This window comes from Mytilus edulis, chromosome 2 (assembly GCF_963676685.1).
Source record: "Mytilus edulis chromosome 2, xbMytEdul2.2, whole genome shotgun sequence".
Lineage (NCBI taxonomy): Eukaryota > Metazoa > Mollusca > Bivalvia > Mytilida > Mytilidae > Mytilus > Mytilus edulis.
The window spans coordinates 37,582,796-37,654,884 of NC_092345.1; the positions used below are offsets into that span (position 1 = coordinate 37,582,796).

Here is a 72,089-nt window from a genome sequence, read left to right on the forward strand (position 1 = left end):
TGGTCGTCAAAACTAAAAATGATGCAGTTTTTCAGAAATCGAGATCAAAGGTCAACCACCATGTTCCATACATAATTGCAATGAGTATTAGATAACAACTAAAATACCTTATCGCATATATTTTGTTAGAAAAACAGCATGGGTTCTGTTTTTTCATTCCATTTTTCACCCAAAAATCAAAAATCATCCTAAAATAAACTGTTTCGATAAAGTAACACACTTTTAAAAAAAAGGGGTGATTTTTTACTTAAAAAGAAGTTTTTTTTCGAAACAATCATTATTACAAGCATCAAAACTATAATTAATGAACATAAAATACGAAAAAACATGCCTGCTTTAAGATTAATATCTTTTATTACCCAATATAGGTTAAACAATTAAGTTTTGTACACTTAGGATACGGTTGGTACACGCTAAATTTACAACAAACTCTATAAACACAGACTGATATGTGGCTTAAAAAAACTTTTTATATGTTATACCATGCATTACAAGGGACACAAGTCAGCGCAGAACATATACACAATTGTAAAAAGTATTTTGGATTACTAGAACTACATTTAACTATGTGAAAACTTTAGATTTTTAATAAATGATACAATATCAGAAATGCACATTCAATTTGCAAATCGCACCAAAAGCCTTTTATATACTGGCAAATAAAATTTAGTTCTCGAACTTCTTCTGTTAGGGCATGTGTATAAACGTTCTTGCATGATTCTGATCCTTGGCAGGAACAAAAGTCAGTACATGCAAGGTTTTGGGCGACACAAACACACGACTTTTTACATTGTGATTTTCCCTTACACGAACACACGAGGTCATGAAGAAAATCTGCTGACATGTTTCCTTCAAAGTAGACAGGGTGCAAGGAAGCTTTGAATGATTTCCATCTGTATTCCAATGGTCAAGGCATGGGTGGTTTTGCAAGACAAGAAGCATGCCAAATTTTGGTCTGAAATGAGGCACGAAGGATATGCTGTCGAAGCGCCGCTTCAGAGGGTGGCAATCTGACCAGACTTGAATCTTTGCTTGTAGCAAGCTTAAATCGAAGTTTGTTAATGTCCGGATGGCAGGATGCATATTTCTGCTTTTGGTCGTAAAGTCTTGCCACAAACCGTCTAGAGCATGATATGGCAGTCTCTGTGTCGGAATCTCCTATTTTTAAAATTGTACAGATCACTGAAATCAAATACTGCATCTTTCAATACTGTATACACTGACTTTTTACCAATTCCAAATAAAGAAGATGTAGTGTCACACCCAGAGAGAGCATGTACGGCAGGAAGAACTTTACAAATGATTTCAGGGAGTAAATAAGACAGTTGGTGAGTTGGCAAAAACCTTCTATTTTCTTTTAAAGTACCAATATTTCCCATTTGGATCCAACATTCACTCGTATTGGTCATTTGCTTGACAAAATGAATACAGAGAACAATGACATCTATATCAGATGTTTTGATAACAATCCTGCCTTTCTTTTCCATCTCTTTCAATCTTTTGTCTGCATGTAAAGCCTGAATGATCATGCGGGTGTCTGCCTCTTCCTGAGTACTGAACAATTCAGGACATTGAACGACTTCCTGATCAGAAATAACTTTAGCAATTTCAGGATCTTCAAAGGAACCTGCCATATAATAAGTTTGCCCAGGGAGCACTAATAGAGGATTGCTTTTAATGAACTTGACCAAGAAGTCACAAAAAAATTTAATGAGAGCCTGCTTGTTTTCTTTAACAGAAAGAAATTTCTTCCAGTCGGGGACATTTCTTCCTTGAATAACCTGAAACACCTTTGCATGAGCAGTGACTTTGGTACGACGCTCTCTTTCAGCTGACTTAATGGATTGTTTTACATCATACCGATCAAAAACACCGGCCACTGTGTGTGCTTTTGTAAAACAACTTGCTAAATAATTGCAATAGGCAAGAGCAAGATCTCCAAAGGTTTTATGTTTCTTTGCATCCATGCACTAAACTATAGCCATACCGTCTCTTATATAAGTTGTCAACGAAGGATCAAAATCTGGCAACGAAAGAACCGGCGAGACTTCATTTTCAAACTGTTTTACTAGATCGAATTTACACGATTTTCTCATTGTTCCATCTTCATGGAACAAAGAAACCGGGATAGGCCCAAGTGGAAGTGAGGGAATACTTTCAATAGTTACATCATCTCTCCTGTTAGCCAAAACCAGAGCACGTCTAAAAACAATTTACAAAATTTCGCCAGATTTACACTTAAGGGTTGTCTTAGCGTTCATATGTTCAAATGTTTTCAATTTGGACATGGTAATAGGACTATAGAAGCTAATATAACCGGATTGGTCTAAAGAAAGCGCACTATTAACAAATTTTCTGCACATATTTTCTCTTCATCTACTGCAGAAAGCAAAGAATCCTGAACTTTTCTAGTAGCTTGAATGCCTGTAGAGATATTAATGAGACAAGGAGGGTGGGCATCTACATCAAAGGGATCAGTCATGGTTTGGTTCAAATGAGTTACTATTGCTTGTACTTGTTCTTCGTCTCGCTTCAAAGCTGTTTGTTTGGTTTCCTCATGCAAATTGTCACTTTTGCATGTAATACCTGCTCTTTCATTCATTTCATTATTAAAGGACGCTAATAAATGACGAGTCAGAGTCCACCTTATAAGAGCAGATTTCTGATTTGTAATTCCAACGATACCACCTGAACCCTTTGAATCTTTTATGATGTGTTTTTCAATGCCCATATCACTCAAAATACCATTTAATGTGCCTTGCTTTTGTCTGATAGAAAACTCCCCTAGTTTAAAAGCTGATTCGATCTCTGCTGGTAGTTGGAGCATATCAAGAATAATACAGGCATCTATCAAGAGTAATTTGCACGGTTGGTAATGTAAAAATAGGGCAGCATTTTGGATGAAGACATTTAATGTGCCGACCAATTATCTTCTCGTTCTGCTCGTACATTTGACAACATAATTTGAACGGCAACGAGGAACATGTCTCAATATTTGAAAGTAGGTGATGAATCGTGACCCCATTCTTTGAACAGACCAATAAGAGGCTGTTCATTGTCTTCAAACATCTTTTCAAGTCTAGTTTTAATGTCTGAGGCTTGGTCCGTTTGATCACATATATTTGTATGGAACTCTAACACCACATTCCAGAACGCAGATGGTATCTGATCGAAGTAATCAAAGGTCCTATACCAGTGTATAAATGCTGATATAAAAAGAACCTGAAGGGCTTCAAACACATGCGTGAACCCTCTGACAGCCCTGTTAAACTCTTTACCATTCAACATAAGTTCGGGTGTATTTCAAGCGTACACATCAGAATCTTCAAACAAAACGCGAAGACCGCCATCGGCCCAAAGTTTCCCGATAGAGGCTAAGAAACACGACAAACTGTGGAAACCACCAAGCCTGAGAATATGGCAATTACAAATGGCAGGCTTCGACCATTTGACTTGTTGTGCAATTGCATACAGTTGCTGGTCAAATGTTTGAATAGCGTAATCCTGTCCAGCATCATTAGACATGTCAAGACATTTCTTCATGGCAGTATACACTTTGGCCATATCATTCGGTCCAACCCTGTCCACAAAAGAATATTTTGTTCATTCACTTTTATTTCCATTGGGAACTCTATAACATCCCTTGACAAAACTCTGGAGAAAACCCATATCTGATCGACAGCATTACTCTTATTATAATCACATAATTGAAGTTTATCGAAAGCATCCGATCGTCGTGGAGGTTCTGATCTACAGTTTAGTTTAAGGTAAGGAATGGCATCGGTCAATGATGCTGTTGTATCATCTATAGCAAAAGATCTCGCTATTCCTCGCTTTATTCGTTCTGAACCATAGCTATGAACGCCAGTTGATTTAATTTGAAATACAGCCCTAGCTAGAGAATGGAAGGTGTTTTTTTCCATCTATTGTCTCAGCGTTTATGTCAATATTATCAGAACCCTCTTGAATCAATCGACCTCCTTCTGAAATGGGACGAATACCTCCTGGGATGTATTGATCGCCACTTATACGACTTATCTCATGGTTTGCAACGCTGGTAAGATATCTCCGCAATTCGGTATAGGTAACGCAAAACCCATGCGCGTTCAGAATTTCAATAAGGCGCTTCGACCAAAACTCGCTGTAAACTTGAATTGCAAGACCAAGATGAAAAGGTGTAAGGATATTGCGGCTAGTTGCAACAATACATTCCGCTAAAGCCAAACATTTCCTCACACTTTCTGTTTTGATATTAGAAGGAACAGTGCAAGTGCTAAAGGCCTTTTCGTCTGTAATCCAACTTAGTAGTTTGACCAAAGAAACGGGCATTGACTGTAAAGAACTTTCGAATGACACCTCTGTTGAAGTTGGGTAGTTTTCTTTAAAAATTCTTACTTTTTCAATGTTTCTCCGAATTAAACTTGCTACTGAATAAAGGAGTTGGTCATCCGTTTGTTCGCTATACATACGTCTCGTTTGTTTTTCATTTGACAATTTTAACTCAGTTTTCAAATAACTGGCTGCCTTGATCGCATCCCCTAGTGTTATATTGCTACTCATTATCATGTTGGACTTACCCTGACCTTGTTGTGATTGAATGACAACAGAATCACCGTAATGGTTTTCCAAATATCGCTGCAGTTTCCTTGTTGTAAAGCTTGTAGGCATATTTTCTGGTAGGCATGAAACAAACTTCTCAATTAAAGAGGATAGTAGAAATGCCTTTTTATTCCTTAATAAATCATCATTTATGCAAGAGATTAATTTGGAAAAGACAGCTGCATTTATGGATTCACATTCTGAAGTTGAGTTACCAACGACCTCAATATCTTTTTTTTAAATACGTTAGATATTTTGTTATGCACTGGTTATGGTAAAAAGCTTGCCCTTTAAAATTGGTTTGACTTAATGTAGCAAGTTTAAATCACCTTTATGGTTTGCAGCGGTTGTTATAGGACTAACCCTTTCATCCGATTCAATTTCTAAAAGTTGTTTGTCTTGCTTGTAGCTTTTCTTATTACAAAATATACAAGCACTCCAATTGGTAGGAGTAGACAAAGATCGAGTTAAGATACTCGTGACTGGACTGGACTGGACTGAAATTCCCCGACTTCATCGTTTTGTCTCTTATTAAACAAACACCGCAATGTTGTGTTCACTTGTATAAGACTTGTAGCAACTTTTATGATAAACCATTTCCAAACTGTCATTCGGTATATCATCGAATGAATCATATTCACTAATCAATTTCAAGTAGATATCATCTTTACGCTTACCAGCTGCAGCAAAAAACCGCGATTTACTGTTATGTGTAAATAAAACTACTGTTTCATTACTGATTTTCTGGCAAATTACACATTTTTCTAATATTAAACTTGGTTTGAGTCGCTTTGCAGTACTTGGGCCAAGTTTCAACGGACCTCCCTGTTGTGCCATCTTTTGGGGTTAGGCCAGACCTCAATTTCTAAAAATAACTTCCAATTAAATAATTTGTATTCCTCTTCAAAGAATTAAACATAATCAACACAACCTCAAAATTGAACAAACAACAAACAAAATATCTAAGAAACCAAAAACTTTGACCAAATACAAGTAATATCAAGTGATAATTGCTATATACATGATATAGTAATCGAGCATATGATGCGCTCGAAGTTCAAAATCAAAAAAGTTTATAATATCAGATCACCCGTACCTGACACGACTTTCCGGAAAATTAAGTAAGATTGTATTTTGATAGTGAATATTTTGAATGCTATTTTACATCTTTTTGTGAAATTTGTTATGATCAAAAATTATGTCACTGAAAAGAGTATTTGCTGAATTTTCACGTTGTATAAACAAGTTCATAATTTAACGATACGTGCGTTCTTGCAAAGTATTGAAATACGGTGAAGCGACAAAATTTCCAAAGTTTTAGAACTTTGTATCTTCATATTTATTTAACAAAAGACTTATAATGTTACTTTTATTGCTTAATAAATAAAATATTATATGTGCTATTCAAATCCTATACGGAATACATATTTTTGGCAACGATTTTAAAAAGAAATTGCCGAAATTACATGCCTCGTAGAGTCCACATTTTATGTCATTTTTGCTAACAAAACGGCAAATAAAAAAAACTGCACCGTACGACTTTTTGACGACCAGTCTTAAATTAAAGTAACATCATTTCTCTAGATGTATATCAATTTTTAGCCGTATACCCTAAATACCCTAAAGTGTAATTAAACTCTGTTAATAATCGCCTTTCTACTATTCCGTCACCGTACTATATATTGTATGTTTAAAATTTGCATTCCCATGCGTACTGATATATATGAAATTTTGCATGTTACAAAAACCATACATAAACTGCATATAAATGTGTATAATTATATTTTGGTAAATTTTATTCTTGTGGAATAGATAAATAAACTAAATAACCGTAAAACAGTGTTTTAAATGTATAAAGAAAATATTTGTTTTTGTGTTGTACCCAACACCACATTGTATTGTTCAGGTATTTCACCACGGTCGTATTTGTTTATAATCACGAACGACTCCAATCAATGTGTCAGGTTTACGAGGGAAACAAATTTGAAAATTCGTATATTTATAGTTCAGAACAACTTTCTATTCTTAATTGAACTTCTTTTCAGATTTACTCTTGGTACACTATAGTGTCTTTCTTCATTGTTTCAATTTAAAATATACTTTAATGTCCATTTTATGATTTTGAATGATTTGTCATGTAAATATTTTGCGCTTACTTTTATTAATTAAGAGCAGTATTTACTATATTATATTATTGTGCTTTTGTTATCTTATATGCTTGTTTATACATCTAGGTGCATTTCTGTACTAATTTTCTATTTCAGGTTCTCCTATGCGTCTGATTACATTCTAATGAGCCAACTAACGACGAAAAGACGCGAGCTAAATCAATAACAAAAATAAAATGCAATGTTGCTTGTCCTTGCACTGCCTGTTAAAAATATTTCTGCAGAGGTAGTTCAATGAATGTCTTTTGTAATACTAAAAAGTTATACGAGCTCCCAAAAATTAACAAAATGCGTTATTGGATTTTTTAAACATATTTCACACAAAATCCCAGTAACAATGTTTATTCGCAAAAGATTGCTGTATAGCTACTTACTTGCGAAACATAGAATCATGAATCAGTTAACTGTTGATTCCGTTAATGCGTCACAATATCTGATTTTTTGTCATTTCATTTTACATCTATAGGATATATAGTACTCCCTCTGTTGGTGTTTACCTTGAATGTTTTTGGCTTTAATAATTTTTTGCGTTCTTTTATTCATGCTTACCCTTCCGGAGCACCTGATTTTACTCCCGGTTTTTAGTGGAGTTCGTGTTGTTTCTATTTATTATTTATAACTGTTGATGTAAATGTCTTTTGGATTTGTGAGTCTTTGTTTACTCCTTGGTTTTGATTGTTATTGTCTTATGTATTTCTCTGTTCTGGATGTTCCTGTGTTTATTTGAATGTAATGTATTGTGCTCATTTTAGTGGCATTTTAAACATTTAAATAAAGGCGGGAGGCTTGGCTAGCCCTAAAACCAGGCTCAACCCACTATTCAAGAAATAATTGATGCATGCTATACTTTATTGTAGTTTTAACATGGGTAGGCATTCTATTCGGATTATTTTTGCCAGAGTGATAGTGAGGGTTACAATATCACGAATTTAATGCCTATCCATGTTAAAACTACAATAAAGTATAGCTTACATCAATTATTTCGATTCTGATTAGGACAATTAAGGTACTTTTAAATCGATTTATGACTATTGCACAGAGGTATACTACTATTGTCGTCATTTTATTAAGACACACGGCTTAATGTAACGTTAAGGTAAAATTCTATTGGCAGTACAATGTATTTATAGATAATACAATCCGGATGGTCTAATCATTAATATTTCAACCATTATACTTCCACTTTGTCAATTTAGATAAACAGATTGAGCCCAATTATTTCCTGTGTAAAAATGGATGATTTTGCCATTATTTACTGTCTAACAAAATGTCATTACGTGCAATATTTTTTTCTAAGAAGAGTTGCAGCGGTCATAATGCAAGAATGTAATATGAATGGAAACAAAAACTTTCAAGTGAATGTTAACTTACGAAACATTTTCGTGGCCAGAAAAAAATAACAACATTTGTTTTTGAATTAACATGTTGATGTTTAAAATATGATAGTCTTAACATGTTGACACAACACATTTTATTATAGAATCAGTGGGACTTATGACTCTCATGATTTTTAAATTTTCAAAAGTCAAGTATTGCTAAAGCATGCCTTGATTAATGATTGTTCACAGCAAAAACTATAGATAATTGTAAAAAAAAAATGATTATCGAGGTTTCTTTTAACGAATGCTATAGCAATAAATTAATGAAGGCTTAAAGCAAAAAATATCACAAATATTTGTGAAAATGCAGTAATTGAAGTTTCTTTTAACCGTGTTTGAATAAGTTTTGAAATAAATTTCCAACACATACTTGAATCTCACTAGATATTGGATTGCCGGGAAATATACTGTGTAATATATGATATATTAAAAAAAGATGCAGAAAGCAGCAGGAAACTATGAGGACAGGCGAATGTAAGCAATATCAATGTCATTAGACGGATAAAGATTTAAGACAAACAACAGCCTGCAAACTTTAGATTCATGAACACCTCCCTTCAGAAACTGCGTGCACTCATGAAGAATAATGAGTTTCTGCTACACTAGCAGCACCCATCGTGTTGCTCATTTCATGTAAGTATTCGTAGATCAGCAAATGATTTTTACTGTAGAAGATATGGTATGAAGAAACTAATTATGAGGGAGAGAGAAATGTCAAAAATACGACATCATTATCAGTATATTGAAGAAGCAGTATTTATATTCCAGTTCCACATATAGATGTTGCTGGAAGGTCTTAAGAGATGAACCTAAATCATTACTACTCACAGCGGAATGAATGGGCCTTAAAATGGACTAATGGAGATACACATTTCATATTTATCAAATTCGATTATACCATTGTTGTTTTCCTACTTCGACTGTCATACATTGAATGAACATCTACTGCATTAGTGATATTCATATGTGTATGTGACAAAGTATTTGATTTTACCATAACAAATCTCTGTATTGCCATAATAAAACTGAAAAATTATTACACCAGGGTTTTTGATATCACAAACGAATCAAAAATATTACTACATTTTATCATCAGTACAGGGACATCATTCGCAAATATATATCGATATGAAAATATCTTACACGTTTCGTTATTTCACATCTATTTTTTAGGGTACTATCTTATTCAAAAAGCAAAAATGTCGGTATTCCACTCAAAAGCCAACTAAACCTTTAAATAGTCTTATTCAGAAAATAAGTTATGTTCTTCTCATATATTCATAGTAATAGTATATTAAACCCCTTACAAGAGTATAGGTTGATGTTTGAGATCTAATAGATCATTTTTAACCCCGCCTCATTCTAGCGCCTCGACTAAGTCTTATATGTTTGTATTTTTGTTTTAATTTACGTTCATTCATTTGTTTATATATTTCGAAGTTAAGTGTTACTTCCAATATTACTGAACTAGGGCAATTTTTTTAGAGCGCCATCTGAAGACCGCCCCCGGTTGCGGTATTTTCTCGTTGTGTTGGAGACCCATTGTAGGCCTTGGGTTGTTGTCTGCTCTTAGGTGGGGTTATTTTTCTCTTTGCTACATTCCTCATTTTCATTCTCAATTATATTCAAAATTAAAAATAAATATCTGTAACTGTTCGAGCGCTAAAATACAATGGTCAATGGTCATTAAAACTTTAAACAAAAAGACAGTCGCAAAGAGACACTGAGATAAAATGGAACTACGGTATTGTTCTTTATTATTGTCGTAAGTTTGCTGTTCAATTGGTGCTTACCATATTTATTGTGTTAACAAGTTCCAGAACAAAAACTCGGATAGAAAGATTGAAACGTTTTTTAACTCATCACTGACGAGACATGTATTGTCGAAATGCGCATCTGGTGCAAGAAAATTGGTACCGTTAATTTTATTAACTCATCAGGTCTGAAAGTTTTCATTACATTCACAATAAGTTAAAGCTTTCAAACTACGGCAAAAACTTATATCACACTCAAAACTGAAAGGGGAAGCATAAAATTTTACAACATTCTGATATGAATGCAATTGTGTGGATTACATATCAATGAATTACAGACTAAAGCGGACATAAAAATAGGCATCTTTTTTGTCAAATATTATTTGCGACACATTTCTTCTTTCGAGGAATAGATTTCTCAAAAATAAATTAAATGACCTTTATCTTTTGAACTAAGATTTCAGTTTTTATTTTAAATTCATTGCACTTTATGTTTAGGCTAACAGTAGAATTTTCAATGGTTATTTTAATTTTATGACAAGCACAATTAAACATTAAATATTGAAACCTTTATATAGCCAATATAGATATGATGCAGGATAACAAAATGAAATAGTATCTCATTGATTAAAGTCATATTTTCAATTATGACAATACTTTTTCTACATGTTTTATTGTTCGATAAATAACAAGCACTTTGATTTTTCTGATTGTCATTGGTATGATGCTACATAAATTATTTAAGTGTTTTCTTTGTCTCTTCATTATTTGCAAACATGAAAAAACACTACATGATCGAATCATCAATACATAAATTGGTTTTATTGACTAACGCTTGCATCAATGTGCATCTAAGCAACTCCAGGTATAATGTTCCCGAACCATTAACATTTATTCATAAAGGAATAGTCATCATACATTTTGATGTATTATCATGTACACTGATGACATTTTATGAAAATAATCAAAATTATTGTAAGCCTATTTAAGCTTCAAAAATCAAGAAACTACTGTCTGCGTATTATCATTTTCTTGATATAACACGAATGCAAACTAAAATCTATGACAAATGCGATAATAACAGCTTTCCAATCATTCACTTTTCATTTCTCAAAGGTAACAAACCCTGTGAACAACCATATGAAGTTTAGATATCACACCTTATTCGTTTCACGATTGCATGTTCATACTGTGCGGACTTCATGACCAGGGTTGTGATTCTGGGGCACAAGCGTCCATAAAAAAGTTATGATTGCAAAAGATACTGAAATCGATGCTTTTATAAAGTACCCATTATAAACTAGTTCACCAAAACGATCGCGTTGTATCTTTGTTCCAATTCACAGGAGGCCTGTTTCGCGATCTTAGATTAATACCAGATTAGGCTTGTAATCGGTTCATTGCCTGATTTTTTTCTATTCCTTTATGTGAAATTTGACAAGATATTTCGATGCATGGACTATAAACCATGAACAGCGAGTAACGCCTACCTTTTGAAGATTCCGCATCCGTTGAAGCTCTATAAAGCGTTTTTGCGACTACTTTATGCTGTGTTTTTATCCGGATTTGTGAATTAGTTTGAGTTTAAAAACTTGGATAGATTATATGTATTGACTAAATGAGAATGCATATATTCTACTGTTTAGCTCTGTTATGCGACTTTGCTCGAAGATCTTAATTTGCCTTAATAGTTCTACGCGATATTAACCGAACGATAACGATAATATATCTTTTTATCACGGCTATATTATAAAAAATAGTTAAGAACATAACTGATATGGTAGAACATTTTTCATTTGCGTCACTTATTCATTTGCGTCAACAATGATAAAAAAAAAGACTGTATCGTATATGTATATAAAATTAAGAATGGAAATTGGAAATGTGTCAAAGAGACAACAGTCCGACCAAAGAGCAAATAACAACCGAAGATCACCAATGGGTCTTCAACACAGCTGGGAAATCCTGCACCCGAAGGCGTGCTTAAACTGAGCTGTGTACTAGTTCGGTGGTAGTGGAAGCCATACTAAACCCTAATATATATATATGAACTATTCTTTAAAAATTAAACAAGACTAACAAAAGCCAGAGGCTCCTTACTTGGGCCAGTAACACAAATGCGTATATATATATACTTAGCTTTAATATGACTTGGAAATCAAACATTTTTTTTCTCATTCAAACAATTTAAAAAAACGAAATTCATTTTTTTATTACAACAATGTATGAAAAATAAATATGACAGACGCAACCAACGAAAATCATTTGATACCAGCCACCTGAACATGTTGATGAACAAAAATGTTTTTACTTGTTACTTCCATAAGACATATACAGATCTACATATCGTTTTTTCAATAAAACAGACTTCTCTCTATAGAATATCTCAAACTCAGGTCTTTGAACTTCCAACTTTAGAGTGAAAACATACAAAATATAAAACTTAAATATGGTAAGGATGTTCTATCCTAGGAATAGATAACCTTTGATTATTTGAGAAAACCCTTCGAAATTTTGAGTCCTCAATGGTCGAAGTACTTTACTTGGTCTATTTATTATTTTTTCGAACCGAGCGTCACTGATACGTCTCTTGTTACGAAACGCACATCTGGTTTGCAAAATTTTAATCCTCGCATTTATGATGAGTAATGAGTATATATGAGACAGACTTTTGGGAAATTTCTGACTTAAACATGTGGCCAGTTTGAAATAGTGTTAAGATTTCTTCTCTCGTAAATAATCTCTACCAACGAATACAAAAGTATACAAATATTATAAACAAAATTCAGCACAGAAAACGCATTTACCATATAATAACGGTATAGCCGAAAACAAACCTACAAATACAAGCATACTAATATCAAATAAAATCGTATAACAGAAGGCCTTGCAGGCACTGAAAGCTAGCACAATTAAATACCAGCCCTATTAATCGTTATGTATAACTGTTTCTTACAATCTTTTTTATAGTTAGTAAGATAAATATCATTACATCAATTGACATTGTATTTCACTTCAAACCATTACGTCAGAGTTTGAACGAGTTCTATTAACGAAAAGAAAGGTATCTTTTGTAAGTATGCAAAAATATTGATTATTGAATGTGTGTGCATATTACATGGATTATAAATTGCCTTAGTTAGTAAAGGTAGACATAGCCTTTCCGATGTAAGTAAACAAAAATAATGTCAAAATCTCTACATTTTAGAGTTAATCGACATGTCTATTTGAGTGCATGTGTAAAAAAGACATCTTTGACAGATATAACTCAGACCACTGTATCTCATTGAACTCTTAAATTACAAATCATGCTTTTTACGACGGTTCTATTCAACGGTCATTTACATGTTTATTTTGGAATATGGCCATTTTTATGAACCGTAAAAAATATAAATATTATCAATACAATAACGTTTTATAAATTCGCAATAATACAAATGATTGACTTAATTCAAATTCATAATTATTTCCACTATGTTCGAAGGATTTTAGTTGTTCACTGCAGTATAGATTGTGGTGCACATGTCGACCAACGACCGATTTATATAACAACACTAAATACCCAAATGCGATTAATGTGACAAATTTAGCATCGAATAAAATTTTACCATAAAATCTTCACGTGATTAGACTCGTCAATGGAATAAGAAGATCAAACTAAGATAATGATACAGACACAATTAGACAATCATGGAAATAAATACTGATGACAATAGTTCAAGTTCTGAATATATGCTTTTATATGTAGAAGATTTAAACATAAGTATTGCAGAAGAATTGGTTGAAATTCCAGAATGGGAATACAGATTTGCAGTTCCAGCCATTTTCCTGATTTTTATGATTACAGGAATGTTAGGCAACGGACTTGTGGTTTTAGTTTTTATAAAAAATAAAACTTTTCGAACTATAACCAACATGTTCCTGCTAAATTTAGCGGTGACTGATCTAATGTACTTATCGTTCTGTGTTCCATTTGGTGCAACGCGCTATTATAAAGGATACTGGATATTCGGGAACGCATTATGTGAGTATAGTTTAATAACTACTTTCTTTTTCGATATAAAATATACTAACATCCATCTAATTATTTTTTATTTCACATTTCAAAATCGCCCAGCAGCAAACATATTTCATGCATAAAAAATTAGCTAAAAGTTTTATGTGTCGTTTGGTTTTCTTGTGAGTATGTGTCTCATAGGCAATCAGACTACATATTCATTTTTTTCATATATTCTTGACAAAAATAAAATTAACGTGAATTCAATAGGTAATATCTGAAGTATGCATCGTCAGGGATGAAAGACGGGAATGTCGACTGTTACTGGAAAATAATGGTATATATCAACATGCTTTCAATTGACCCATTATTCCAAATAGAAATCACTTAATATCCGTAGTATGTGTATTGCATTGCTATAATCTTAAAATATATGTGCTTGTATTTCGTTTCCTTGCTTCAGTCTACCTGGCAAACATTTAAAAGCAACATTTCCAATAATCAATGTATTGCCTATACAAAAGTTTCTTTAAAACTGATCATTTTTCTATATTATTAAAAGAAACACAGCTGTGTTACGACTAATTGTGAAGTATTTACTCCATACGAAAAGGATAAAATATATTTTTTATAAATCTTGGGATTATTACAAGTTAACATCAAGGTATATTTGCAATTTTTATTCGATAAACAGGGTTTCCTCTATCTTTTGTCTGAACGTTAGCTACGGAAAATTGAAATAAAAAACTAAAATCGTTGAGCCCCATGACTGCACTTTCATCCACTTTTTTTATATAATTCTTGAATGAGTAAATATTTGAGAAAGGGTAAAATTAGAATAAAATTTGTTAACATTCTTACAATGTGAATAAATGGGACAGTAGTTTTTCAATGTTCAAATCTTGTGGGTTTTTTTAGAAGCCAAATTTAGATAAAAATAAAAAAACAACACAAAAGAACTGAGGGAATATAATATACAAAATGAACTAGATTGGATTCGTCGACAGTGCATCTAAACTAAGAAAAGAGGATGAATTTTAAAACGTGATCTCCACCATTTTACGAATTCAATACAATTTATTAATATAAATTGAATTGAAATATTTTAATATGACCATATTTTGGCTTTCAACGGTACAAATAGTTTATGATATTGATTTTTTATTGACAAAATATCTTTGTTTGTCCGACTGCTTGCAGTCAGTTCTATTTGATTAACTCATAGGCTAACATCTCTACTTTATTCAAACTATTTCATAAAGTAAAATATTCAAATTGTTGACATATTTAATTGTAGAACAGGGTGTTATTCAATATGTGCATACGCACGAGGTTGACAATACATTGTAAACAAATGGTCGGTCGAAATTGTGTATACAAAAGCATTTACAAATATTGCATTTTACCCAAATAAGTCACGATACTGTTAAATAATTGATTTGTAGACTTTATCAAACAATTTTGAAATGACTTTGGTCTCAATGTTAAATAAAATATGCTATCGAAAAAATATCAAGGGGAACCATAGTGAACCTAAATAGTTATTTGTATTACAGTATGCCATACATCTCACCTGATGTGGCAACGCAAAAAGAAACTCTCTATTTAAGAATAGTAAGCACAAGTGTTAATCATATAAGTGCTTTCGTGTTTACGGTGATTAAAATACTATTGCAAAAGGTTTCACTATATACCTTTTCCTGAAAAGAAATGTCCCTTTGTTGAGTAGTAAACTATGACTAATCTAAATAATTTAAATTGATGTATATAGATATAGAAATCCCTAACATCACTAAAGAGACATTATTTGTTAAAATCCGGATATGGTGTAAATAATTTAGCACCTCATGTTGTCGTTTACTATCATTGCCGCAAGTTTAATGTTTCCTACTTGGTATTACATTAATATAGATATCCATTTTGTTACACCATATGATTAATTATTTGGCAATCGTCAATGGCAGTCAGCAGGATTTAAGAACATCAGATGTTCGACCTGTTAGTCAAATGAGTTTTGTTAAAAATATTTTTTTTCACTCTTTTGGTCTTTGAAAAATGTTGTTTGTGCTGTTTTTAGACCCCTCTATACAACGAAATTTGTCATATGCACAGGTATAAAAATTGCGGCTTTTATCTAACGCAATCATAGGTTTCAACGTTGTTTTCAATTTAGATTTGTTGATATCGAAATGATGATATACTGGAAAAACTAGTCTTTGAGAAGTGCCAATTCTACCTGGTGCATAAGAATACTAATTCGAGTTCAAAAATATATGTGTGAAATAATTTAAGATATAAAAATCATAATTGTATACGCAATTGACCGAACACAAGGACAGGAGAAACGCATTTATTTATATTCATCATGTCAAAGTCACATTAAAGTATGAAAAGCAGAACTGTTTGATAAACCATTACTTCAATGTTATATAATATACATATATTGTTTTTCTTGTTCTTTTGAAAAATGTTGCTTGTGCTGATTCTAAAACCCTCTACCAAGAAATTTGTTTGGCATGCACACGTTTAAGTCTAGGTAAGACCTTAAGAATGATATCCAACGCAATCATAAATTTGAACGTTGTTTATATATTTATATACACACAAAACTACATTAAAACAACAATATTTATCATAGATATCCTATATAGGGTCGTAATTGTAATGTGTCGCTAAATAATTCCTGTATAGGAATATGGGGCCTGTTTATCGAAACTGTCCTAAGATCGGTCCTAAGAATTTCTTAGAACAGAAGTTAGGATAAAGTTAGGACCGACTTACGACACGTCTCAGCATGCACATCGAAGCTATCTTAGGAATATCTTAGCTAGGACGTCCAAACCGATGTCCTTAGTATTGGGGGAATAGAAAATACAAATTAAATATGAAAAAAATAAAATATCTTATCAGATTGTATCAATTATAATTTTATTTTTAAATATGGTTAATTAGAAACTAATTAATAATTTTTAATTAAAATTCAAAGTAATAAATAATTTTTGTATAATAATTGTACATTTAATCTGTATGAAACAAAACATATGGTAAAAAAAATAACTACATATTATGTTAAAAAATTAACAATCTAATTTTAAACTAGATATATAATCCGTAAAAATCATAACATGTATTTGAGTGAGTTGAATTCGAAGTGTCATGGTTTCATTCTTTGACAGTTTAAAGGCAAATCTTGTGCATTTTTCATATAAATACGGAGAATTTCAACTATTTTTACTACTGCTATAACAAAAACAACGCGTAAAAAAGAACAAAAGACGAAATTCGAATATATTCTAAAGTTATTACCGTCCTAAAACCAACTTAACCACCTACATTGGTATCCTAAAGTTATGACAATTCCTAGGATGTTCCTAAGTTGCGACATGTTTGATAAACCCAAATAGGACTAAGATGTGTCCTAAGTTGGTCTTAGGACAGTCACGTCCTAATCCTAAGAGAGCTTCGATAAACAGGCCCCATGGTTCATTAGTATTCCGATAAGGACTTACAATATTCACACCCACTGAAAAAAATAGTGAACGTGCTTTTGCTGCCGTTCGTCATCTGAATTTTCACTTTTTATCTTTTTCGGCAATTCTATATTACGCCATGCATGTTGCTGTCTGATTTTATTTTAATTTTGGTTTTCAATTTCCACTTTGTATCTTTGTCCTCATTTTGATGTTACGGAGAAACCCCACAAAAACGATATAACGGAGTGATTATTAGTAAAAATGTCCTCATTACAAATCAGTTATACATGTTAAACCAAGTTGAATAATTTATTGACAATTCATTTTTGCATTGGTTAATATTGTCCAATGCATTTTGCATAGTACGTTAAATTTGTCTGAAACGTAATATAAAGGTCTGGAAAGTGTTTTTTGCAATGTTGGTTGAATAACTTAATTCAAAGTTTGATACATGTTCTCATAAATTATCTAATAATTTCATAATAATATATTTTTGTGTGAGAAATTGTCCTTGTCAAGACCTTAAATAAATTACACTAATGTAACGAGATTTTGAGGATCCATATTATGATAAATGTTGAAAAAGTAAGTATTAAAGGTTGACTGTTTTGTTGTTGCTTTTATTAAAAACATTCGAGTCATAGAATTTCGAAATATCGAAATCATAAAAAAAACTTGTCCTGAAATTATTTTTTTTAGAAATAGACATGAAACCTTTACAGAATTCTCATGGGAAACTACTTCTAATATTATTCTAAATCTTTCTAAATCCAACATTTTCATCATCTAGATTAGATAACGCAGACAGATGAAAAGTCACGTCCAGATCATGACAACAATTAAACGAAACGGTCATGTCAAGATGATCACACCCATTGAAAGAAAATAAATCTTCATTTGTATAATCTTAAATTTATTGAAAGTGTCACGTGCAAAGTAACGTTTACAAATATAGTATAAGTATAAACATCCATCATTTAAAACTGTTAGTCCACAAAATAACTGAACAAACAACGGTATATTGCTGGGTCTTCCAAGTGCTCCACAAAACCTCTTTCTAAATTATTAACATCTATTTTATCAGCAATCAAAGACGGGCTTCAAAGTTATTGTGAAACTGCCTATTCTAGAGGTGGCGTGAATCAGATGTGAATACTTAAAAATTCCAAAGATCTTTTTGAGTACATACAATCTAACTCTCTTTCATCTTGTAACAGTATTAAAACATTTGACTTTTCTACTCTTTACACAAGTATTCCACATTCCAAACTAAAAGACAAATTAAAAGAGTTGGTATTACTTTGCTTCATAAAAAAGAATGGCCAACGTAGATACAAGTATCTTGTCTTAGGCAGGGATAAATCATACTTTGTAAAGAATCACTCTGATTCAAACAAAAACTTCTCTGAAACCGATATTATCAAGATGCTTGATTTCTTGATTGACAACATATTTGTAACGTTCGGAAGACGTATTTTTTAACAGACTGTCGGCATCCCAATGGGAAAAAACTGTGCCCCTCTATTTGCCGACTTGTTTCTTTATTATTATGAGGCTGACTTCATGCATGAACTTCTTAGGAAGAAAGATAAGAAGTTAGCAATATCCTTTAACTCTACTTTCCGCTATATAGATGACGTTCTATCACTAAACAATTCAACATTTGGTGACTATGTGGAACGCATCTATCCCATCGAATTGGAGATAAAGGATACTACAGATATAGTTAAGTCGGCTTCATATCTTGACTTACATCTAGAAATTGACAATGAGGGTCGGTTGAAAACAAAACTTTACGACAAAAGAGATGATTTCAGCTTTCCAATTGTGAACTTTCCATTTCTAAGTATCAACATTCCAGCAGCACCTACATACGGGGTATATATCTCCAATTGATACGATATTCCCGTGCTTGCATTTCCTATCATGATTTTCTTGATAGAGGGTTACTGCTCACAAGGAAGCTATTAAACCAAGAGTTCCAAATGTTGAAGTTGAAATCATCCCTTCGTAAATTTTACGGACGCCATCACGAGTTGGTTGACCGTTATGGAATAACCATTTCACAAATGATATCGGATATGTTCCTTACGTCGTAACTACAATCCCCTTCCCTTTCATGAATGTGACCTACCGAATTAGACTATTTACCGGATTTGTAATCACATAAGCAACACGACGGGTGCCACATGTGGAGCAGGATCTGCTTACCCTTCCGGAGCACCTGAGATCACCCCTAGTTTTTAGTGGGGTTCGTGTTGTTTATTCTTTAGTTTTCTATGTTGTGTCATGTGTACTATTGTTTTTCTGTTTGTCTTTTTCATTTTTAGCCATGGCGTTGTCAGTTTGTTTTAGATTTATGAGTTTGACTGTCCCTTTGGTATCTTTTGTCCCTTTTTAGCTCACCTGGCCCGAAGGGCCAAGTGAGCTTTTCTCATCACTTGGCGTCCGGCGTCCGTCGTCCGGCGTCGTCCGTCGTCCGTCGTCCGTCGTCGTTAACTTTTACAAAAATCTTCTCCTCTGAAACTACTGGGCCAAATTTAACCAAACTTGGCCACAATCATCATTGGGGTATCTATTTTAAAAAATGTGTTCGGTTACCCGGCCAACCAACCAAGATGGCCGCCATGGCTAAAAATAGAACATAGGGGTCAAATGCAGTTTTTGGCTTATAACTCTGAAACCGAAGCATTTAGAGCAAATCTGACATGGGGTTAAATTGTTTATTAAGTCAAGATCTATCTGCTCTAAAATTTTCAGACGAATCGGACAACCGGTTGTTGGGTTGCTGCCCCTGAATTGGCAATTTTAAGGAAATTTTGCCGTTATATGGTTATTATCTTGAATATTATTATAGATAGAGATAAACTGTAAACAGCAATAATGTTCAGCAAAGTAAGATCTACAAATAAGTCAACATGACCGAAATGGTCAGTTGACCCATATAGGAGTTATTGCCCTTTATAGTCAATTTTTAACCATTTTTCGTAAATCTTAGTAATCTTTTACAAAAATTTTCTCCTCTGAAACCACTGGGCCAAACTTATCCAAACTTGGCCACAATTATCTTTGGGGTATCTAGTTTAAAAAATGTGTCCAGGGACCCGGCCAACCAACCAAGATGGCCGCCATGGCTAAAAATAGAACATAGGGGTAAAATGCAGTTTTTGGCTTATAACTTAAAAACCAAAGCATTAAGAGCAAATCTGACTATTTGAAAATTGTTTATCAGGTCAAGATCTATCTACCCTGAAATTTTCAGATGAATCTGACAACCTGTTGTTGGGTTGCTGCCCCTGAATTGGTAATTTTAAGGAAATTTTACTGTTTTTGGTTATTATCTTGAAAATTATTAAAGATAGAAATAAACTGTAAACAGCAATAATGTTCAGCAAAGTAAGATTTACAAATAAGTCAACATGACCGAAATGGTCAGTTGACCCATATAGGAGTTATTGCCCTTTATAGTCAATTTTTAACCATTTTTCGTAAATCTTAGTAATCTTTTACAAAAATCGTCTCCTCTGAAACTACTGGGCCAAATTAATTCAAACTTATCCACAATCATCTTTTGGGTATCTATTTCAAAAAATGTGTCCGATGACCCGGCCATCCAACCAAGATGGCCGCCATGGCTAAAAATAGAAGATAGGGGTAAAATGCAGTTTTTGGCTTATAACTCAAAAACCAAAGCCTTTAGAGCAAATCTGACAGGTGGATAAATTGTTTATCAGGTCAAGATCTATCTGCCCTGAAATTTTCAGATAAATCGGACAACCCGTTGTTGGGTTTTTGCCCCTGAATTGGTAATTTTAAGGAAATTTTACTGTTTTTGGTTATTATCTTGAAAATTATTATAGATAGAAATAAACTGTAAACAGCAATAATGTTCAGCAAAGTAAGATTTACAAATAAGTCAACATGACCGAAATGGTCAATTGACCCCCTAAGGAGTTATTGTCCTTTATAGTCAATTTTCAACAATTTTTATAAAATTTGTAAATTTTTACTAACATTTTCCACTGAAACTACTGGGCCAACTTCATTATAGATAGAGATAATTGTAAGCTGCAAGGATGTTCAGTAAAGTAAGATGTACAAACACATCACCATCACCAAAATACAATTTTGTCATGAATCCATCTGCTTCCTTTGTTTAATAGTCACATAGACCAAGGTGAGCGACACAGGCTCTTTAGAGCCTCTAGTTTAATGTGGCACCATCTAAATGTGATTACTGATATGGTATTTATAAATACAAGTCTACGAGATGTTTCCGAAAAGTAAATGCTAAATGTGATTGTTGGATTAACTAACATACAAACAATATGTCTTGTATAATAAGTGTATGTTTATTTTAAAATGTGATCTAAACTGTAGATAATTTTGTTGCTTTTTTGTTTTGTTAAACCTGATGCAATTTCCAAGTTTGTCCGTGGTTTTCAAAATGAGATGTCATGACATTATTACAAAGTGGTTCCATTTAGGAATTTAGCCTTTACGAATGTTGCCTTAAAGGTATGATTACATTCAAACTAGTCTGATGAACTGATTTGGAGACTTGTTGTCATGGCATGAACCAATCCCCAAATCAGAGCGTCAGACGTCATAACAAAATAAGACTAATGTAACCACGTTCTATATCAGTATATGAATGGTATTTTTTTTTACTACAAATGCATTTTTCTTTACAATCTTGTTTTTTTTTAATTTTGAGCGTAGAAAAGGGACATTGGGAGTATAGCTCTGTTGAAGACAGACCTCAGATGGTTTCTGTCAACAAAGAAAGGTCAACAACTTTAGAAGTATGATTATTATACCATTATTGTCACTTCAACGATGACGAAGCATTAGAAATTCAGATATTTCGGATGATAAGACCATAACATCTAGGTTACGGGATACATCAGTTAGTTTTGTTGTACCAAACAACGCGAATGTATTCAAATATTTTCAAGTTTTGCAGTAATTGAATACCAGAATAAAAATTAAAAGCTGAACAGGAAAATAAGATAGTTTCTTCAAGTATGTGTTATCATTGTATTTTCAAAGAACTTTTATATGGTCTATCATTATTAGCGCAAACATGTTCTTCGTCTAAATCTATTATAGAAAATAGTAATTTAACACATTATCAATGAAGTTAGGACATAACTCTTTCAAATTGAAGAAAATGACACTTTCATCACGGATGTTTTAAAATAGAAAAGAATTTACGATTATTAAAGGTTGTACTTTTCAATCATTAATTCGGACGTTTTCTCTTCTAATTTTAGATATATTGGTCGTTATAGATGCTTGAAGTACTCAAATCACTTGATGAATAAGTATAAGGAAAATCATAGAACTATTAATTTTACTATTAATAGAATATCGGCAACAGTAGATTAATGACCTCATAAATTGATTATAAAGATAAAACTAACGTATTAATAAGTAAATTGATGTCTTGTCGGTTTGCTTTTTTCCTCTGATCATCAATTTTACTTATAATGTAATATTCAAACTTTTGATACTTTGGCTGAGAGTACAAAAACGTACCCTGTGACGGCGCGAACCGGTCTGGATGTAAATTATGACACTGACACAGTGGCGGATCCAGGGGGGGGGGGGGGGGATGGGGGTTCCGGGGGTTGGAACCCCCCTTTTTTTTGCCGATCATGCATTTGAATGGGAGCATATAGTTGGACCCCCCCCCCCCCCCATTTACTCTGGGTTGGGAACCCCCCTTTTTAAAATGGCTGGATCCGCCACTGTGACAAATTGTTTAGGTCAACCAATTGGTAATTTGTGATTGTAAAACGTTATTTCGTGTCTTCCTTGTCACTTTGTTGAGCCACTGAATAAATTTTATTTCAACAGTGACTGTTTTACACAATATAAAGGTGTTATATTTGTACATATTTTTGGTTATTCGAGCTTCACTTGTTGCGAATTCGGCGTATACAAATTTAAGCCTGACATTTGTAATGAGGTTTTTATGCGAATTGCGCATCTTGCGAACAAAATCAAAGCCTGGCATTTATTATGGAGATCTTATACAGGCTTTGTTACATAAAGCAAGGCATAACACATTGAATCGGGAATGTAACCATCATATCTGTTATTGTTTAATGCACCTACTGAACGGGTGTAGTTTGAAACAATCAATAATTTATAAAGCAAACATATGACCATTCCAAAACATTTGCAAGTAGCATAAAACACTAATTAAAGAAGTTGTCAAAACATAAGCAAGAAAAATGAAAACATTACAATTTTTTTTTTTAAATTGGGAACAGGTAGTATGAAAACACTACTTAGTCATCGAAATATCTTCAAAATGTAAGGAAACACTGCTGAGGTTTTCGAACCATAAATAAACAACAGTTTAGGAAACACTACACATAAGACAACAAAATTACCTACGGTTCCCGGCCAGAAATCGCCTACGTAAAATGATTCAATTAAGAAAATAAACGGATTTCGTTTTTGAAATTTCTTAGAGATAATTGTTCGGCCAATATCGTAACACGTGCTGTGAGTACCATACAATTTGAGGTAATTTTGGTTCCTCCGTGATCATCGACATTGTAGTTTACTCAGTCATTTTTACTTTTTTAATTCGAGCGTCAGTGAGTAATATTGTGTAGACAAAACGCGCGTCAGAAGTATACACTTTTTATCATGCTATCTATAAGTTGAGTTTATTCCTTTAGATAAAGTGGTGAAAATAATTCTTATATTTATGATGTAATAAAAATATTAATCGCTATTTTGTGCCTTTTTCCTTTGATCTTTTTTTGTGATAATTTTCATATCATGCTACTCGCTTGAGATGGAAAATTATCGCTAGAAACTAAGCCATGCACGTGGCGTTGCTAACGAAATTGACATGAAATTGACATGAAATTGACAACGTCGTCAAAGGTAAAATAGCGATAAAAAGATTATCATTGTTCATCTCAACTCGATTGCCTTTCTCGCTTTCGCCGTCCCGGATCAAGCGAGAAAATCAATCTCGTTGAGATGATCACCGATAATTATAGATTATCGTTGATCATCTCAACGAGATTGATTTTCTCGCTTGAGCTGGTACAGCGAAAGTGAGAAAAGCAATCGAGTTGAGATGACCAATGATAATCTGTTTATCGCTATTTTACCTATGACGACGTTGTCAATTTCATGTCAATTTCGTTAGCAACGCCGCGTGTCCTTAGTTTCTAGCGATAATTTTTCCATCTCAAGCGAGAAGCATGATATGAAAATTATCACAAAAAAAGATCAAAAGAAAAATGCACAAAATAGCGATAATCTATAAATATTTCATTTACGCACATCATTCTCTTCTAACACTTTAACTAGATTTGAATAAAACAATAAATTGATTTCCTATATAGTCCACGCCGATTACATATTGTACTTTAAAGAGCGTTTTAATTCATAAATCAAATAGTTGACAAATATAATTATGTAGAAGGAATTAGCATGAATATAATCTAGCCACATCCAACTATGATATTGGTGATAAGATGGCAAATACTCAAGCCAAGCGTATTGAATAATGACATACCAAATTGAAACGTTTAATCTTATGTCATCAATTCATACAGAGGAGTATTGTATTTGCTATAACCTTTAAGGTGGTACCTAACACTACAGGGAGATAACTCTGTAAAATCAGCTAAACGTTTCAAAAACATATGTTTAAGGTGATTATTAGCAAAATTAGTGTACTATGTAAAACTGCTATATAGCCAATGTAATTTTTCTGAAGAAGTGTGTTTCAAGTTGATATTTTGTCAAAATAATATGAAAATTAAACGATCCAAGTTGATTTTAGTCAAGGTGTTGTGTACCATCTTAAGCTAGAATACAATTGTTCACTTTATACGATTACCTAGTGGCAAAATATCCATACCCGTATGCCCTTTTACAACTAAAGAGGGAATATTTATAAGTGCAGAAATTAAAACTGAAAATAAAACTAAAAACTAAAACTGAGAAACGGAACCCGCAACGTATTATTACAAAAATTATGTATTTGTAAAATAGTTAGGAATCCAGCAGACAGGCAGGCTGTCTCATAGATTTTTTATGTGCAATGTTGAAATAATCTTTCGCTATTAGCTGTCAGTTTGTTTCATATTTATCAAAATCTATAATTAAAATAAACATTGGGATGAACTATTGGTTATACTTCAACCTCATTTAAATATTCGTGGTGAAGATACTGAGCGCACTTGGTCGCGGTTCCGGACGATAAATGAAACGTTGAAACTTTCAGGACATATTGTCTTTTAAGATATTGCAGACTACAGTTAATAATGCAGTTCAATGGATTGTTTTTGTTGTACAGTCTTAGTACATTGTATGTATTCGAGATTACCTTGTCATCCTTTGTTGTTGATATACCGCAGCTTCGAATTTATTTTGTCAAATTTGGTGTCTGTCGTTGTGTAGAGCTGTTTTAATTTGTTGTAGTATTATTTCTGTTTCGTTTGAGGTTACGTTTTTAAACAATTAAACTAATTATTGGTGATTTTTAATCCTTCCATATGTTTACTCAAATGGTTTTTTTTTCTTATTACTTTGAAGTTGCGAAGGCATTTTACAAAGCTCTGATTCCTTTCACGGATTTGGCTATACTTTTTGGAACTTTTGGATTATAGCTCTTCATCTTTTATATAAGCTTTGGATTTTACATATTTTGACCACGAGCATCACTGAAGAGACATGTATTGTCGAAATGCGCATCTGGTGCAGAAAAATTGGTACCGTTAATGTTATTAAAACCAAATTACCAAATACAATGTCTTTCATTTTAATAAATTGTATTAAATTTTGTATTTTCAAATATATTCGCATCGAACATCACTGAAGGCACATTAATTGTCGAAATGTGCATCTAATGCAGTATATTCAACAACAAACTGATTTAGCAGCTTTATAAGGGTATTCTTATGTATATTTTATATTTATTTCATATTCGAAGTATAAACTGGCTTTATACTCGAGATAACTGAAAATCAAATAAACTGGCCTACTTAAACAACACATGATCGATCCATTGTCTTTTTAACAGTTTTCTGTCTTTACATAAAAGTATCAGTTTTGATGCATCGCTGATCAATTGCGTAATAACATCTATAAGTCCATCGATGACACAAAAGACCTTTGAGTTTGTGACGATGTTAATTACAATGAACATACTTTGAAATATTTGATTTTCGCTTCAGTTTGTTACTAGACATTAGCCTTGGGAGTAATGTGACGTTAACGATTTTGTTTAAATTTTTTAATATTGTCTTAGAACATTAAATATTTGTATTGATCTTATTTCTTCATAGTATTAAATACGACCTTCGTGTATGTAAACTCGGCTTTTGCAGGTTGAATGAACTTCATGTTTTCCCAAAAGTTCAGAAAAATATTCGTGCGTGTTATGTCTTGAGAAATCCATTAGGAAATCAAAATTCAAATTTAAAGAAACAAACTCCCCCACTTCATTTTATCTTAAATTGATGAAATCATATAATCAACGCGATATCGTGTTCGTAGCTCCATATATTAGTGACAAATCAAATAATCAAATTGGAGAAGACATCACTTCGTTTGGATGTTCGCGCATTCAGGTATTTTTCCATTTATGACAACACATGTTGAACAGTGTTTGAACATTCAACTTTCTTGATGAGGGTAAATCAAGCATTACGCTGCGGACGCAACAAATGTAAAGAGTGTTTTTATTTTTTTTTTTTTTTTTTTTTTTTTTTTTTATTCGAGCAAGTCGAGTACGTGTTGATTACACTGCTGGTGAATATTTAGTCCTATTTACTCGTGCAAAGTCTGTCATTTTTTATAAATTTCATGTGTACAAAACTTTGAATTTTACGAAGAACTAAGGATTTTTTTATCCAAGGCATAGATTACCTTAGCCGTATTTGGCACAACTTTTTGGAATTTTGGATACTCAATGCTCTTCAACTTTGTACTTTTTTGGCTTTATAAATATTTTGATATGAGCGTCACTGATGAGTATTATGTAGACGAAATGCGCGTCTGGCGTACTTAATTATAATCCTGTTACCTTTGATAACTATTAGCAACAAATGTCATCGAACTAGACTCAGTATTCTGTTTGAGTCGGACGAGTCACATGGCTCTTCGCTTATTCGGGTATCTATTAAACATTGTCTTTCAATTACTTGTGTTGCTGACGAAGGTTAAGAATGAAAACCGCTAAAGACGCCCCAAATTTATGTAGTGTCATTTTCATCCTTTACAAAAAAGTGGTTATAGTTATATAGTTTTTTTTCATATTTGTTCACATGCAAATAACCACGGCAACTTAAAAGCAAATTCCGTACGAATCTTAGTAATACATACAATACAGTGTATCCTGACAACAGGAGACAAGTAAATTATATACATGAAACAGATACTCGGGTGAAAGGATCACAAGTTAATTAGTCCACAGTGACTTACATCAGGGTATAATTAACTCAAGTTCAAGTTTTTATGTACTTTAACCTAAAAGTTCTCTGTTGATTAGTAGGTGTTATGTCTTTTGACCTAACATATGTTTGTGAACGTCGCAGATATTTCCTTATATGTGTCAATTACTTCAATATTTATAACAAAAATTTAACACATGACATTGGTAAAATCTCTTTGTTTTTGCTGTGCTATAATCTGGATAATGCACAGCAAAGGTGTGCATTAACTACCTCAGATATACTGCACAGTTCAAATCTATTTTTACCTTTAGGGGCGGTTCCTAGATTTTGAAAGGGGCGTTATTCTATCAAATTAAAAAAAAAATATATCACCGAGTGTAGCGAGACTAAAAACAATATTGACGATTTCAAGGCAAAACACGAGACTTTGTCCAATCCTAGGGTGAACGACATGTTCGTCCCCATCCCGAATCCGCCATCTGCCTTGAAATTACGACACAATTGAACTTTGTACAAACATCGTAGTTTCAAAATAGGAAAAAAGAAAGGTTTCTCATTCTTTTTTTTACATCTTAGCTTGAACATAAAATGTTTTATTATATTTTGCGTACAACATAAATCTTAAATCAGTGTTTTAAATTCAGAAAGATAGTTAAAACATTTTTTGGTAATTTCCGCCAAAAAAGAAATGTATATAAGAATATCCGAATAAAAGAAATCTGATTTGGATTAGTTTTAGACTCAATGGAATTTATAACGACTTTTTGAATATCTATTCCCCATATTTTTGGATCGAATTTAAAGAGGATCGTATTTAAGTTTGTTTGAAAACAGGGAGATCAATCAGACTTCATTTAGATGGACGTGTCTTAAAAATTAGTACAGTAGATACAAAGAAATTTGGGGAAGGGGGGAGTAAAACATTGGAAAGAGAAACGTATTTTCTGTTTATTCAACATTAAAAATTAAGGTTATATAACTAACATCTTCCTCGGTTTATCTTTCTCTATTAAAGCATATCATTGATGGAAAGAAATTCAAAAGCAATTAATCTAAACTCAATAACCCTTCCGGTTATGATTTTTTTTTTCACACAACGATTTGAAAGTACTCAATTTGTCAAAGTCTTAAACGTCACTTATTAAATAAGAATGGGAATAGATTTAACAGAAACATTAAAAAACAAGAATGTGTCCACAGTACACGGATGCCCCACTCGCACTATCATTTTCTATGTTTAGTGGACCGTGAAATTGGAATAAATTCTCTAATTTGGCATTAAAATTAGAATGATTTATTTATTTATCAAAGGGAACATATATACTAAGTTTCAAGTTGATTGGACTTCTACTTTATCAAAAACTACCTTGACCAAAAACTTTAACCTGAAATTTGCACTATCAATTTCTATGTTCAGTGAACCGTAAAATTGGGGTCAAAACTCTAATTTGGCATTTAAATTAGACAGATCATATCATAGGGCACATGTATACTAAGTTTCAAGTTGATTGGACTTCAACTTCATCAAAAACTACCTTGACCAAAAACTTTAACCTGAAGCGGGACAGACGGACGAACGAACGGACGGACGAACGAACAGACGGACGGACAGACGGACAGACGGACGGACAGACGGACAGACGGACGGACGAACGGACACACAGACCAGAAAACATAATGCCCCTCTACTATCGTAGGTGGGGCATAAAAATCGACCATTGAATCGCAATTTTACAATAAGTCTAAACCCCCCCAAAAAGTTATCAATTTGAAACTTACCAATGAAAGTCGTATTTCCCCCTTTCTTTACCCTACAATAAACTTTCCTAAGATCCGTGGATTGCGGAACATCGTCCACATCTAAAACGTTCACGTAAATTAATGACGTCATGTGTTAAAACAGTTATTGGCCAATCAAATCGGTATATAGAATTTAATCTGCACGCGCTCAGGATGACCCTTTAACCCGAACTCCTACGTCGTTCGGGTTAATAAGGGTCACCTGAGCTGTGCAGATTAAATTCTATATACCGACTTGCTTGGTCAATAACTATAACATATACTAAAGAATACGATTTCCTTTTCTTAGAAACACAGAAGATGAGAGAAGATGTGGACATGGTTTTTTTTTTTTTTTATTAAAATAGTCAATCAAACGAAGCACAAAAACATCAGTAAATCAAGTCATAAATTTGTTTAAATTGCACCAACATTTTTCTGCTAAAATTTGTTGAAACTCTATAATTCTATAATTTTGATTTCTTGCAATTTAAGAACAATTCCAGTTAATCGCTTCAATACAGTCACAACTGCCTATTATTTAAAACCTTCCTATACTTCTTCACAGCTCAATTATACATGTATTATGTACAAAGAAACAGCTGATGCCCAACTTAAAGACAACGCTTATAAAGACCTGCAAATTCTTTCAATCTTAAAGACATTTCTTGATCCTCTACTTTTGTCGTAATGACTAACACCATCCAAAATTTGAAAGCCGCAATTTTATCAGCTGACATAATGATAACCAGAACAGAGAGTAAAAAGGTTGTCTTATCCTTGTAAGATAATTGTGGGCACATGGTGTAAAGTTTCATCATTGTCAAATCATAATGATATACCAATAAATAATAGGAAATAACACAACAAATCGAAAGATAAATACGAAAACAAATAAGAAAAAAAGAAACATAAAAAAGACGAAATTATTTTTATTATTAAATTTGTAAAGGCTTCCTCAGAACTATGTGTCTCTTTAAATTTTAAACTGTGCAAATTTTAATAATAAAACAAATTTGGGTCAAATGAGGCAATTAAATTAATACAACTTGTTCCTTTTTGCTTAATAGAAGAAAAAAACAAAGATAGCGTAAAGGTAGACAACAGTAACAGACATAATCATCGGTATAAGGACATTATTCGTAAATATAGCTCAACATGCAGACTTCTTATACGTTCAGGTATTTCACATCCAATTTTTTATGGAAATATTCTTTATAAAGCACAAAGGTGTCAGTATTCACCTCAAAAACTAACAAAACCTTTGAATAGACTTATTAAGAAGGGATATAGTTACGATACTGTTGTCAGGTCATTAAAGATTGCATATTTTGGCGTTAATGTTGATTCACTTATAGGGTCTTTGCATCGGAACTAAACACATTTATTCAAAAACCAGTTGTTGGCATGACACGGGTTATGTTCTTCTCATATATGTTATGATGGTATGATACTAAACCCCTACCGGGAAGGATTGTGCCTGATGTTCATATGATGAAATCATAATCTTTCAGTCAGTTTAATTGAAGTCTGGAGCTGGCATGTCAGTTAACTGCTAGTAGTCTGTTGTTATTTATGTATTATTGTCATTTTGTTTATTTTCTTTGGTTACATCTTCTGACATCAGACTCGGATTTCACTTGAACTGAATTTTAATGTGCGTATTATTATGCGTTTACTTTACTACATTGGTTAGAGGTATAGGGGGAGGGTTGAGATCTCACAAACATGTTTAACCCCGCCGCATTGTTGCGCCTGTCCCAAGTCAGGAGCCTCTGGCCTTTGTTAGTCTTGTATTATTTTAATTTTAGTTTCTTGTGAACAATTTGGAAATTAGTATGGCGTTCATTATCACTGAACTAGTATATATTTGTTTAGGGGTCAGTTGAAGGACGCCTCCGGGTGCGGGAATTTCTCGCTACATTGAAGACCTGTTGGTGACCTTCTGCTGTTGTTTTTTCTATGGTCGGGTTGTTGTCTCTTAGGCACATTCCCCATTTCCATTCTCAATTTTATAATCAGTTGATGGATAATTTCGGAAAAGCATAAATTTGACATAAACTCGTATTCATCTTTCAAGGAAGGTGAGCTCGACTCAAATCTTTATCTACTGGTCTTTACATTTTTCCTATCGAAGGTCAGTGGTTCTCTCTGAGCACTCCAGCGTCCACCACCGAAACAAACTGACCGCAACGGAATATCACAATAGAGCTGAAAGTGCATTATGCACCATATAATCTATCAATCAAAACAAAAGCACTTATTTAAGAACCATCCATCTTACAAGCAAAGATGAAAACCGATGTTATTGTTGGTCTGTTTATACGATTTATACGGTTTTGTGCATGAGACCATTCAACTTGTTGCATGTTGTTATACGTGTTGTTCTAGACCGTGCTTAAAAACCCAAATGAAAATGATGTATTTGTTCAATCTAAAGGCGACTAATATCTTTAAAAATGGTAGTTAGGTGTGTAACTAATTATTTTTTTGTATAAAAACTAAAGTTTCTTTCTTCAAGGTAATTTGAAATCTCTAAATAACATTGTAAGCCATACAAATCAATTCTGTTATAAAATAATGATAAATCATAAGAAATACATCTTTAATAGTCAGCAACGATGTAATGCATGCAACATCATTATTTAAGTTATGTATACTGAGTGAATAAAGTACGCGATAAATATTTTTTAATTTCATATTTAAAAAAATAAATGTTTATATTTTCGTGCGACATATGAATTCGTACTATGCATGCATTTTCAATGGAAATTACGTTATTTTGTATTCTAAATAGCACGAAACTCATAATACCAAGATACTTGTACCACCCGTTACATCGACATTAGTTGTCACGTAAAACAGTTACATGTATACTTATACCTTTACATTAACATTTTTGTCACATTGAACATAATAAATAATGTATACTTGCCTATACATATTTCGTTACATATAGTAGATACAATGTACAAGGGCTGCTGGGGCTTAACATTAATTGGAGCTTGAAAAATCGCCAGCTGCTATATTTTGTCGCCAATTTGAAAACTTGGAGCCAACTTTATAGCCAGCCAGAGTCTACTTTTTATTAAAAACTATGTTGCTAAACTTCAGTTACTCAGTCTATTTTTCTACTTAATAAAGATGCATTGGTTTTCACAAGAACATCCACAGTCTGTAAAAATTAGATGACAAGTTGCTGTTACAATGCAATGCAGATCTCTAATAGATATTAAAGATTGTATTCTAAATTACATTTATATTCCATGACATAATTATTGTTTATTACTCTTAAACGGAGAATATTTTCGTAACACGTAACTATAACATGATTATAAGACATGATGCACTCCAATATTACTTCAAGGCGGTATACAAATTGGTATACAGTAATACATAAAACATTTAGAAAGGTTTCCTAGCGTTATCGAAAGTACATGAAACAAAAAAGGTTTATAGTTCGTTTTATCATTATTTATTTACAAATACATGTCTGGTTTTCTTACATAAAACAACACTTTAAACAGAATTAGTAATATTATCGTGCAAAAATATGTCCTGAAGATGAAGCCTTTTTATCTAACTTATTTCACACGACAGCCACCTCAATTGTTTAATCGTTAGTAAAATTTATGGTACCTTAATGTGGGTACTTATTTGTTATACACTGCCATATGCATGTAACGACATAAAGTGGAATACTGAACAGGCAACCAAGTTGCAATTTTGATGGACGCATGCTCACTTTGAACATTTTTAAAATTAAGGTAAATAAGAAAACATTCTTAAGAAAACCAACAATTTATCGAAGGTAAATCAATGAATTGTTTTTTTATTATTATTTCATGTAAAAAAAAAACATGTAAAACATGGAATGTGGTACCCTTTTATTATACACAAGAACCATTCTAGCACAATTTAAGAAGAAACAGAATTAAACAATTATCAATAGCAATAAATGCATGTAGTGTATGCCACTTTGTGTGGATTCGTTGATTGGAGTTCAACACCACTTTTAGAACTATAATGATTGACTACTTCATGACGGCACGTTCTTTTTGGTGGAGAATACCCAATATCCGAGATAGTATCCGACCTTCAGTAGGTAAACTTACTATCCTAGTCAAGTAAGATTTTGAGTCACAAACACATACCTGTCCCGTGCGGGTTGAATATGCAACCTCAGTGCTGACAGGCTAGAAATATAGTTTAGGTGGAATGATTTTACAGGAAGATATATACAGTATATAACAATAGAAAAATGGCACTACATTATACCAAGCTCCAAATTGTTGAAAGTATAGTACATTTAATAACAGGGGAAATCTGCCATTTCCAACTAATACTAAAAAACAATGATATCTTAATTTAAGATAATTATTACATAGGATAATGCTGGTGCTGACAAGGTTCCTGACATGGCAGAGGCACATGGAATTATGACTGGGTTATTAAAAAACTTGTCTTTTTGAAATTTCAGCCATTCCTCTACTTGGATGGAGAGTTGTCTCATTGGCACTCATACCACATCTTCTTATATTTACATTATATCTATATGTGCCTGCCCAAAGTCAGGAGCTTATAGTTCTGTGGTTGTCGTTTGTTCAATTCTATCAAACTTTTAAGAATTGAATGTTTCTTTTTGTAACTTCATTGGGATGTAAAAGTGTTGGCCAAAGTACATTTTGTATGAAGCGGGTACATTTTTTTAAGCAATGATCATGAAAACACGAATTTTATTATTGTTTTATTTAATTCACCTGTGCACTTTATTGTGAGACCACGTGTTATCATGAATGAAAAGTTTTATTGAGCAATGTAATTGCTTACGGAATAAGACGTGATGTGCAGTTTGCCAATCAGTATAAAGTATCATAATGAAACATACATCTAATGTTATTATAAATTCGTATAAAATAGGCCGTTATAACTTAATTGAATTGTTTCAAATATTATTATTTTTTTTTATATTATCCGACTAAACGGACTTTATAGGTTTTTTCTCATTGTTAAAGGCCGTACGGTAATAGCTTGCATCCACTTCATTTTGACATTTGCAGATAGTTGTCTTTTTAACAATCATACCACTTTAACGTTTTTTTTACACATTATGTAAAAATAAAACCAGTACATTGTGACTTTTGTCATAAAAATCAGATTACTTCTTAATTAAGGGTATCTTTAACTAATTACGAAATGAATGACAAATTATATCGTATAACAGAATCCTTCCAGTTACCATGGTTACACAGAGCTCTTAACCTGCTTATGAGACATAATGCCATGATACACTTCATAAATAATTTCAACGCCATAAGCAGTACAAAAACATACAAATATGTGCAATACCTTAAACATATTTTTCAGCGAGACAAAAGAAACATTTTTAATAATTGCTTTTAAGTCCATTGAGAAATAAAGGCAATAGTAGTATACATGTACCACTGTTCAATAGTCATAACTCGATAACTGAAACAAGTCCAAGTCACAAACCAAAACTGAGGGACACACATCAAGTAAGAGAGGAAAACAACGGAGCAACAAAAACACTGCATGAACTGCTACAGTAGACAGTTTTGACGACCAGTTCATTTACTTCTATAAATAGCTTTATAATCAGTGTTTCAGTTATAAGCTGTATGAGAAAGACTTCCTCAATCTTGAATTATCCTCTGTAAGTTTTCCCCTTTCAGCTAGTTTATTGTTGTTTTGTTTCAAACTAAAATCTTAATATAAGATAACGGCTTGTTATAAAAGTACAAATATGAATCAATAATGGCCTGCGACCTCCGGGTTTGATTTCATTTTGATGTTGATCGAGACAATTGCTATATATATATTCGTATTTATTTTCTTCAAAAATCTAAAACTAAAATGCCTTGAAAAAACAAACTCATCCATAAATGAAAATAAATTCGAAGAAAATTCCATTATCTTTTAATTTCTGCGTCCAGTTATATGAGACACTACATATTTTTTGGTTATGAATTTTAAGACATTTTAATTATTGTATGTAACTGATAATCAATTTCTATCAATCAGTAGTTTCACGAGAGTCCTTCAATTGTGTTCATCAGGTCTTTAATTCTTTTTATGTCTGGTATGAAAAAAGCAGGACAATTTGAAATAATATTTTGAAAAAATATAGTATATTATATGAAAAGTCATAAACTTTCAATGGAATATTCATTGGTTTGCTACCTTAATGTGTATTCGTATAAAATAACATTAATGGCTCCAATTTTACAGCACACGATGACTCCTTTAGACAATTATGTCTCTTTTGTAATGTTCAATGCCACATTATTGAAAAGTCAAACTGAAAGTCAATTTTTTAATGAAGTGACTGAAATGCTGTTGCCATGACAACATGCTACAAAATGCTACAAAACGACAGGCTGAAGGTTGCTCTTTTATATGTCACAAAATGATATAATGTAGTCATATTTTTTTTTTATTTAATCTTGGAAATGATTGATCCCTTTTGTCAAGTCTTATAACATATATATAATATAGTTTTTAAACTTTTTTGTTCAATTGAACTAAACATACGGGAATCAAAATTAAGAGAAACAGTACGTAGTAAATATTTAAAAATAATACCAATTTACGCGTTCTCGATCGCGAATGCACGAAAACAAAAACATAAGTTTTACACCAGCAAAACATACCGATAGAATAAAAAACAAGAATGTGTTCCAAGTACACAGATGCCACATCCGCACTATCATTTTCTATGTTCAGTGGACCGTGAAAATGGGATAAATTTTCTAATTCGGCATTAAAATTAGAAAAATCATATCATAGGGAACATGTTTACTAAGTTTCAAGTAGATTGGACTTCAACTTCATCAAAATCTACCTCGACCAAAACTCTTAACCTGGAGCGGGACGAACGGACGAACAGACGAACGAACGGATGCACAGACCAGAAAACATAATGCCCATAAATGGGACATGAAAATGTAACGAGTAGTTTCCCAATAGGGACCATTAATCTCCATATAAAAGTATAACGAAAATATTAAATTGCTTGTGGTTAAGGTGATGGCGTGTGCGTGAGCTATATTTCTAGAAGTAAAATGGTATAATAAATAATTTGAAAGGTAACTTAATTTGAATCATTTTAAACTTTTTTTATATTAGTGATCACGGTTAGTGTCTTCATCGTTTTGTATTTGTATTGTGTGTAAAAGTGCTGACCGATGCACATTTTGTTTGACGCGTTTGATTCCGAACATCATAAAGTTTTGTGCACGATTCACGATTTTAAACCCCTAGAACATTTTAAAAGGAGTGTTCAATTCTAATGAGTACATGTTTATGCTACAATCTTTTACCTACGAGTTATGTATCAAGGTTTTATTTTTTTGCGTATTTAGTTGTGTATAATAAGTGAGAAGATGGAGCGAGATTATTTTTATATATACATATATTTTAGTACGACTACGTAATGACAATAGCCAGCAGTAAATATTTGAAGTTTGAGGTAATACATAAATGATTTTCCTTAGAGAGAAAGTCTATGTACAAGTGTTTTATAGTAAAACTGATCGTATGACTTGAATTCATATACATATATATATAGAGAGAGAATAATAAAAATAATTGCAATTTAAGGTGGTACCTAACACTTTCACTAAAATTTATTTGGCTCGTTTAATTTTCTTAAAATTTTGACACAGTATTTACTTTGACCCTTTGACAAAAATATAAGAATTTTAAAAAAGTTAAACCAACCGTTTGATCAGAAAAATTACACTGGTTATATAGCAATTTGACAAACACCAATTTTGATCATTGAGAAGCTTAATATTCCCTTAACAACACAACGTCATTAAAACGTTTAGCTGATTTTACAGAGTTATCTCCCTGTAGTGTTAGGTACCACCTTAAGGTGTAAAATAATGGATTTAAGTATACGTCGGCATTTCACCCACATAAGTCAATGACACAAATAGTTATTCTTAAGTGTTTTGCTCTTTGATTTTATTGATATCAATTTCTTGTGCATAGATTGTAAAAGTTTCAGGTGCCGGAAACCAAAGCTTCAGTGATTTAACTTTTTGAAATTACGTCAGGAAGAGAATAAAAGTCATGATGGACAAATTTATTACATAAAAGTTCTTAATGAAAAGGGAATTATTGTGATGTATTGACTGCCCAAGGGACAGTAGTATTGACGGATACACGACGAGGGCATTATCAAATGTTGCAGTCATTGCTATTTTTCCTTGTGTCATTTATTATATATTTATGACGACAATTACCTTCTTCAAAAGTATTGAAATAACCAAGTAGTTTTAGACAAATAGTTGCTCTGAAAAAGAATTAAAATAGAAAATTGTTGTAGAAATGCTTTCTGTAAATTGAAATCGTAAAATATCAGCCGCGTGTCACATTGAGGACGTTTTTAGACGAATGATTGAGTGACATATATATCCCTCTGCATCTCCTATTCGTATTGATATGTGTTATTGGCGTACATGTATCTTTTAACTCCTTTCCATATTGGTTCACGCCATTAAGCATGCATGTATCTCTACTTCTGTTTTACAAGTCATGAATTTGATAGTTGTTTTCAATTCGTTTAGTGTGTTTGAGCTTTTTATTTTGTCATTAAATGTTATTGAAGGACTTTCTGTTTTGAATTTTCCTTGGAGTTATTCAGGAAATTAGGAGTGTAAACGCCTCCTGTAGAATTATTTTATCTTCCATTTTACCTAGACCAGTAGATTTTAAAATTTTCTGACCGGTAAGCTTAGGATTTTAATTCCCAACTTTTTGATTTTTCTCAAAAAGGATGGGTGGAGGTTAGCTATATGTCCGCTTGCAATTATTTCTATGACAGATATCATAGACCTGTAAACCCTTTAATTCACAAAACTGACCTATTGCATTTGAATCGTGCTGGAATTCAAAAATTTGTTCATTTTATATATATATATATAGCCAATACTTTGGCTCATTAGAGTTGAGGGGACACTCGTTACGAGAAAGGCTTCATGTATTTCTATCCCCTTTTTCGCTAGGGAGTTTTATCTGTTAGCAGATTCTGTTTAAATTAAAATTTTCTTTTTACACTTCGTATTGGTACAAAAATGTATATGTCATTGACGTACATATATCTCTTCATCTTCTTTCGTATTGGTATATGCCAATGACATACATGTATTCTTTGCATCTTCTGTTCATAGGGGCATACGCAATTCACGTACATGCATGCTCTACATTTCCTTTTGTTCATATTAGTATCTGTATTGACGGACACACATGATCTACATCTCCTGTTCATTTTGGTATCTGTTATTGACTGACACATATATATGCTCAATGTCTCTTGTTCGTGGAGTACATGTCTTTGACGGACACACATGATCTACATCTCCTGTTCATATTGGTATCTGTCATTGACTGACACATATGCTCAATGTCTCCTGTTCGTGGAGTACATGTCTTTGACGGACACACATAATCTACATATCCTGTTCATATTGGTATCTGTCATTGACTGACACATATGCTCAATGTCTCCTGTTCGTGGAGTACATGTCTTTGACGGACACACATGATCTACATCTCCTGTTCATATTGGTATCTGTCATTGACTGACACATATGCTCAATGTCTCCTGTTCGTGGAGTACATGTCTTTGACGGACACACATGATCTACATCTCCTGTTCATATTGGTATCTGTCATTGACTGACACATATGCTCAATGTCTCCTGTTCGTGGAGTACATGTCTTTGACGGACACACATGATCTACATCTCCTGTTCATATTGGTATCTGTCTTTGACAGGCACACATGCTCTACGTCTCCTGTTCGTGGGGTATATGTCTTTGACGGACACACATGCTCTACGTCTCCTGTTCGTATGATATATGTCATTGACGGACACACATGATCTACATCTCCTGTTCGTGGGGTATATGTCTTTGACAGGCACACATGCTCTACGTCTCCTGTTCGTATGATATATGTTATTGACGGACACACATGATCTACGTCTCCTGTTCGTGGGGTATATGTCTTTGACGGGCACACATGCTCTACGTCTCCTGTTCGTGTGGTATATGTCTTTGACGGGCACACATGCTCTACGTCTCCTCTTTGTGTGGTATATGTCTTTGACTGGCACACATGCTCTTCGTCTGCAGTTCGTGGGGTGTATCTCTTTGACGGGCACACATGCTCTACGTCTCCTTTTCGTATGATATATGTCATTGACGGACATACATGCTCTACGTCTCCTGTTCGTATGCTATATGTTATTGACGGACACACATGCTCTACGCCTCCTGTTCTCGGAGTATCTGTCATTGACGGACACACATGCACATTTCCATATGTTCGTATAGGTATCTGTAATACTTGTGGTGAGCAGAAACAGGACTATGGCTCTAGAAACTTTTACGATTTTAAGTAATATTTCTCTTTTTTGTTTGAACAGTCTTCTTAAATGTTAATTTATAATATACTCTTTTAGATACAGTAATATATGAGATGTTCCCTGGTAAAGGTAATAAATCATTCAAATATGATCTTACATTTATTTTACTGTTGCTGACTGTTAGGTAGCCCAAAGAGGTTCATGCTACATGCCAAGGAGTACTATATCTGTTCAAATGTTTTTAATAAATTTATAAGTTTTAAATAAGATTGTCAAAAATCTGAAAATTTGGTTGTTGCTTGGCTATATTTTGTTGTTTGTTTTTATATGTGCATGATGTTTTGTATTATTTGTTTTCATATTCGGTATAAATCTTATTAGAACTTATCTGCTTATGTTTGTCTGCTTTATACTATGCTGAATCAAAATAAAGTTGAAATTCTATTATATCGACGGACAAACATGCTGTATATCACATGTTCGTATTGGTATCTGTCATTGGCGGACATGTACACGCACATGCATATTTTCTTCTGTTCGTGTTGATATCTGTCATTGACGTACATGCATACTCTACATCTTCTTTTGTTTCTACTGATTTATGTCAATACAGGACACTCACTGCCATGCTCTCCATCTTCATCTCCTTCTGTTCGTATTTTTATCTGTCATTGATGGACACGGATGTTCTAAATTTTATTCTTTTCGTACTGATAACTGACATTGACGTTCATGTATATCTTCATCTACGTCTGTTCGTATTGTTATCTGTCATTTACGTACATTTAGAATTTAGGTCTCCTTCTAGCATTTTTTATATCTACCAATGGGAAAAATGAAGAGTTCCTTCAATTTTAACAATTTTAAGTCATCCTTTGATAGAATCGTGTCAATGGTGTTACCAATTTAAAGCATACATTTAGGTACTAAATAGTATTGTTTAACATCAAACAACTGTTTCAATTTGTTGTTTAGGTTTAAATTACGACTTATTGACATTATTCATATAGCTGTGCATTCTATTCAAACATAAATTTCAGAATACTTTGTCGTAAAAAAGTTGGCTGTCCTAATTATGGCCGTTGTAAATTCTAAAAAATACACTTAAACTGAATATACATGTATGTGAATTGTGTAGGATTGAAAGATAATAATATACCTAATCCTTCGTACACGACCTAAAAACACCTTCATTTATGAATAAAAATTAAAAAAAATATGTCGCATTTTTATAAAGTAACACCGCTGACCCTTCAGTAACTTCAAAGACACAAAAGTTTCACCACTGACATCACATTTCAAATCTTACCTTTATTGAATACTGAATACAAAGCCAAGAACACCGAGCAAAAGAAAAAGATGAAAAAATAGTTCTTAGGCTGAAATATCTCAAATTATATAACATAACATCAGTAACTAAAAATGTCAATAGTGATACTAAATAGTGTCATTGGTGTTACCAGCATAAATGATCAGTTTATGAAAATTGCAGTAATTCCGAATATATTTATGGACCCACTTCCCATGTTATAACAGGAGATCTTAACATCGTTCAAGACCGAGAGTTAAAATCATTCCTCAGTAAAGGACCTAAATATCGTCCCCCGTCAATTATTAATTGGATTGAGTGTCGTAATATCATCCACGACTCACTCCATACTTACTGTATGAAATTGATAAAACGGGAAAAAGCTGACAAAAAATCTTTGGACACTTTTTTTAATTCAGTAATGAAGATAGTTGATATACGTATTCAACATTTTAAAGAACATTTTACTACTAACAATAACCACAATAAACCTATTTCTCGTATCAAACATAAACTAAAAGAACTAGCCAAGGAATTTGTTTTTGTCCCGGCCAATAAAGCTGCTAATAATATTATTATTGTTTGACGTAAATTTTACATTGAGGTTCTGAAAAAGGAAATCACCAATTCACCAACATTCCAACTGACTCCATTTTCAGAAAACGAAATCTGTAACAAACATAAACTTTTAGCCACCGCTTTACAAGCAGAGCCAAATAAAATGAAAGTCCCAACTATGTATTGGCTTCCGAAGCTACACAAAACCCCTTACAAATATAGATTTATTTCGTCTTCAATCCATTGTTCAACTATTAAATTGTCTATTCTTCTTACCAGCACACTTGGTACAATTAAAAACCTGATAATAAATTGTTCAAATAAGGCCTTCGAAAATAGTGGAATAAATTACTTTTGGAGTGTCAAGAACTCGTTGGAAGTACTTGATAAATTGCATGCTTATATTGGTGATTTTGAATCTGTTCAAAGTTTTGATTTTTCTACCCTGTATACCACATTGCCTCACATTCTCATTAAGAAAAAAATCACACACCTAATTAAATGGGCATTCAAAAAATCAGAATGTGAATATATATGTTCAAACTCTTTTAGGTCATTTTTTAGTAGCAATAAACAAAAAAACTATGTTAATTGGACATGCTTTGATACTATATATGCCCTTGAATTTTTACTAGATAACATTTTTGTTCGCTTTGGGGATTCCGTATATCGTCAGATTATCGGAATTCCAATGGGGACTAACTGTGCACCACTTATTGCGGATCTGTTTTTGTATTGTTATGAGTTACAATTTATGACAAAAGTAAGCAAAGACCCATCGAAACAACATCTGATAAACAAATTTAATAATACTTTTAGATATTTGGATGATATTTTGGCTCTCAATAATGACGACTTCAGTATGTATATTAATGAAATTTATCCTGTTGAACTTACTTTCAATAAAGCTAGTACTAACAATGACCACTGCCCTTTCCTCGATCTTGATATCTATATCACTAATGGAAAGCTGAATACTAAAATTTATGATAAAAGGGATGATTTTTCATTTCCTATCGTTAATTATCCGTTTTTAGATGGTGACGTTCCCTTGTCACCATCCTACGGTGTTTATATATCTCAACTTGTACGATTCGCTCGTGTATGTAACAATGTTTTAGATTTTAACGAGAGAAATTTATGGATTACTGAAAAATTATTACACCAGGGTTTTCGATATCACAAACTAGTCAAAACATTTACTAAATTTTATCATCGGTATAAAGACATCATTCGTAAATATAGCTCAACATGCAGACTTCTAATACGTTCAGGTATTTCACATCCAATTTTTTATGGAAATATTCTTTATAAAGCACAAAGGTGTCAGTATTCATCTCAGAAACTTACAAAACCTTTGAATAGACTTATTAAGAAGGGATATAATTACGATACTGTTGTCAAGTCATTAAAGATTGCATATTTTGGCGTTAATATTGAGTCACTGATAAGGTCTTTGCATCGGAACTAAACACATTTATTCTTAATACAGTTGTTGGCATGACACGGGTAATGTTCTTTTCATATATGTTATGACGGTATGATACTAAACCCCTAACGGGAAGGATTGTGCCTGATGTTCATATGATGAAATCATAATCTTTCAGTCAGTTTCATTGAAGTCTGGAGCTGGCATGTCAGTTAACTGCTAGTAGTCTGTTGTTATTTATGTATTTATGTATTATTGTCATTTTGTTTATTTTCTTTGGTTACATCTTCTGACATCAGACTCGGACTTCTCTTGAACTGAATTTTAATGTGCGTATTGGTATGCGTTTACTTTTCTACATTGGTTAGAGGTATAGGGGGAGGGTTGAGATCTCACAAACATGTTTAACCCCGCCGCATTTTTGCACCTGTCCCAAGTCAGGAGCCTCTGGCCTTTGTTAGTCTTGTATTATTTTAATTTTAGTTTCTTGTGTACAATTTGGAAATTAGTATGGCGTTCATTATCACTGGACTAGTATATATTTGTTTAGGGGCCAGCTGAAGGACGCCTCCGGGTGCGGGAATTTCTCGTAACATTGAAGACCTGTTGGTGACCCTCTGCTGTTGTTTTTTATTTGGTCGGGTTGTTGTCTCTTTGACACATTCCCCATTTCCATTTCCATTCTCAATTTTAATTTGTATATGTAAAAAGTAAAATTACAAAAATACTGAACTCAGAGGAAAATCAATTCGGAAAGTCCATAATCACATGGCAAAATCAAATAACAAAACGCATTAAAAACGAATGGACAAGAACTGTCATATTCCTGACTTGGTACAGGCATTTTCAAATGTAGAAAATGGTGGATTGAACCTGGTTTTATAGCTAGCTAAACCTCTCACTTGTATGACAGTTGCATCAAATGCCATTATATTGACACCGATTCGTGAACAAAACAAACAGACATAATACATGATATTGTTAAGTATTGTTAAAACATTAAATAAGTATTGTTTTTCATAAATAATGATGTTTCGGTTGTTAAGCATGAAAGAAACAAAAACAATGCTGATTGTCATGATATATTCAGTGGTGTTACTCAACTGGTCAATGGTGTTATTTTATCAAAATGGTCTCACCATTGACAGTTACACATCAATGATTTAAGGTGTATTTAATAACCGTTTCAGAAATGATATCGGATATGTTCCTTACGTCGTAACTACAATCCACTTCCCTTTCATGAATTAGAATATTTACCTGATTTGTTATCACATAAGCAACACGACAGGTGCCACATGTTGAGCAGGATCTGCTTACCCTTCCGGAGCATCTGAGATCATCCCTAGTTTTTGGTGGAGTTCGTGTTGTTTATTCTTTAGTTTTCTATGTTGTGTCATGTGTACTATTATTTGTCTGTTTGTCTTTTTTATGTTTAGCCATGGCGTTGTCAGTTTATTTTAGATTTATGAGTTGGACTGTCCCTTTGGTATCTTTCGTCCCTCTTTTAAAATTTAGTTACGAATTAAGTGCTCTATTCCCTGGCCTTATTCTATTTGTTGTTACTGGTGCATGTTTCTATAATCAATATATTTCATAATTCAAAGTTCAGGCAACATGGGAAATGTTTTCAAAAATGATTTTTAGAAGGATACACCATGGACACTATTTTCAATTATGATATAGCTTTTACGGACTTTTGAGATTTTTTCACTAAATTTTCAACATAAATGTTTGTTTTCTTTTGCATAACATGCTAACAGGTAACATTGCTAAGGGAGAAACTATTGCAACTGCTGAAATCTTGAGAAAAATAAGTCTTATCCTACCAATTTGTCTTATGGTTACACCATTGACTTTAAAAATAAGACTTTTCCTTTTGGTGAAAATTTTGTTATAAAACCAACATACACCTCCCAAATCATTATAGGATGTTTATATGTATCAAAATGCAATAAAAAGTGATAAATCCTAATAACAAATAGTATAAATAAAAGACCTATTTCAGGTCTGAAAGGATTTATATTAAAAAAAAATAACAGTTGATTTTGGCTATATCCAAGGGTTTAAGAAAACATTAAGGATGTTTTGTGTATACATGTAATAGTGTATCAAAAAACATTCATATTTAACATATGCAAGAGTTATTTTGATACATTTTGATATATGTTCATGTCTTTTGACTTAAACATACCAAATAACATAGTTTTGCATGGGTTTTTTTATAATGACCCACATATATGCTCTAAATCTCCAGATGTTCATAGTTTTACATGTCTTTGACGTACTTTCTACATCTTCTGTTTCAATTTATATCCGTCAGTGACATATATGAATGCTCTACATCTCCATTGTTTGTAATAATATCTGCCTTTGACGTATACGTACTCAATACATCTCCTCCTGTTCCAATACTATCTATGCCTATGCATTTCATTATTGGTTTATTTCACTTCAGACATCTTAAAAGCTTGATTTTACACTGTACATTTGTGATAAAGATATACCAACGAAGATTGCATTATTTTAAATTCTAGCCGATCTAGATATCCAATTTTATTCCATGTAATTGCATCAGTTTAATATTTTGCAGTTTCGTGTAGATGTGCCAAGTTAATAGTATGACATTTTAAACTGATCTAAATGTAAATGGTTTATTTTAGAACACGTCATGAGTATGTCATAGCTTTTAAATTATTACAAATAAATAAACTTAAAACTTGATGTCTTAGCAGGCCAACGAGGAGTAGCTCAGTAGGCTAGACACTGCAAATTCAAATTAACTAAAATTGAGAATGAAATGGGGAATGTGTCAAAGAGACAACAACCCTACCAAAGAGCAGAAAACAGCGTTATAAGACTAGTTTTAGGATAACTGCTATGTACTCTGTGACTTTAACAAACTACACGAAACTTAGGTGTGTACATGTAACAGTTTGAAACCTATTGAAAGTTGACCTGAATGCAATTTCCAGTCTCCCTTTTGATGTCAAGTTTCACCCACGCAATATTGAGCAATTTTGTATTTAATCGTTTTAAAATAATTACAAATGCGGTAATGGATCTGTATTTCCGACATTTGACAAAGAACCAGGAGATTAAAACACTGTAGGCTTCTTTTCAATACTTTCTACTTGTACTGTGCTCGGTACAACTTATTAATCGCATGACATAGTACCTGTAAATGATTTTTAAATATCTTAGTTTTCATATTTTTTTTCAATTTGTATTTTAATTATTAACATTAAATGAACGTAAGCGATCAATATTCTTGAAGTAAACACGAAATTACATCCTTTAAATTTAAACAATTGCATGATTAAATAACAAAACAATGATACTGTTTTAGAAATAAAGTGATTTTTTACATTTTAGTTTAGTGCTCTTTTTTCTCTACTACCACTATGGATTTATTTATTATCGTGGTTATCAGTTTTCTTTTAATGAAGAAAAATTGTGATGGCATTGGGTACATTGGGTACATTGTGTACTTGATTCAACGGTTTTAAAATAAACAGATATCACTCTGAAAAATTAAAGAGAACGGTATTTTTTTTTAATTGAGAATGGAAACGGGGAATGTGTCAAAAAGACAGCAACCCTAAAAAAGAGCTAAAAGCCGGCCAAGGCCACAAAAAGGTCTTCAACACGGCGAGAAAATACAACATTCGGAGGTGTGCTTCAGCTGGCCCCTAAACAAAAATGTGTACAAATTCAGCGAAAATGGACGTCACACTTACCTCCGAAACATATAAATTTTGCATACAAGCATATAAAAGCAACAAGAACTCCTCCAAAAACCGGGGGTGTTCTTTATTGCTGCATCCTGCTCCACGTGTTGCATAGTGTTGTTCATGAATGTTAAAGTCAAAGACAATACTACAAAGAACACACATTCAAAACGAGATTTTCTAAATCAGGAGTAAATTTCAGGGACAAAAATTAAATTTCAAGTTAATCTAAAAATTTGCAGAACTTTTTGACACTTTGTAATAGTTTTTAAATTTGTTTTCTGCGAAAAATAATCGGTATGTACCAATAATATATGACATTATTGAACATTTAAAAGAACTACGCTAAAACCTAATGGTCTTGATCTTTGTAATCGTTCAACATGGTGCACTGCACGTTTTGAAGTATCAGCCTCGAACGTTATTTGGTTTCTATTTAAGTACAAAACCTATTCAGTATTTGATATAAAGATAAAGTATGATTGCCATGGACAGGGATAGAATCAACTACAAATCAACGAATACGTACGGTCTTTAATCCAGTCAGAAGTTTAACCCTTTCAGTAAGTTATCAAAGGCACCACAAAACAGAGTAAGATATATTCCTTTTTATTTATTTATGTACAGGAGGCGGTATAAGAGCCATTATATTGCCCCTGAATTCCCGTAAAAAAAGTGTTCAACAGCATTTAAACTTCAGTCTGTTCATTTTATCTATAAATGAAAAGAATGATATAATATGCACGCATTTCTTTTATGCAGAAATGATAATATTTATCGCGAGTTTAATTTTTCTCAATTAAAAAAAATGTCATTTTGCACGCAGCTTCAAACTTATAAAGTCCGACCAAAGACCTTACCCAAACAGGTATTATAACATAATTAACATCTTTCAATAATACAAATAATGTAGCACCAAAAAAAATGCGTTTGGTTTATCCGTTCTCTCTAACATGTATCGTGTTAACCGTTCCGAAAGTGATGCTACATGTATGTTGACTGTTTTTGTATCTTTACCTTAAATGCAATAATTGTCAAGCCCTGAGGAAAGGGAAATTTAAAAATATGAATACTGTTCAGTGTTATTATATTTTTTTGATTCGTGTTTAGCTCACCTGGCCCGAAGGGCCAAGTGAGCTTTTCTCATCACTTGAAGTCCGGCGTCCGTCGTCGTTTACTTTCACAAAAATCTTCTCCTCTGAAACTACTGGCCCAAATTAAACCAAACTTGGCAACAATCATCATTGGGATATCTAGTTTGAAAATGTGTCCAGTGACCTGGCCAACCAACCAAGATGGTTGCTATGGCTAAAAATAGAACAAAGTGGTTAAATATAGATTTTGGCTTATATCTCTGAAACCAAAGCATTTAGAGCAAATCTGGCAGAGTACAATTGTTTATCATGTCCAGATCTATCTGCCCATAAATTTTCAGATGAATCGGAGAACTAATTGTTGGGTTGCTGCCCCTAAATTGGTAATTTTAAGAAAATTTTGCAGCTTTTGGTTATTACATGTATCTTGAATAATATAGATAGAAATAAACTGTTAACAGCAGTAATGTACAGCAAAGTAAGAGCTACAAATAAGTCAACATGACTAAAGTTTTCAATTGACCCCATAAGGAGTTATTGCCCTTTAGAGTCAATTTTTTTAAATTTTAATAAATTTTGTAATTTTTGTAAAATTTTACAAAATATTTTCCACTGTCACATTCTGGGCTAATTTCATTATGGAGCCTCTAGTTAGATTAAGGGTCCAAAAAGATGCTTGCCTCATCATACCATCTCATAAGAACGATGTCTTCCGCACTTTACGTTGTTTAGTTCAGTGTTAATATGTTAAAAAATATAAAAGATATACAAGTACATAATGTATTTGTGAAATTCCTTACGATCAATCCGAACATAAATGCTATACAACATTTCATTTGCAGGTGCGCATTGCTTCTAATTGATTCATATAAGAACAGTACCTGTTTAATTACAGGTAAATTTGTGCAGTATTTATGATGACGTCATGTTTATTCCTACGTGTCATGGTGTAATTTTTTAATTACAGGTAAATTTGTACAGTATTCATGATGACGGTATGTTTATTCCAACATATTCTGATGTTACTTTTTAATTACAGGTAAACTTTACAGTATATGATAACGGTGTGTTTATTCCTACATGTCCTGATGTAACTTTTTAATTACAGGTAAATTTGTACAGTATATGATGACGGTTTATTTATTCCTACATGTCCTGGTGTAAATTTTTAATTACAGGTAAACTTGTACAGTATATGATGACGGTATGTTTATTCCTACATGTCCTGACAACTTTTTAATTACAGGTAAATTTGTGCAGTATATGATGACGGTATGTTTATCCCTACATGTCCTGACTTTAGCAGCGGTTGGAATAGACAGGTACCTCGCTATTGTTCATCCTATAATAGCATTATCCATTAGGTTGGTACTTTAAATATAGTTAATAGGAGATAGGGTATGGTTGCCAATGCCACATCTATACCTACCAAAGTGCAAATGAAGTGGCTTTAAACAATTATATGCAGTTGTAAACAAAGAGAAAAACGCATACCGTATAGTCGGCTGTAAAAGACCCCGACATAGAAAAATATGAAACAATAAAATTGAAAAAAAAGTAGCAGCCTAAATTGTGACAAAATAATTTACGAACAGAAAATATACAAACATGATCCAAAGACAACTATTGAACTACATGCTACTAACTTGTGACAGGCACATATAAAATGGGTTGTGTTTGAAACGATTTAGTATCTGACTATTTAATAAATGTGATCTTACAATGTATCTGGTATAAAAACCTTGGTGAATTCATAACTTAATCATTTTTGGGAGGGCCCAAGAAATATCTTTTTTGGCGCAGATAAAAGTTCTGGTCGTTACCTTTTATTTACCCGAGTTCCATATGAGTAGTTTTAGTGTTAATTCCACCCAATATGTAAGACTTGCTACATGTCCAATCCTAATTATGTTTTTGTTTTCAATTTTGCCCCTTTAACAATTTTACTGCTATAACTAGGAGAATACCATTATACTGACATCTGCAGGAGGAAGCCTTTCTCCAAAGGCAATCAGTAGACTGGCAGTTATGGTTGCAGTTTTGTAATTGACTGCTCCATAGGCTTACATGCAAAACAGCTTATCTTTGAAAATAAAAAATATAAAAAATGCTACATAGAAAATGTTTTTCATGTTCATATCATGTATGAACTAATGTGAAATTGTGATTTAATCGAAAAAAAGTGGGTCTTGCCACGAAGAATAAAAAGTTATAATCCTGAAGTGAAAACATTTTTTTTCTACTTTCTGTTTGCTGTTTTTACTAGGCCGCACCACTTCTAGTAAACATGATATCCTTCCACTTTCCTGGATTGATATCCTCTAAAAGATGCAAGATTTTTTTAAAGTCTATATATATGTTTCAATTCAGCATAAACCTATAATCAAGCAGAAAAAATTGAGTTCAGAAAAAATATGCACTATTTTGTTTCCCTCCATGTTTTGACATGCACCGGAAACTGGAGTTGTAATACAAGACTGGTACCTTATCAGTAAACATATAAATTAGTAAGAAAGAAATAAAAGAAATGGAAATGTAGCAAGTCTACCAATATGTTTGAAAGAGGTCAGCACAGATTTTAGCAGTCAAATTATATTCATGAAATTTGAAACAGACATATCATTTTGATTCAAAAAGAATTCAAAACAAAACAAAAAGATACAAATTGATAGCTTTTATACAAATATATCATGCTGACAAGGGGTATTTGCCAAAAAAACCGGTTGAGAGGTACAAATTTCCAGAGCCGTTGCTTCATGTCTCAATCTGCCCATTACCGCGGGGACTTGCAAAACAACGAGTTATAACTCACGCTTCACCACTTGTTGAATGACATATACACCTCCCCCTCTTTTTCCCAATGAGCGCATATGTCCATACAACGAATTTGACGGGAAAATTGTTTCAACATTTAATTTTTTTTTCCTTGAAGTGTTTTGTCGACCTTTGGTTGGGTTTTTTTTGCATCTGTAGTTGTAAATGGTTTTTTCCATGCTTCTTTAACATAATGTGTCTTTCATCTTGTACTCTACTTACTCTGTTAGTTACTAAGATATGTCGTGTTTCAGTACATTTTCGCATTTAAAACAAATCTAACAAAAGTTTGATCTCAATTACCCCGAATTCAAGGTAGAATACCTAAATACTTTGAATTTGAATACTGAAAATACCGACCATTATGAATATAAATAGACATTTTTATGCTACGTTAAGCCAATTCTATCCAACATTGGTATTTGATCAAGTCTGTCATATCGCATTCCTTTATACTGGAATGATGAAGCTAAAAATAGTAGACTCTGGTTTAATATCCTATATCAGTTAAGTGAGGTCGTGGTTTTGGAATATGATTTTCTATCAGTTATATTATGTATTATATAATACACTGCATATGAATCGAAGAGAATTAGAGAGTTCATATTTATGATGATGCGAGTAATAGAATTCTTTTGAATTGATTTAATACGAAACATTGAGCAATTGTAAAAAGAAATAGCATAATTTGTCTGCATTTTCTCTCTTTTCAATTTTTGGAAGTTTAAAGCTCTTAAACTTTTTTATTATCCATTATTTAATTACCTTGTGTACTCATTTTATACTACAATTATTCTAAATCTCAAAGGAACGCAAAACATAAAATCACGCAAGATCTGACTGATTTAGTACAACTATCTTCAATTATTACAATTGTGTGAGTGCTTGATTGCTTGTTATTAGCCAAAAATCCATTTTTACTACTGAGAAACGGAAGGCTGACAATTTGAAATTGAAACCATCACGTTTGTTATAGATACTAGTCGTCCATCTGTGACAATATCGAGGAACAAGATCAACATATAAAGCAGACCTGCTACTTTCGATTGTAAAATTATCTAAAAGAACTACAATATGGGTGGCTCCACTGTAAAGAATGATGGAAAAGTAAATAATGCCAATGAAATAATCGAGAATATTCGATAAGGTATAAGTTTTACCACCTAAAACAGTTCCTGGAAGGTTTACCAACTTGCGGGGAACGCAGTAGTCTGATAAAGTAACACGGTTCAAATCAAAACTCAAACAGTTTGTCAAATAAGACATCGTCCATAAGCATTTGACTGGCTGCAAATGGCCAGACAATGTATACCGCAACCAGAATATAGTTGTCTCATTTGCAATCATACCACATATTACAAATGGACGTTAAGCAACCAACAACCATTCAATCAATCTTATTATACACATATACGTGGCCAATGTAGTTGTCGATTTGATTTCTACATAAACGGGAAAACTGTTAAGTTGGTAAAAAGACAAACGCACTGTGTTTAATGGTAAATGATATATGGTGGGAGTTGCATTATTATGTGTTTTGACATTAGTGTTTTAACATGAATGATAATATTTTATATTTTTGTATTTTGCAGGACGAAAAAACGTTGTATTTTTGTGATTCTTTGTATATGGTTTCTATCGCTTTCTTCATTCATGCCTGTAATATTCATCAACAGAGAATTTAAAGCTTCACATCTCATGGCTTTTTGTTTAGAAGAGCTATCTGAAACAGACAGCAAAATTTATGCCATCGCGATGTTGGTTTTATTTTATGTGATACCGCAGTGCATTCTGGGATTTTGTTATTTACAAATTGCTAGACGTATGAAGGAAACAATGACTAAGTCACGCCTTGCGCCTGTTACAATTGTATCAATGAAACGAAGAGGTAGATTAGTTAGACTTGTTGCTATAGTAGCATTGGCCTTCGCCATTTCCTGGCTTCCATTACACATGGCGGCAATTATATCAGTTAGTTCTGACAATTCAAATTCCGCTTTTATTTATCATTTACAAAACGTTGCGCCATGTTTTTCGTATGCTAATTCTGTTGTCAACCCTTTTATCTATTCTTTCATGAGTAAGACATTTAGAAAATATTTCAAAGCTACATTCAAATGTAGGTCAATAAATATAACGTCATCATTGTTGGTTGATGACGCCGACGCCGTAGTAAGTACACACGATAGACGACATCGAGGATTAGAGCTCAGATCAGTTCGAAATAGAGCAACACAAACACCGCGATCAGCTAAAACCTGGAAGCGTGAACGGAAACCAGCTCCAAAACCCGTTGACACACCAGAAGAGACAGTTACATTACCGCTTGTGGAAAGTTTGCTGTAAAGACAATGTTTATCTGTGAAAGAGTCAGAGATCATGTAACAAACAAAAAAAATAATGCAAAAATGTGTGTTTGATTGTCGCTTAAATATTTTTTAAAGTGCATAATTATATTCTATATAACCTTATTTAAAGAGTGCTAATAAAATGGAAATGTCATTAAACAACCACATTTCATGAGGCCTGGTTTTCAAAAATAGCTTCAGACATGTTCTCATATATTATACCTTGACTATCATAGACTATAAACCAAAGCGTTTGTCCTGAAATAGCTCCTGTATACTAGGTAACAATTACATTCAATGTAACAACGTTCTATCTTTTTCAGCATTCAAATAATATACCTAATTAATACACGATTATTTTAGATATAATAATATTTATTTATATGTTAATGAAAATGACGATAAACGAAGACGCAGAAGTTGAAACAATAAAGAAAATAGTCATAATGAATGTGTTGATTAAATGCCATTTTTGCAATTAGATAATATAATTTTCTGTATTGTACTTATATCATGTTTGAAGTTTTCTGTTACAGACGTTTGCAATAAAAATTATTAGAAAGATGTCGAGGTTCTGAAAATTATAAATACAAGACAAAACTATGACGTTTCACGTCGTAAAATGCATTTTTGCAGGGAAATAAATATTTCCATGTGCTCTTTTCCTGGCTATCAAATCATACATATAGTTATTACATGCATGTTTTTGACATTTCATCATGAACCGTTACGATAATTCGATTAGACAGATTTTTTATGTAAGCCTTACAATTTAGTAACTTATTGGGAATAGTTCAAATGGACATTACCTTTTTCTTAAATCGCAGTTGAAATGACTAGAAGTGTGATTTCATTATAATATATAGTCTTTATAAATAACAAAGCACAAATAGCTAAGTGAAGAAAAATTAAATAAATGTTTTGTCATTGTAAACGTAAAGGGAACAACGCAATTTTAATCTGAAACAATCTTAAAAATCTAGAAAAGCGCTTCGGACGCAATAAATTTTTAAACGTGTTTTCAATTTTTTACACCGCTTGGTCGATCTCTGCTGGTGGACTATCAGTATCCGAGGGTATCATCAGCTCAGCAGTCAGTACTTCGGTATTGGCATGATTTAACAAACTTTACTAAGTAAAATTGTCAATTGATAAATTTTGAAATTATTAAGAAACTAAGGTTTCCACTCCCTCAGGCAAAGTTGGCTTTAGATGGATTTGGCTATTTATTTTAGGTATTTTTGACATATAGCTCTTCAACGGTTTCGGTACTTGTACATCTTCGGATTTCAAATGTTTGGCTTTGAGCGTTCCTGATGAAGGTAAATCCAGAAAAGTGCCTCATACGCAAGAAATGATTAAACATGTTGTTTTCAATTTTTTAAAACATAGTCCTTACTGTGCAGTTCATTTTAGGATAACTCAAAATTGTAAGTAATACACTTTCCAAAACATCCTAAGGCCATATAATTAAAAGTGTTTTTATTTTATTTTTTATTCGAGCGTCACTGATGATTTTTTGTAGACGAAACTTCTGGTCGGGTACACATGTCTATACAATGAGTTTATTTAGTAAATGGTAAGTCTCAAGATACTTTCGAAAATCAGGACCCAACGTACTTATACAAATATTGCTTTAACAGCGCAGCATTTATAATGAAAATTTTATCCTAATGCGTTTGTCTCAATTTTTAGTCATTAAAAGGTCAAAGAGGTTAAAACAAATGCCCCACTGAGAAAAGAAATGAAAACTGTCAACAACGGGATCGTCGATAACGGAGATAAGTTTAAGTAGTCAAGCTTACTTTTCAAACCTATTCTTCCTCCTTAAGTATCTTGTTGGTCTAATATGCATACACGTTTACAAATTAAAGATAAGGGTACTCTTAATCGGAACATGTTTATTTGTAGACTCTATGCTGATTCGACATGTTTTGAAGGTATTGATTGATATTTAGATACATTAAGCATCGAATGTAAAAGTATGTAATTTATAAGAAAGAAGTTAATAAATATTTATAAGTATAAATATATTCTTCTATTGTGATATCATCGAATTAGACTTATCACCGAATGTATACATGCTATGAGCAACACGCTAGGTGTCTAGTGTGGAGCAGGATATGCCTTTCTTACCTGGAGCACTTGGTATTACTTGATAGAGTTCGTGTTGCTAAGTCTTTAGTTGTCTAAATGTGGGAGACTATAATTCAGTGGTTGTCAATGATTGCTGTTTGCCATGATATATTTGCTTTTCTTTTATTGTTTGATTACAAAGTATGTTGTTGATTATTCCTCATTTGTATCATACTTTGTAATTGTGTGTTATTGTATAGCTTTGCTCATTAAATAATGTTGTACGGTGGCTTGTGATTGTTTACATCTTTCTCTTTGGTCTCTGGTGTCGAGTTTTCTCTTGGACATCATACCTCATCTCCTTATTTTAATAGTGTGTTATAGTATAAAATTATGTTGATATAATAATTTAATAAAAATAAAACAGTACACTAAGTAATCCATTCAATTTTAAAATGGATATGTTAGGGAACTGATTCTGATTTTACTGTAAATGTATAACTCTCGGACAATAGTTTGTTTTACTGTAAATGTATAACTCTCGTTCTGTAGTTTGTTTTACTGTAAATGTATAACTCTCGGACAATAGTTTGTTTTACTGTAAATGTATAACTCTCGGACTGTAGTTTGTTTTACTGTAAATGTATAACTCTCGGACAATAGTTTGTTTTACTGTAAATGTATAACTCTCGGACAATAGTTTGCGATATATAACAGTTTATTTACTTAGAAGCCATTAGAATGTGAATGTATGGAATGTATGTATCTCGATTCATCAAACTGCAATATGATATCGAATGTATGATGAATTATAGTTTGCCTCTTTTAAATTAATGTGAAGTATACATGCAACGCTTTTAAAGTTCAATTAACTCCCCAACACGTCGAATGATAGACAAGTATAGGAAAGCGGATTGTGTTTATTTATGAAACGGGTTGTCGCAGGTGTTGGAATAGACTGTGCTCACCAGGTTTCTGTTTTTAGAAAAGAAGAATCAATTCTAGTTGTAATATCCTATTTAACGGATGTAATGACCATTTAATAATATCAAATTTACAAGCATGAATTTATTATGCTATTGATGTTCAGAAAAGATATACAGAAAACATCAAACATGAATGTTCAACGTTATTATTTTACATGATATTGGGTTGTGGTTTTTTTTTTTTTTTTGCATAATCAAAAATAAAATATAAAGTTATAGTGTTCTAAACACTACATTACAGATTGTATCTTATAGATTTATTATTCAAAACTTATCAAATCAGCTGAAAATATCAAAGTTAGCAATTTTATATCAATGTAACTCATTTGCAATCTTTTAAATAGAAATGACCAGCAAAGGTTGCATCCGACATCTTGCTTTTAATATTACAATATTACATTGTCAAAATTAGAGCGTTCATAACTTTTGTTAATGCAAATTTCTATTTAAAATATAATCAAAAGTTAAAAAGCAACCGACTTTAAATAAATGCAACAGTAGTATATCGCTGTTCGAAAGTCATAAATCGATTGAGAGAAAACAAATCCGGGTCACAAACTAAAACTTAGGTAAATACATCAACTATAAGTGGAAAACAACGAAACAACAGAAACACTGAAGTGCAACAAATACCAAAATGGAAATGCAACACACAGAGAAATAAACTATAAGAAAACAGCTGCCATTTCCTGACTTGGTACGGGACATTTTAAGAAAAGATGGTGGGTTGAACCGGGTTTTGCCGCTAGCCAAACCTCGCGCTTTTATGGCAACGTTAAATATAACGCTTAAATGACAATATTACATGACATGACTACAGTACTTGTAAATGCAAGAACATTCAGGGCAGAACTACCGTACAAATAAATGCAAGAACATTCAGTACAGAGAAATACACAAATAAACATAACAATAGGACATTTCGACATGCTTATAGTGATCAAAGGTATCAGACTCATAATCTAATACACCATACGTGCGTTTTGTCTACATAAGACTCACCAGTGACGTCCAGTTTTAAACACGAAACAAACCAATATATTTCTATTAACTAATACATGTACATGTGTCGAAATTGTGAATGGCTGTTTTGCCAACAGCAGCAGTCTCGTGTATCATATCTATGTCATTCTATGTTGGAAATGCAACACACAGAGAAATAAACTATAAGAAAACAGCTGCCATTTCCTGACTTGGTACGGGACATTATAAGAAAAGATGGTGGGTTGAACCGGGTTTTGCCGCTAGCCAAACCTCGCGCTTTTATGGCAACGTTAAATATAACGCTTAAATGACAATATTACATGACAGGACTACAGTACTTGTAAATGCAAGAAAATTCAGGGCAGAACTACCGTACAAATAAATGCAAGAACATTCAGTACAGAGAAATACACAAATAAACATAACAATAGGACATTTCGACATGCTTATAGTGATCAAAGGTATCAGACTCATAATCTAATACACCATACGTGCGTTTTGTCTACATAAGACTCACCAGTGACGTCCAGTTTTAAACACGAAACAAACCAATATATTTCTATTAACTAATACATGTACATGTGTCGAAATTGTGAATGGCTGTTTTGCCAACAGCAGCAGTCTCGTGTATCATATCTATGTCATTCTATGTTGGAAATGCAACACACAGAGAAATAAACTATAAGAAAACAGCTGCCATTTCCTGACTTGGTACGGGACATTTTAAGAAAAGATGGTGGGTTGAACCGGGTTTTGCCGCTAGCCAAACCTCGCGCTTTTATTGCAACGTTAAATATAACGCTTAAATGACAATATTACATGACAGGATTACAGTATTTGTAAATGCAAGAAAATTCAGGGCAGAACTACCGTACAAATAAATGCAAGAACATTCAGTACCGAGAAATACACAAATAAACATAACAATAGGACATTTCGACATGCTTATAGTGATCAAAGGTATCAGACTCATAATCTAATACACCATACGTGCGTTTTGTCTACATAAGACTCACCAGTGACGTCCAGTTTTAAACACGAAACAAACCAATATATTTCTATTAACTAATACATGTACATGTGTCGAAATTGCGAATGGCTGTTTTGCCAAGAGCAGCAGTCTCGTGTATCATATCTATGTCATTAGTATCCAAATTATATTTGAAAACTAAGTGAATGCTTCTTTCTTACTGCACAGAACATGGTGTCCGTTCTTAATATTTGACATAAGAGCTTTAAAAGTCAAAACTTGGAGGCATAATAGTTATCAAAGGTACCAGGATTATAATTTAGTACGCCAGACGTGCGTTTCGTCTACATAAAGACTCATCAGTGACGCTCAAATCAAAATATTTATAAAGCCAAACAATTACAAAGTTGAAGAGCATTGAGGATCTTAAACTTCTTCAAAGGACAATTAAAAAAATACAAAGCAATTCGGAAAGCCAATATATCACTTTAATTAAGGATAAGAAAATATAATAAATATGCCAAGCTTTTTTCTTGAAATAAGCATTATACGTCTAACGAAAGGATATATCGGTTAATTGGTCACGTAGGGTGTTGGTTTACATTTAGGTACTATATTCTTTTCATATTAATGTCGATGGAGTTACTACGTTCATTAAAAGTTTTAAAGTACAAGGCACACTAGCAGAAAGATTGGATAATTAGGGTATTTATGCTTCCTTTTCTAGTGTTGTGTGTTGCCTTTTTTATTTTTAATATAAAAAAAAAGATATGAACATGTCATGACACTAGTTTTCTCGATTGAATTGTTTTAGGTTTGTCATTACGCAGCCTGTTATAGCTTGTGGTACAGTATGGGTTTTGATAATCATCAAAATCCGTATGGTGACATAAAATAGATACAATTCTATCGTTACAATTTTGCCTCTGGTGCAGAAATGTATCATTAGCAATCATACCACATCGTCTCTTTTATATGTGTTCCAATGAGACAACCATCTATATAGACCAGACAATTATATGTCATAGACTTCAACAAATATTGCTGACAGCAAACAACGACAATCAGTGAATTACATGTTTCTGTCTTTGGACAGGCATATACATTTTATATAAAGAGCGTATTTTGGGTTTAACAAGTTTGTAAGCGATCAACCTCGTGTCTTAACTACACTACAATACTAACAACAAAAAACAAGACATTTAGTCGTGCAGACTAGAAAACACAAGGAAATAGCGGAAAAGTGTTAATAATATTCAATAAAATAAAAGGATAAAGGCCTAGCTTCTTAGTAACTTCTAAGCGATGTGTAAGTGAGTCTGCCACGTACCCATCTTTAGCAGTATCAGTTTTCCATCGACCGTGCCGTTTCCAGCAGCGTTCGTTTACATCAGCCTTAGCTGCGACAGTGGCCACATCCGCCCTGAAAGAATATAAACCTATGTTTATATCACCACTAACCTCTGTTGAGTCTAGCTGTTCCTTTTTAACTTTCGATTTAAGTGGTTTATGTGGTTGACGTTTAGATGACTCCTGTAAATTGGTCACAAATGCCTTTTTTCTGGGATCTAAAAGACCTTGTACTGTATGTGCTTATTTTATACCGTAAATTGCTGACTGAACTAATTATAAGATGAACCTGTGTCTATCAATTTGGCTAAAAATAAGGCTACATGTATTGGCTTTGTTGGCAATTATATTCCCCCTTCTTTCAATATAAATCACACCCACCTTTTAAAAGGTTAAAAATATTTATTGTTAGTATTGTCACTCCTGAACTGTAGTAAATACGACGTAATCTTACGTCCTAATTCGTCAAAATCTGCAGGAAGAATACCTCCATCTGTATTTGCTCCAACACCCTGCTTTTCAGACCATAACCTGTAGAAACAATAAATACATTAAAATCGTAGTATAGCCAACATCCTTAAATCTGTGGATTTTCCAAATATACCATTTCTACCTCGGCCTTTTTTGATAACTGTTGATGGTTAAATTTTACTGTATTTAATGAACGATTCGAATTCGACAAATTTACCATAGACTTTGTGTAAAAGATGTAAAAGAGGACAATATGGATCTGAAACCCATAAAGGAACAAATAAAGTGCTATCTGCTTTATCTTGTATCATGTTGTGTATACATCGGGATATGTCTGAAGGTGGTGGCAAAATCCAGTTAATCTCTTTACCCCAATGTCTATTGAAAGCATCAATACCCTGTGTACCTGGACACCAGTGTTTAGAAATGAATATGCTACATTTTGCATTGTAATCAGTGACAAACTTATCTACGGTATATGAACCCCAGTTCTGATTTAGATATTCAAATGTAATATTGTCTATCTTCCAATCATTGCAATCAACAGTTTTACTAACTGTATCTGCTTTAACGTTCTCTTGTCTAGGTACCCACTCTGGTATGATCTAAATTCTATTTGATTCACATACATTTGCTATTTTAATTTTATCAGATGATTTTCGTGCTCATTATTTGATAAGGTAAACAAATCTTTAAATGAAAATGTTAGGTGTGCCTATCAAGGATTAAGTCTGTTAGAAAATTGGCATATTCAAATTTGTTTTGGGGAAAATAAAAAAAATATTTAACTATAATTATCAAAATTTTGAAGTGGAAAAATATATCGCATACTCGGGAATAAACTCTTAAAAATACTTGGAAATAAAGATATGTTAAGTATAAAAGAGATTTATGACAGAAACAAACTGTTATAAAACGCCAAACGGATAGCTTGAAAATGAACCCGCCCTGATGCCTTTAAAGCATACTGTACGGGTTTTACCTGTTTTTGAAAGCTGTACGATGACATGCAGTTGTTTACATCGCTATCATTTGTTTACAGTTTAAAATCATTCCGTCATTGGCAAAACATTTTCAAAAATAAATCTCCAAGACATCATTTAATTCAACCGGTATTTAAGTGAATTCAAAATATGGTACGAGCGGACCCAAGGGGCGACCGTGTAAGATGAGAATGCGTTTTGGGAGCGAAGCGGCACCAAATACCGTCGACGTCATACATGTGACTTTGTCAGTACTTGTTTATTCGTTTTTTTAATGTTATGCTTAAATCATGTATATTTCTCTCCTTTTAGACTTTTATGCGAAAAATGAAGAAAGCACTCTGAATTTCTGACCGTTCGTATTTCCTGTTTTGAAGAATGTTTTGTATCACTTGTTTACATCGTCAAGGGTGCTTTCATACACGCCCGCGTTCCAAGATCGCCAAAGCTATTTTTGAGAAGACCCCCAAAAGCGACCGTTTCCAAGGCACTCGTCGTAAGAAACATGCGTTCAAATGTGCGCACTGTTAAAGGGCCGAGCCACCTTAACTACGTTCTGATTGTCTGTGTGCAACCGTTTGTCCTTGTAATGACAAAGATATAGACTTCAGTACTCTATAAACTGCTTCAAGTTTTCTCAAAGTGGAACTTTTAAATTTTTCTGCATCGTTCCAACTACCCACAATCTCTTCGTCTGTGGCTTTTACCAAACATATGCCCGAGGCATCTGTGTATACTACACTTGAGTATTGCTTAACAATATGCAATTCTCTGCCATTCATTTTCTCTATGTTTTCCTTCAAGAAAACTATCTCATCAAGAGATCTACATTCGTACATACTTCTTGTACGTAATCTAATAACAGGAACAACTACCCCTTGCATAGATGTGATCTGACCAATTATTGAAGCAAGAAACCTTGCCGAAGCGTGTATTTCTCCTTTACCTATTTTGTGTCTAATTTCATTCAATGTATCTAACAATTTTGAAAGTCGCCTTTCCGTGATTGAAACCATGCCTTTGTCAAATTGCCATTCCAAACCCAACCATACGACATTTTGACTAGGTGTCCAATTGTATTATCTTCTGCTATTAAAAACCCAGAATCTTCCAGTACTTTCCGAACAACTATGCCAGTGTCCTGGGCCTTACTTATCTCCCCAGCCCCACATATTGATTACTTTCAAACCTGAATTTCGTTAATATTTAACAATACACCTTACAACTTTCGTGAATATATAACCAGCTATGGATATATCAAATTGTAAAACATAGACGTAATACTTTGCTTAATTTGACCGATGCAAAGCATAAGTATGTCTTGTGTGGATCGAATATTTCTACATGATGGTAGGCCGTTCTCAAAATTTATCGTAAGTAAAGCAGTGATCTTCCTTCTTAAACATCTGACTGGCTATGCTAGCATCTTTATATTTAAATCTGGATTCACGAAGATGCGGATTAATGTGTCCACAGTCTAAAACTAATCTTAATTTGTGTTTATTGTTAGCTACAATTAACGGTTTGATAACTTTAGGTCTACATGATCATTCTTTACTGCATCTTAATTCTATTAGTTTAGCAATCTCGTTTTCTACGAATTCTGAATTCTGAACATAATCCGGGTCGATTCACCACAGGAATGTTAACTGTACTCTGTTGATTGATTGAGGTGAACCGAGTAGACTGTGGAGCACTGTAGGGAGTTGTACGTGTCTTGAACTTTTTGTCGTTCTTCATTTAAATTCCTCGACGCTTTGTTTTCTGCTCGTATTGTGCCTTTTTCGTCTTCGGAAATATCTGCTAGACTGTGCGTTTTATACTCGTTAAATGTTCTTCATCCGTTCTAGGACTGATTCACAAGCTTAATCATTTTTTGTCGATAAGTAAGAATGTCCAAACCTTCACAAATGTTCCTCATTGCGCCCTCTGGGCTTTCATTGTTGCCCTGTGTTTCTGTTAGCAGACTTTTTCATCTTGTTTGCGATTTTTGTTTTGACTTTGAACTGCTCATCGTGTCCCTTTAGTTTGAAGACGTAATTTTCGGTGTTCATCTGTTGGATTTTTTCATCTGAGTTTCTGATAGCTGCCTCTGCGTTTCATGAATGGATATTTTGAAAGTATCCTAATACTATTAATTAACAATATTGTTTTTCTACGAATTCTGAATTTTCTAACGAAGATTTGTTGTTATTCAAAAATACCTCACTTGGTTCTGTGTGAAAAGGTATTTTATATCCATGTTCTATGATTTCAATAACTGTCTCATAAGCGCAAATAATATTTCGCCAATAATCAATTGAACTTCTTAATTTGCCTACATATGAATTACATGAAACTGTAGCGTTTCTTTACAAACGTTAACATATACATCATTAGTAAATAATTTATTACTTATCTTATCAGACTTTTCTTTATGCGTTTGCCAACCCTGTTTATATAATGGTCTGGCCTCTAATGTTCTGATAAACCACACTCGTCACATTTTCCATGTCGATTCACCACAGGAATATTAGCATTATTCTGATGATTAACTTATAAGCTGAACTGAATAGACTGTGGGGCACTGTAAGAAGTTGTACGTATGTGAACTTTTTGTCGTTCTTCATTTTCATCGACTCTTTGTTTTCTGCACGTATTATGCGTTTTTCGTCTTCGGAATTATCTGCTAGACTGTGCGTTTTATACTCGTTAAATGTTCTTCATCCGTTCTAGGACTGATATGCGAGCTTAATCAGTTTTTGTCGATGAGTAAGAATGTCCAAACCTTCACACATGTTCCTCATTGCGACCTCTGTGCTTTTATTGTTGCCCTGTGTTTCTTTTAGCAGACTTCATGGCTCTTTCATCTTTTCGATTTTTGTGTTGACTGTGAACTGATCTTCGTTTCCCTTCCGTTCGAAGACGTCATTTTCGGTGTTCATCTGTTGGATTTTTTCATCTGAGTTTCTGATAGCTGCCTCTGCGTTTCATAAACGGATATTTTGAAAGTATCCTAATACATATGAATTACATGAAACTGTAGCGTTTCTTTACAAACGTTAACATATACATCATTAGTAAATAATTTATTACTTATCTTATCAGACTTTTCTTTATGCGTTTGCCAACCCAAGACTATATTAATTAACAATATCGTTTTTCTACGAATTTTGAATTTTATTGTGTGATGAATATAAGAAAATGTCGTTATCCGACATGGTTCATTTATCCGACAACAATTGCACACAAAAGTTACTACTGTAACATTAACATGACGGAGTATAACATTTTTTCATTTGTAATCAAATTAAATTATAATTTGGTATTGTGCTATAGTTTGTGTAAGAAATGGTTCTTGTTGCTTACAGTTTTGTAAAAAGTCGAACCACATTTAAAACGTCATGTTAGGGGTGTGGTAATAGCAATATTCACCCTCTTTATGTAACACACTCCATTTTTAAAAATACAAGGTTGAAGGACACGAAAGTGGATGAACAGTCATGCAATACTGTAGCTTTTCACAGAAAACAAACCACATATAGTTGTATCAAACTACAATGTTAATGACTTTCTATGCCTTGGGTAGATTGCCTTTAAACCAGATGTATTTTGGTAAAAAATTTCACAATATTGGGTCCTCAGTGTTCTTCAACTTCTTACATTATTTAGCCTTTTTTAGTTTTTTTTTCGAACTTCTCTGATGAGTATTTTATGCTTATTAGTTTTATTGGTCAAATTGTATTGTACTTTTCTCTTCTTAATATGAAAATCAAAAGATTTGGTATGATTGCCAAATGAGACAACTATACACCAGACATCAAATGAAATTGATGTAAGCAATTATAGACAACCATACTATACGGCCTTCGACAATAAGAAAAACTCATACCGTACAGCCGGCTATAAAAAGCCTCGACATGAAGAAAATGAAACATTTCAATTGAGTAAACTAACGACATAATTTATAAAAAATAATTTAACCAACGACAACTTATCAACTACAGACTCCTAACTTGGGACTTGAAGCATTGCACACAAAGAATGTGACGGGATTCAATATGTATGTGATTAATCAACTCTCCCCTAACCTCGGACAGTAGTGTTACAGCACAGCATTAGAACAAACTGTAAACATCAGTTTAAATACACATTAAATCCATACACAGTAGACAAACACAAAAACAGTCCGGACTTGGTGTGCCACTTACCCATTACTAATCCCTGACAACAACAAAAACACAAAGTTGATATAGACTTCACATCTCAACTTTTCAATTGAATATTTTTTCTAATTGACTTTTATAGCAATGAATAAATGCTTATTATTAAATTCCTTTTCGTTGAGATCTGTGATTTCCCTGTGCTGTATTTGTTAATGACTAATTTGTTAGATTTGGCATACAAATATGACATTTAAAACTATATTTTAAGATCGCAAAAAAAAAAAAATTCTACTGGTTTACTTGTTTAACTGTTTACAATTAAAATCTTTGAAATAACTGAAAAATCAACCAATAATTTAGAGGGTTGAAAAAATAAATTAACAAAAAATGGTTAATGCATCAAAAATGAATTCGCTCACCCAAAATAAACTCATCATAGATACCAGATTTAAATTTTGTAATAGTTTATAGAAAATAAGGCGAAATTTACAAGACAAGAGCATATGAGTTTTAAATAAAGAATGATGCATCAAATTAGGAGATTGGATGTTTTAAAAGACAATTTTTAAGTCCTTTCTATACAAATGTCAAGTCTACTTAAATTGAAATAGTTCATGCATAAATTATGCAAATAGTTATTGCTTTCTTTTTTCTTTTTTAAGTTTTAGTTTAAAAACTGCAGTTGTATGCAAAATCTTACAAAAAGATGTGGCTTGACCCAAAATAATATCCTTCATTTACTTATTTAGAAACGAATAAAGCTATTAATAATCTTAACGTAATTTAGTCTCTTGTGGACAGTTGTCTCATTCGCAATCTTTTTAATTTTTATACTATGCATCAACATTCATATTTGTATCCTTAATAAAGCGGCGACAAACTTATAGAGATTATATGTGTGACAACGTATTAAGGTTGTATTAAGGCTGTGGACTTTCTTAGATCTGTCATTTCAGAATTAGATTAGTGCGTTATAAATAGGATTCATTACAATATTCAGACTTATTACGTCTGCATTTTGATTAAACCAAGGTCAACACTGCTGCAAAACTGTTCCGTGCTGACTGGTCAAGGTCAATGTCATGGATAAAAAGGCATGCACTATTACAAATTTCGCACTAATACATTCGTACCAAAAGCAATCAGCTATGTTCATGTAATGCGTCCTTTTGACTGTAGTTTTCACATTAAACAATTCGAGGAAAAGTTTAACAATTAAGTGATGTTTATCATATACAATATAAAATTATAGACATGTGGTATAAAGTGAAATCACCAAAAATACTGAGCTCTGAGGAAAATTTAAAACGGAAAGTCCCTAATCAAATGGCAAAATCAAATGACAAAACACATCAAACGAATGGAAAACAACTGTCACATTCCTGACTTGGTAAGGCATTTTTAAATGTAAAAAATGGTGGATTGAACCTGGTTTTATAGCGCTAAACCTCTCACTTGTATTACAGTCGCACCAAACTCCATTATATTTACAACGATGCGTGAACAAAATAGACACAACAGGAAAAAATGTGATTGGTTCAAAACAGGGGCACAGCAGTCACCACTGTGTCACAATCTCAATTAGAACAAAAATAACATTATAGCATTAAAATAGAACAAAACACATAATGGCGGATTCTTTAAAAATGCAGAGCCACGTCATAATTGCCAATGACAAACTCTCCACTTAAGTTCAAAAGAAGTGAATGTAATAAAATACATTCGTCCGTGCGGTCTTCAATAATGAGAAAATCTAATGTAGTATAGTCGATCACTGCGTGAAGAAGAATTTTATTCTTGTACTGAATTTTCTTTTCTGAATATAATGTTCATTTCTTAGATTATGCAAATAAGTCACCGTACAACACTTAACAATGAGAAATCCATATTATTCCCCGAATTTACAACTGCAAACTAATTCAAGAGAAAAAACTCTTTATTGATTTATGTACAAAAAATAAACGGAAATCAAATATGATATACAGCAACAAAACACCTACGGAATTATAAATAACGGACTTGGGACAGGCACATTTAGATTTTAAGGCGACCAAATCTCCGCAACCTGAGCTAGTGTTGTAACAGCACAGTATATGAACATATTATTTTTTTTCAAACAGTTGAAAAGGACTTTAAAAGTTAACCCTTCTAATTTATACAAAGCACGGGAAAAACGCACAAAAGACAAAAAGTACAAATGTCATATCTGAGAACATTAATACGTAGTCGCAGTAAATAAAGCTAGTTTAAAGTCAACATAAAGATTGTTATCCATATATATGCTTCAACTATTAAGGAATAATATCAGAATAACAAAGGAATACGTTACTGACTTCCTATCGTTTTCCGTGATCCTTTACCTGAGGAAACAAGATATTTTAACATAAAAACATGTATTGATATGTTCTGTTCACTTTGGTTGGAATGTCTTCGATGCATTTAGAAATAGATAATATTACTGCTTAAAGCGATGACGCATATAAAGCAATATTATTTGTTTCTTGTCTATCCAAGAATCGTTTCAAATAGCATTGTAAGTTTGTTCGTCCTACAGGTTGCAGTTTTGTAATTGACTGTTCCATAGGCTTACATGCAAAACAGCTGATCTTTGAAAATAAAAAAGATAAAAAATGCTACATAGAAAAAAAACTTCATGTTCATATCAAAATGTGTAAAGTGGGTCATGCCACGAAGAAAGTTACGTAAACCTGAAGTCAAAACATTTTTTTTCTACTTTCTGTTTTCTGTTTTTACTAGGCCATACCACTTCCAGTAAACATGATATCCTTCCACTTTCCTGGATTGATATCCCCCAAAAGATGCAAGAAGTCTATATATATATGTTTCAAATCAGCATAAACCTATAATCAAACAGAAAAAATTGAGTTCAGAAAAAAATGAACTATTTTGTTTCCCTCCATGTTTTGACATGCACTGGAAACTGGAGTTGTAATACAAGACTGGTACATACAGTCGCATTGTGAGTTTATTATAACATAGAACAATTCAGAACGGAACGACTGATCGTGAAACTTTTTTATAACTGATATGTTTCAAATTGCTCAATAATGTTTATTTTATCTCTGTACATTATAAATACTAACAATAATATTAGTTAGATGTTGTCGAAGTGACCTAGTACGATATGTATGTTGTCAGTAAATTGCATACGGGGTGAGAGCGAAGGCAAGCTGAATTGTTTAACGTGAAAATTATAGTCAAATGGGCGGATTACATGATCATAGTTGATTGCGTTTGGTACGAATGTATTTACGAGAATATGTAATAATGCATGTCCATGACATTGAACTTGACCTGTCAACATGGAACAGCTGTGCAACAGTGTTGATCTTCGTTTAATCAAAATGTTACCAATTTGAATGCAGATGTATTAAGTCTAAATATTACAATACATCCTGCATGTCCTATTTATAATGCACTAATCTAAGTCTGAAATTACAGATCTAACAAAGTCTAGATCTAGATGTTGTGGAAGTGACCTAATACTATAAATATATAGTATATTAGCTATATAAGCACATCATGTAGCGAATTTATCTTACCGACTATCTTCATGTGTTATTTAGACTAGCGGCCTAACGGAGTAATTAAGTCTTCAAAACTTAATATTACATGTAAGAACCTACTTCCATTTGTCTATACAAAAAACAAATGTCAACAATTATAACAAATTGTTAGCTTAACATTTGTTTTAAGAATTTCTGTCAATCGGTCATTATCAAATTCTTTGTCTGTTGGCCCTTTCAGATTTTTGTTTTTGTTTTAAAAGGGGAAATTACACCAAATGTTAACTAATCCCATAGTTTTTAGATGCCTTCGCACGATCGGCTCGGTGATGGAAGACTTTTGGTGAGCATTTAAATGATTTTGTTGTTGTCAAGTTGGAACAAAGTGTCTATTTTGGTTTTGCTGATTTCATTTTTGATTTTACTTTGTTGTTCGGTTTGTACTCCCTTCACAACGGCTACTTTCAGGGCCAAGTTAGTCAGCACATGAAGTACTGGTCGATGAGGCTCGGACATAGTATTAACGATGACAGGAAACATTATCAGGACTAAAGTCGGAAGAGAGTGAAATAACGATCCATTAACAAACACATAGGATACAGGCCCTCGGATATCAGTAAACATGACAATCCTCCATCCATAATGGGTTTAAAAGTGTATGCTGACGCGGGTGTTTACATAGACAACAGTGTAGACTGTACAGCGTTGGATTGGTTTTTGTCATCGAAAGTAGAAAGTCGTTGATCCATCTATCAATAAACCAACTTCGTAGATGGCGGACAAATATGAGCTGACCCAGTACGTCCTTTCAGTTATAATGACTTAGATGAGAATATGTTTTAAGGTTGATGATGATAGGTTTCACCGTACGGCTATCCGTCAGTTCTCGATATTGCAGACTAATTTACTTAGTTACAGATTTGGAACTTTTCGTCTTACTCCGACTGCGGTGTTGTGTCTGGTATGGAGTATTTGGCCCTTCTGCCAGGATGGTAGCTTCCATTACCTCTTTGGATTCTATGTAGAAGGGCGATGTATGCGGTTGTGTGGTCAGTAGGTCAGGATCGTTGATGCCAAACCCGTCATCTAATTCGATCTTACCGCTCTTGTCTCTTTCTGTTGTGGAGGTATAGAATATGAGGCGATGACATGCCTTGTTTAGTTTAACATATTTATTTGTAGTGGATTGACAAACAAGTTTTGCAACTTATATTAATCCCTTTCCACTTTGCGGGTGCGAGTTATGTCTTGTAGCGGAATTAGCCTGCTCTGTCTAGAAATCTACAAGGGTGTCATAACGTGTAAGAGATATGGCTCACTCTTAACACGAGTCAGCCATTTATCGTCTTTCCGACGGACTACCATCGTTTTCTCAAGACCATACTCGCAAATGGTGTCAAGGGAGAACCGAAAATTCAGTACTTGAAATTTTCATCCCGAACGGGAATTGAACCAGGAAGTGACCTTATACGATACATATGTGGTGAGAGCGAAGATCGAATCACCACATAAAATCAACAGACCCCATTTATATCGTATCAGGTCATTAGCACACTGTAAAACAATTTTATCTAACCGACTATCTTACCCTGTGGTATTTACACTAGTTGCAAAGTGACAAGTCTTCAATGTCGTTTGAATTAAGAACCTTCTAATTCCATTAATTAATACAAAAACAAATGACAACAATAACAACTTGCTAGCTAAAAATGTGTTTTATTAATATATTTCAATCGTCTATCATCTATTTCTTTCTCCTTTGAAATGTTAAAATTTTTCATTGTTGTTTTTATTAGGGGACGCATAATATCGTCCCTTCCGACGGACTATCATCGTTTTCTCAAGACCATACTCGCAAATGGTGTCAAGGGAGAGCCGAAAATTCAGTACTTGAAATTTTCATCCCGAACGGGAATCAAACCAGGAAGTGACCTTATACGATACATATGTGGTGAGAGCGAAGATCGAATCACTATATGAAATTAACAGACTCCATTTATATCGTATTAGGTCATTAGCACACTGTAAAACAATTTTATCTAACCGACTATCTTACCATGTGGTATTTACACTAGTTGCAAAGTGATCAAGTCTTCAAAGTCGTTAGTATTAAGAACCTTTGTCCATTAATTTATACAAAAACAAATGACAACAATAACAACTTGTTAGATAAAAATGTGTTTTATCAATATATTTCAATCGTCCATCATCAATTTCTTTGTCCTTTGAAATGTTAAAATTTTTCATTGCTGTTTTTATTAAGGGACGCAAACAATGTAACACCTTTACATGTTTATTGAAATAATCCGCGTGGCTACTTTTAACTAATAATGTTTCTAGAAATGTATTACAGGTAAGATAATGAACTATGACTATGGGTAAGGCTACTTTTTTTCAAAACATCCACAAAAGGTGAACTATTCATGTAAAATTATATTTACATATTATATTATATTTACAATAACTATATGGCGTATTATCTAATTAAAAATTACTCTAAGCGCTTAACATAAAACAATCAATGCAGTTAAAAAGAAAAGAAAAAAAAAGCTGTTAAACATTAAAACAATCAATGCAATAAGAATGAAATAAAATTTTGAAACACATATAAAAAAAAAAAAAAAAAACAAAAGGAACAAAAAAGTTAAAAAATTAATTAACATAATTAAAAGGCATAATATGCGCTACCTTAAATGCCAGCTTTGTACTAAGACAATGTCCTAAATATAGATTAGGTTGTTGGTTGTTTAACGTCCAGTGGCAAATATTTCATGCATGTTCAGAACGAATGTCCTAGGCTACATTAATATATTGTTTATGTCTAAAATAAAATTATAAGTTCAGATGGAAAATGTGTAGGGAACGAACATTGAACTTGAAAAGGCATGAGGGGTAATGGTATTTTTCCTGAAAAAAATATTCTGATTCCCAAATTGATGAATAAAAAATCTATTCAAGCATACGACAAAAAAAATATTTTGATATTGACCAAAAATGATTTTATCTTTCAGAAATGCAAAATAAATTGAACTTTTATATATCTAAAAACATAAAACTTCCCAAACCGCACATGTAACTCCGTACACAGTAGTTTTTAAGGTGATAATAAGGCTGTATTTGCCAATTTGTTATGATATACCTTTAAACTAGTGTTAAATTTTGACTAAATAAGTTAAATTGATAGCGCTGAAGGGCTTTCGTAAAAAAAAATCAGACTCTAATAAACAAACATTTGTAATTCTGATCATCGTCAGTTTGTGAGTTCTACATCAATTTTTTGTACTAATTAAGAGTCGGTTTTATGTTATTTTTTGCATATATATTTTTTT

General features: G+C 32.9%; 1 protein-coding gene across 1 annotated transcript; it reads left to right on the forward strand.

Annotated features, from left to right (window-relative positions):
* The first annotated feature begins 13,453 nt into the window (after positions 1–13,453).
* On the forward strand, positions 13,454–53,715 carry LOC139512107 (galanin receptor type 1-like). The gene is made up of 3 exons (XM_071299498.1): positions 13,454–13,924; positions 49,353–49,470; positions 52,513–53,715. Exons 1-3 carry the CDS (start codon positions 13,591–13,593, stop codon positions 53,264–53,266), a joined length of 1,206 nt encoding a protein of 401 aa, XP_071155599.1. The 5' UTR covers positions 13,454–13,590; the 3' UTR covers positions 53,267–53,715.
* Positions 53,716–72,089: the final 18,374 nt, after the last annotated feature.

Excerpts from the sequence above, each read along its gene's own strand:
- LOC139512107 (XM_071299498.1), top strand. The coding sequence starts at position 13,591 with ATGGAAATAAATACTGATGACAATAGTTCAAGTTCTGAATATATGCTT. Across the intron at positions 13,925-49,352 it reads GATATTCGGGAACGCATTAT|GTAAATTTGTGCAGTATATG; the intron begins GTGAGTATAGTT and ends TTTTAATTACAG. Across the intron at positions 49,471-52,512 it reads ATAATAGCATTATCCATTAG|GACGAAAAAACGTTGTATTT; the intron begins GTTGGTACTTTA and ends TGTATTTTGCAG.